At 35.7% G+C, this 72089-nt stretch overlaps 3 protein-coding genes and 1 pseudogene across 3 annotated transcripts; 2 read left to right on the top strand and 2 right to left on the bottom strand.

Annotated features, from left to right (window-relative positions):
• Window positions 1–14685: 14685 nt before the first annotated feature.
• LOC113711307 (uncharacterized) lies at window positions 14686–16868 on the bottom strand. The gene is made up of 2 exons (XM_072067008.1): window positions 16208–16868; window positions 14686–16091 (listed from the first exon to the last, which is right to left on the bottom strand). The coding sequence occupies exons 1-2, from the start codon at window positions 16866–16868 to the stop codon at window positions 14686–14688; spliced, it is 2067 nt and encodes a 688-aa protein (XP_071923109.1).
• A 7230-nt stretch (window positions 16869–24098) lies between these two features.
• On the top strand, window positions 24099–25170 carry LOC113711306 (wall-associated receptor kinase-like 1; annotated as a pseudogene).
• Window positions 25171–47995: 22825 nt separating this feature from the next.
• On the top strand, window positions 47996–50667 carry LOC113712234 (zinc finger BED domain-containing protein RICESLEEPER 2). The gene is made up of 3 exons (XM_027235562.2): window positions 47996–50160; window positions 50279–50337; window positions 50522–50667. The coding sequence occupies exons 1-2, from the start codon at window positions 48439–48441 to the stop codon at window positions 50282–50284; spliced, it is 1728 nt and encodes a 575-aa protein (XP_027091363.2). The 5' UTR covers window positions 47996–48438; the 3' UTR covers window positions 50285–50337; window positions 50522–50667.
• A 9665-nt stretch (window positions 50668–60332) lies between these two features.
• On the bottom strand, window positions 60333–64104 carry LOC140015119 (uncharacterized). The gene is made up of 10 exons (XM_072067007.1): window positions 64038–64104; window positions 63629–63771; window positions 62845–62937; window positions 62519–62728; window positions 62246–62395; window positions 61991–62158; window positions 61626–61784; window positions 61067–61533; window positions 60888–60984; window positions 60333–60536 (listed from the first exon to the last, which is right to left on the bottom strand). Exons 1-10 carry the CDS (start codon window positions 64102–64104, stop codon window positions 60333–60335), a joined length of 1758 nt encoding a protein of 585 aa, XP_071923108.1.
• Window positions 64105–72089: the final 7985 nt, after the last annotated feature.

Raw genomic sequence — 72089 nt, 5'->3', positions numbered from 1 at the left:
TATTGTCATCAAATAAAAGAAAAATACGACTAACTCCACTTTGCATCTTTAAACTTGTATCACCTTTCACTCTATTTTCTAAACTTCATTTTTGAACATTCGGTATTCTAAGCTCTCAATTTTAGATACTTTACACTTAAACTCTCAAATTTGTCCCATTTAAGTCCAATAAATGACAATGTTAGCAAAATCAACCAAATAAATGATGGTGAAAATTAATGATAATGCATATTTTTGTTCCAATTGCAATCCCAGGTTTCTTTTTTACGGCTTTCAATGCATTATCATTAATTTGTATAATTCCAATCACTAATATTGTTAGCAAAATTAACAAGTTACAGGATGGTGCTAATTAATGACCTATATATGTACATATAGGCTCCTTTTGTCCACTTTTAACATATTTTCATTGATTTGCTAGGTTTTTTTACCACTTTTAACAATTACTCGTCCACTTTTAGCATTAAAAATTTGAGGACAAGCAATTGTTAGAACTTAGAATTGTCCTCATTGTATTGCTAATATTGTATTAGTAATATATATATATATTATTAGTAATATAATATATATATAATTAGAATTTAAAAATTATTGCAAATTTTGTTGTATTATATCAATTTAACAATTCAGATATATATTAGTAATATATAAATTGTCCTCATTGTATTGCTAATATTGTATTAGTAATATATATATATATTATTAGTAATATATAATATATATAATTAGAATTTAAAAATTATTGCAAATTTTGTTGTATTATATCAATTTAACAATTCAGATATATTCGATCTGGATTCGGATCCCGATAGAATAGGATCTAGAACTATATATTGAGAGCAGTTAGGTATCCAGATTCGAATCTAGAATACTCCCTCCGTCCCATTAAAATTGTCATACTTCCTTTTTGGTCTGTCCCAAAATTATGTCATCTTACCAAATTTGGCTAATAATTTTGTAACTTATTCCAATTTTTACCCCTCATGCACTTGCACAAGAAATCTTTAAATAATGTTATAGGTCCCACTTTCTCTTTGCAACATACATTCAGGAAATATGTTCAAATAGCACGTGGATGGTACTAACATTTAGATGAGTCAGAAGCGTACTAGAGCATGCTTACTTGTATGGAGATTTAGGCACAAAAGATAATACATTGGCCCCACATGTAGCTTCAAATATTCAAACGGTTTTAAACTTACACATTTTCCCACTAATTAGTGAAGGTTAGAAATGGAAAGCAAACACAATTTCTTCACTCTTTGACCACTGTTGATAAAAAACACAATTCCCCAAAAGTGACAAACTTATTGGGACGGAGGGAGTAATTATAATCAAATGGATTCACGTTCGGAATCATCAATTCCAACCCAAATCCAACCGGTTGACAACTCTAAGATGGACTAAAGTGGGACACGAACAACAATATGGGCTAAATTGCAAAAGAGAGCAATACAAATATATAAACTCTAACACTACATCATGTAATTCAGGCATAGGCCCATAGAACTTAGTAGATAAGTAGGATTACCAAAACTATTAGGGTGTATTTGATTCACGGACTGGATGAGAGAAGATTGCTTATTCTCGGACTACTCATTCTAAGTCGAGTCATCCTTGAATAAGTAATCTTATTATTTAGTATTTTGTTGGTTTTACATTAGATCGGATGTGTTAGGTGTCGCGCCCCACTTTTTGAATGTGTGTTGTGGTGTGTGAGTAGTGTGGAATATGTGAACGTGTGTAAATGAAAATAAAAGGCCATGGGACTTAAAAATGCGACGATTTGGCCAAACGAAGTTTAAAAAGGGTTTTTTTGAATGAAAAACGGAGTCGCCACTTGGTATAGAGTTAGGGTGTACCAAGTCACCCAAAAAAGTGATTTTTTCTAAAGGAAAGGTAGAGAGAAACCCCTTTTAAACGACTCCTAGTCCACGTAAACCAACGAAAAAAGGTTCGGGAGTCACATTTGACGAAGGGGAAGGCAAGGATAAAATCCAAGGCACCCCTTCGACCTAGCCAAGGCTAGTTGCGTGATTTAGCCCCACCTTTCCTAATTTTTCTACCCAAGATATGTATCGCGTGTTGGATATGACTATATGAATGCAAGAACCTAGACCTAGGGGGACATGGGGGAAATTTCTCTTCAAAGGTTGAGTGGTGCCAATCACATTAATTGTGAAGCCCAATGATAATCCTTTGGAGAGGTCACACATAATCCTAAATGACGTAAAAATGAGTGGAATGCATGCCATGTGAAAATGTGAGTTTGTGTGAAGTGAGAAAAGTGATAAAAATAATAGGATGTAAGTGGAGGTGTGCAAATGTATTTACAGGGTAAGGTGAGTAAAGAATGATAATGTGAAAATAATATAAAGTGCATGTGTGCGAGTGATATGGTATAAAGTGTGAGTGGTTAAGTGAAAAACGTCCAAAAGTAGTGTGAAGTGAGAATGTGGAAAAAGGGATAGAATATAAAGTAAAAGTGTATGTGATAGCGAATGAATAAAATGCATGAACACTAGAGGAATGCATCAGGACGGGAACGGGGAGTCCTAACTTTGTGACTTTAATCTTCCCTTTGATTAGAAGGGGGAACTAGCGTGCTAAGGCTATTTGTGGAGCCACACTCGCTCGTTTCCCTTGTCGAAAGGGGACTCTTCAAGCAAATGTACCCTATAACTAGCATGAAAATGCAAAAGTCTAAAATGAAGGGGAAAGGGTGGAGGAGCATGCCGAATGATAAAAACTAAGAAAAATGCATGAAAATGTAGTGAGCATGCAAGTATGCACTAACAAAAAGGGACGGCCTATTGGGTCTAGCGTTGGACTAGCCCTTTTCTAAGAATTTCCTACTAGCGTTGGACTAGTGGAAAACGGGACAATGAACCACAACTAGCGTTGAACTAGTGTGGTGACGAGAAAGGGGGCCACAACTAGCATTGGACTAGTGTGGTGACGTCCATTCATCCATCACTTTCATTCATGACCATAAAAAGCGAGTAGACATGCGAATCACTTATAAACACGTAGCACATAACACTTAGCATGCTCGACTAGATGCAAGAGCCTAATAAAGCAAATTAACACGTAACACATAGGCATGCAACCAAGCTAATGAATCTATTACATTTGCTAACTAAAACAAAAGGGGAAAGGGAAAATGGACCAACTTGCTCGCCAAGCCCTATCTATTACAAGCCAAGAGGTGTACACATACCCCATAATGAATAACTTAAATAAAAGCAAAAGTAAATGAAATAAATGCAAGGAATTAAGGAAAGGCAAGGAAAGCGAAGTAGACATGCATATTCACATAACACGTAGGAGCACGTAGGGTCAAATGAAGTGCAAATAAGGGATAGAGTGTACCTCCCCTTGAATCGACGCCCTAATGAAGTGAAATTACTAATTTACCCTCCAAAATAATAAAAGGGTCAAGGTACCACTTTAATTATCAAATAATCAGAGAAAATGGAAATAAACGCCAAATTGAATCACTCGAAGCATTCCAAGGAAAGTAAAATACTCGTATTTAACCAATTAAAACAAGCAAAGACCCAATTGAAAAATTAAAGAGGTTTAAAGGGCCAATTTATTATTATTATAAACACTAAGGATCTAAAAAAAAAACATAAAATAAAATTAAGAATCGAAGGTGAAACATACCAAATCAAACGAGAAAATTCACAAAAAGGTAAATGAGGAACAATTTGCTAGTATCTAAGCAACATAATGCCAAAGAATCCAAGAAAAAAACAAATTGACTACAAATCTAGAAAAAAAAATTATTAGACCCTTCAAATTCATTCTACAACTCCTTAAGTATCTACCCAAACAAATCAAGATGTGTTAAAGAGAGAATGGCATGTTAGGAGGACAAAATTAATTAAGTTTTCCAATTAATTGGGCCATGGAAGCATTAGATAGAAGCCAAGGGGTTGGAGTGCAATTTTTGGAAGTTATTTCTTCATGCAAAGCATGCGATCCACGAAGAGAAGAAGAAAATAAGCTTCTGCAATGTTTTCGGCCAAACAAATTTGCTGCAATTTCAAAATCCAAATGCAAGTTTCAATTCGCATGCTCACTTTTGATCTAAACTCTACCCACCAAACATCAAAAACTCTAACTGGACAACCGAGTGTAGAACTTTAACATCTAAACAATCAAACATAGGATGAAATTCATGCAAGAAAAACACCAAGAAACTCATGCATTCTGCAAACTCACGGCTGTGCAGTCTCATTCAATTTCTGACCCATTTGGCCGAATCTATATTCATGCAAATAACCCAAGTATATCTCCACTCAAATCAAAATGTAGAGATTTGAAGCAAAGGTAGGAGTAGGATCAAACATTAGGTATTATGTGTTTGGTTAGAGATAGGATGAGACAGGAATATATAATTATAGACCAAAATACCCTTTTGTCAAACAACAATTAGGGGGTTTGATAAATCCAAACTCGATTTGGTAAAAAGTAGAAATTTTGGATTTTGAGTTTCGAGCTAATACTATGAGTCCACACTCGGGTCATAAATATCTTGGCATTTTGAGCCTAGTTTATATTTGGCCCAAACTCACAAGCCTCAATTGACATATCTAATTTTTTATGAGCTAGAATTGACCAAACAAAATATGGTTTTGCTTTTGGTAGGAACAAATTAGTCTAAAAATTTATAAGTAAGGGCAATCATTCAAAACATTAACTTTATTAATAGTAGGGGCAAATTAGTCACATGGACAAATTAGTCCAAAACATAAAATTTTTATTAGTAGGGACAAATTTGTCCAACATTTTAATTATTTCATTAATATGAGTAAATTAGTCCAAGATTTAATTTTTTATAAGTAGGGGCAAATTTTGTCCAAATTTTGTTATGTCATTGATAGGGGCAAATTAGTCCAAAACTTAGATTCTATTATAACAAGAGAGTAGAGTTATATAAATTTTACAGTAAAGTATTATTTTATGGATTAATCTTTACAGTAAAGTTTTAATTTTGTTCTGTCAGTGTTGGATGAATAATAACTATGCAAAATTTGAATTTGAAATTTAACTTTTGCACACATGTCATGAATCTAATGCTGATAGTGTATATACTATCAGTGTATATAAGATTTACTCTTATTTTATTAGTAAGGATAAATAAGTCCAAATTGGTATTATTCGACCTCTTACTCATCCCAGAATAAGTTATATTACCTCCTCCTATGGGATTATTTTATCCCGCAAATGAGAGATTAATTCAGTTAAGTGGAAAGCATTATCCCATACAAAAAAAAAAGCAACTAAACATGAGATGACACAAGATTAGTAATCTAATCCTATGTCATCTCAAGAAACAAATGGATCCTTAAAGTAGGTTTTAATACACCATCATGTATAATTTTTTAACACTGGTAGATCTAGATCATGCCACATAACATGAATTCAAATTCAAAATTCAAATGATATATATGTGACATACACCCATAATTGTTAGTGTAAAAATGTTACTATACCATTCATGTGTATAAAAAGTTAATCCAAGTTATTTTTATAAAAAGTTAAGGGATACTATCAGAAACCTCCCTACAGTTGCACTGACCTCCCTTGACGTTCCAAAAATTTCAGAGACCTCCACTATCATAAAATTGGGTCCTAATGCTTATGTCAGACTCGGTGAAATGACTGTAATAGCCTTATAGCCTAGAAGGTATTTGACAACTACATGGACTTAATCGATTAAATCAGTAATTGACCAAATAAATAGAAATAATCACAATTAGAACTAAAATAAATTTCTAATTTGCCATGATAAAAGGGTGCCAATTTCTAAATAATCACAATTTAGAAATAAAAAATTTCTAACTTGTGATTACAACTGCAACATCTGTTCGAGCCTTTTCTAAGGCTGGCTTGAAAAGGCCATAATTTGTTATTCCAGTTCGTGGTTGCAACTAGTTTTCTTACTATATTTTCAGTAATTCCACCCAATTCTTGAATCTAAACTCTCTAGAATTTGCTTTCTAATAGTTTGTTGTTGCTATTATATATATATACTCCTTCCATCCCATTAAAAGTTTCATACTTTCCATTTTGGAATGTCCCAAAATCTTTGTGCTGTTGAGAAAATCAAAGCACCTTTTAGTATATGTTTCTAATATAACCACTCCCTTTTATCATATGCATGTTACCATTCAAATTCAAATTTTGAATTTGAGAGGATAAAATTGAAAGGAGAAATACAAATATCACAATCAAACTATTATTTTTAAAAAGTTGAAATTTCGAAACAGGACCAAATAGTTGAGACGGAGGGAGAGAGAGAGAGTGTGTGTGTGTGTAAGTATTCTTGAAAGTAGCCATTACAAAAAATCGTTACAAATGGTTGTAGAAGTTTGAAGTTTGAAGTTGATGCTTTGCATTTGCCAACATTTGCACTTACACCTTCTAACTTTTGAGTTTGTTTAAATAACAATTTATGCTTTTATATTATATTATCTAATTAATGTAACACACGAGCGGCATTGTTGGAATCATATTGTCTTCCCTCTCTTGAATCCATTTTTTTTTTTTGAATCAGGCTTGACTTGTTACAAGCTAACCTATTTAAATGGAGGTTTCTAAAATTTTTAAAACCTTAAGTGAGGCTAGTGCAATTACCAAAAATGTCAGGAGGGGTTTCTGAAATGATCCCAAAAGTTAATCCAAACTAATACTGTCAATAACTGTTAAACTGTGCGCTTATCTTTGATTGATTTTTCCTTTTCTCGTCAAAAACAGCAAGAACATATAAAACAAAGTCAAAGGAAGATAAGGAAGCCAAACAAGTAAATCCAAATTATCAAATTGATGATACAAGAAGGGTCACTATGTTGGATTCCTAAATGCCCAAAAAAGGTAATTAAAACTAGAGTTACATGATGTAATTTTTTCAAAATTTGGTGTGTTTTTCAGTATACTTCCTAATTTGTTATATTTTTGTGCCACCGTAGTCAATCAAATAATGTCGGCTAAGAGAGAGTTACTAGGCAAAGGACATTTACACCCTTGGATTAGTAAAAATACCAAAGAGATTGGGGTCCTAAATTTTTTTTTCCCAAAAATGACCACGACGAGGGTTAAAAACCAAAAATAAAAAACACATGCCGCTCGCATGATAAAAAAGGGGAAAAAGGAGAAGAAAAAAAAAAAAACCACAACCATTGTAGGCATCTATCGAAAAATTAAAAAGACGAATTCCCTCTTGAAAAGAAATTACAAACATTATCTATTTCCAACAAAACACACTCCTTAATTTGAGTATTTCCAAGAGCCCAGATCCGGTCCATATTTCCGAAAATAGACTATAGGCCCATATATCTCGATCTGTTGTATGTATATTCCAAAAGGGATGGACATGGATGTTTTGGACCGAATTTGATTAACATAAGTTTTTCTAAAAATCAATTATATATATTCATCAAAATTTGTTACTAACCCACCTATTTTGTATTAAAAAAAGATTCTAAATAAATCAACTAATTGTTAGATTATCCTCATTATATTGATAATATAATATTAGTAAAGTATATGTAAAAATAGAATTTAAAAATTATTGTAAATTTGTTATACTAAATCAGTTTAACAATTTAGATATATACGATCCAGATTCGGACCTCACTAGAAGAGGATTTGGAATTACATATTGGGAACTGTCCAGCCGACTAAAGTGGGACACATATAACATCATGGGCTATATCGCAAAAGAGATCAAAAGTTACAATTTGTTTTTTCTATAAAGAATACAATTTCATTTATTCATTAAATCCCGCACTAATAGCAATAAAGATAGAACGAGTAGAAGGGATTTCATTCAAATCTTAATAAATAATAAAAGATAACACCGTAACACTAACAGTAAACGGCCAAAATGGTAATTTCAAAATAGCACGTTTGGTGACTTAACTTTTTTGTGATAAAAAAGTCACTCAACTAGAAAAAATGCACCATTCGGGTCACTTTGACAAATTTAACAGGTAAATCAATGGGAAAAATGGACACTTGACCTTATAGTGTAGGTTTTCAGGGGCAAAAATGTCAAAATAATTGTTACTGTAAACTTTTCTAAAAAATATCCCAAACCTCAAGGGCTGATCCGTATTTTACCCAAACCTCAAAGGCGGTAAATATAATTAACCAAAAAACACACACACACCAACTTCACCACTTCTTCTTCCTTCTCCATTATCCTCTTGCCACCCAATACCCTTGTCCACTATCACTCCCCATCCCCACCACCCTACTGCTGTACTCTCCCATAACTATCACCTCGTCCCTCCTCTTCTTCTTCCTTCTTCCTTGTCATACTTTTCTCTCCCTCACCCTTCACCTATTTTGTTGACTGAAGAGGTGAATTTTGTACCGCTGGAGTGAACCTTCTGGGTACTCTGGGTGGTCCACTGGGACGAGATCACCTGCTTAGATCACAGGAGGGGCTGAATGCCCCAGTAGAACTCCGAAGCTTAAGTCAGTTCGGGAGTGAGGGAATAGCTAAATAGAAGAGAGTATTAGTGTGGTTTTACCAGGAGATTGGTCGTCATCCCCTTCCTCAACGGAGTTGTTGGGTATTTATAGGGTACAATTTGGAGAGAGGGACTGTCAACACGGGTCCCCAGAGATCTGACAAGAATGTCATATCATGTTGATCTGACTGGTCAGTGTGAAAGGCTGTGCAAGGGCAGTGGTCAGATACAGACAGCAGGTGTCAGAGCAGCTTTTTATCATTCCAATGACCTATGCCAGACGCCCTTTCCCGCCTTCAGCAGTTATTTATTATACTGGTGTCACCTCGGTGTATGACCCGGAGTTCCTAGCCGAAGTGGTAAAATAGGTTGCATTCGCGTTGGTATTCTCAGTGCCGATGTGGGGCTTCAGGAGACCCCACAGAATAAGGCCTCGGACTGGCCGAGCCGAGATGGCCATCCTCACTAAGCCCCCCAAGCTTCGAGAAGAGCGAGGTCGTGGTTTCCCGAAGTCGTCCCTTCCCGAGGCTAACGAGCGTGTAAAGCACGGAACATAGCAGGGACACGTCACGACCGTACAGATGGGAATAGGAGAGAGGTGAAAACGGTTGTCAGCTTTAACGTCGGATCAGTGAAATCGAGTGTCAGAGGAACAGCACCTCCATTAATGAGGAGAGAGGGAGAAAGCTTTAGGGAATCTCAAAGGCCGCGCCTCTTCGGCTTTCCCCTGTTGCCTATAAATGAAGGCCTTTTTCACCGTTTCATCCTTTACCAAAATTCGAAATCGCTTCAGAGCCCTATTCCTGTGTTTTTTCACTTCGGCACTTTCTTAAAGCAACTTCTTCAAAGTAAGTTCACTTCTTCCTCTTCTGTTATAATGGCTAGAACGGCTCGCACTCATAAAGAAACAGTGAGACCGGATTTTACCGAGGCGGAGAGGCACGACCCTTCCGAGGAGAGAACTTTGTCCGACGTCGGAGAAGGAGGTTCCGAGGCGTCTCACCAAGCAGAGGCGTCTCATCGAGCCAGGACTCCGGAAGAGCAGGCTGTGGAAATTGAAGTCGACCCCGAGGTCCTATACAACGATGACCTCGGGAATGAAGTCCCTAGGGACGAAGGTGTACAAGAACCTTCCACTCCTCCGAATGTGGCAACGCTCAACTACGGCCAGATGCCGAGCTTCAGCAGTAGCATGGAGAAAGCCTCCACAGCCGAGGTGGTCCGTAAATACCCCTGGAGGAAGGACTACAGCATTTATGTACCCCGGCCACAACAGTCAGCCGCTCTGCCACCGAAGGATAGGGTGGCTATATATGTGGAACAACTGGAAGCCGGGCTCAGGATGCCAACAAAGAGATTTCTTCGTGACTGCCTTAGGTATTGGGGGGTGAGAATCACTCAGCTCACCCCTAACGCGATTCGCGTTCTTGTCGGCTTCCAGTTGCTCTGCCGACATCAAAAGATAGAGCCCACGGTCAACCTCTTCCGCCGCTGTTACTCGCTCAAGAACAACGGGAGTGAGAAGGGCTGGTTCTACTTCGGAAATAAGGTTCCGAAGTTGGTGTATGACGCCCCGAGCTCAATAAAGGAGTGGAAATGAAACTTCGTTTTCGTCCCGGCCGAGGACTTTCCTCGGGGGTTCTGGTGGAGGCCTCCCACCTCGGTAAAAGAAACCTCCCCGGGCAAGCTGGAGGAACGTAACCTCAAGAAGCTACTGGGGACAGGTCTCAGGATTAACTGTTGGGACTTCCCCGAGAGGGTGCTCGTGGAAGGCGGACTCATTCGAGTCTTGATCAGCTCGGATCATCCCATCTTATTCTCTTCTAGGCTCAAGATACCTTGTACTTTTCCATTTCCCTCCTTTGTTTATCCTTCTTGAATTCTAACTGACTCTATTTCATTCTTTGCAGTGGTGAAGGTTTCTGACCTGATAACTTCGGGAGGGGCCAAGGTGGCGAAGAGGGCACCTAAGAAGCGCAAGGATACTGCTGAACCCTCCACCAGACAGGCTAAGAAAACCACCACGGCAACGGGCGACCGTGAGCCCGCCGTGGTGATCATAGGCGAGGGCTCGCACACCTCGGGCGCGCGGGGGAAGTCCAAATCTTCTTCCATTCTTGTGGGAGTTCTTTCCCGTGGAGTAACTATAGCCTCTTCACCTCGGGGTCGAGCGGCAGCTATCACTCCGGAGAACCCCGTCACGGGGTCCTCCTTATTCAACCTCCACCATGTGTCTTCCGTAGCGGCGGGGGAGGACAAAAGGCACAACGGCGCACAGTACTGTCCGGAGTGGGATATAAGCGTGAACGACCGATGCAAAGATCCCCGAACCGCACACGAGCTCCTGGTGCATTCGGTCCTACCCCGGGACAATACCTACACCAGGAAACTCACACCCGCCGAGCTGATGCAAAGCGCCTCGGTCTCCTGGGCTTCCACCACGGCTTTCTTGGCTGAGATGTACCAACGCTTCGGGCACTTCGTACAGACGTATGAATCACCTGCCGAGCTCCAGAAGAAGATCGCCGATCTGGCAGGGAAGCTAAGGGCCACCGAGCTGGAGCGAGACAAGGCCGAGGTTGCAAACAACTCCCTCGTAACTGCTCTTGATGAGGAGAGGGGAAGGAGAGCTCAAGAAGAACAGTCATCCAAGGTGGCAATGGACAAAGCCGGGGCCACCGCCGTGGAGGCATTCCGGAAGTCGGAGTCTTTCATCCGTGACCTCGGTGAGCTCACTCGGCCGAGTTTCATGTTCGGCTACACGTCGGCCATTAATGATGCGGCATCCTTTTTTTCCCCTGAGCAGCTGGAGTCCCTTCAGTGTGCTTCACACTATAATGAGGATGCCAAGAAACTATGCGACCGCGTGGGTGAGGGCATCCAGGCTGGAAAAGACCTGGCCGAAATCCGAGATGAATTCAACAAGTGGCTCCAGGAGTTCGAGCTGGATGGCGACAGTGCTGAAGGGGGCCAGGCCGGCGGAGGAGAGGAAGGACAGCAGGACGCCGAGGCAAGCGGAGAGACCCTGGGTGAACAGGACCCCGGGGCAGGGGGTGCTTAGAAGCACTCGTGTTTTGTAATAGAGGGCCGATGTCATTTACGACCTCGGACTTTCACTTTTGTACTCTGGGGGCCGAGGTCATAAATAACCTCGGCCTTTTGCTCTTCGTGCTTAAATAAAATTGGCCTTTTGTTCTTGCATACTTTTGCCTCTTTTTGATTGAGTTCAATTTTGTTCTTTTGACTACTGCTTTGTCCCCTTATTTTTCACTTGTAATAAAAAGAGAGTAAGTGAGAAATAACTCAACTTAAAATTAAAAGCACATACCCTTCAAGGGTAATACAACTTAAGATTTTCAGCATGCCAAGTTCGGGGCACCCGAGATCCATCTCGGTATGCCAATTTACAATATCCATTTTGGCTGGACTCAACAACGCGATAGGGTCCCTCCCACCTGGGATTTAATTTACCCTGAGGCTCAGCTCGGCTGACCGAGTTTTTTCGGAGCACGAGGTCCCCTGGATTGAATCGCAAGTGTTTAACTCGAGCGTTGTAATAGCCAGTTAGGATATTTTTATAGATGGCAGCCTTGGCCGCAGCCATATCACGCTTCTCTTCGGCGAGGTCGAGGTCAACTCGTCGTTCCTCCTCGTTGATTTCGGCGGCGTATGCGGCCATACGTGGATTTGCAGTGATGAATTCGGCTGGGACGACGGCCTCGGACCCATAAGTTAGGGAAAACGGGGTCTCTTGGGTTGCTGACCTCGGCGTAGTTCGGTAGGACCACAGCACGCTGTGGAGCTCTTCCATCCACGACGATCCAGCCCTGTGGAGCCTGGTTTTAAGGCCATGGAGGAGAGTTCGGTTAAAGTTTTCAGCTTGTCCATTTGCCTGAGGGTGTCCAACCGAGGTGAAATGCTGCTTAATCCCCATGTTTTCACACCATGCTTTGAAAGGATTATCCGCGAACTGCCTGCCATTATCCGAGACGACCACCCGGGGCAGGCCGAAGCGACAGACCACATTCTTCCAAAAGAATTTTTGAACAGCAGCCCCGGTGATACTTCTCAGAGGCTCTGCCTCAACCCATTTAGTAAAGTAGTCCACTGTCACCACCACGTAGGCATAATTCCCTGGAGCCCTGGGGAATGGACCGATAATATCAGTTCCCCATTGCTCGAATGGCCATGGCGAGGTGATATGGATCATGAGATTGGTCGGCTGGTGGTGCTTAGGGGCATGGTGCTGACAAGAAGGGCAACTAAGGACCATGACCTGGGCATCTACCCTCATGGTGGGCCAGAAATACCCAAGTAGTAAGGCTTTCTTAACGACCATCCTGTAGCCAACGTGAGCACCACAGAGTCCCTCGTGTATGTCTTGTAGAATCCTTTCGCCTTCTTCCGACGTAATGCACCGCAGCCAAGGGTCGAGATAAGACCTCTTGTACAAGAGGCCTTGTCGGAGGGTGTACCGAGCCGCTTTACGTTGGAGCTTCCTTGACTCTGCTCGGTCGTCGGGCAGTTCACCTCGGCTGAGAAAGCGAATTAGCGGCCCCATCCAGGTGTCCCCAGGGTAAACGGGGTATACTATTTCTCCTTCGTACCCCGGCTCGGTTAAGACCTCTACGAGGACTGCTTTGTTCAGGTCGGAGAATGAGGTAGAGGCGAGCCGGGAAAGAGCGTCCGCTCTCCTGTTCAGTGATCGCGGTATCCTTTGGATTTGAAAGGACTCGAAGTGCGCCACCAGCTGGAGGACCTTGGAGAGGTAGCGATGCATGACCTCTTCTCTGGCCTCGTATTGGCCTAGTATTTAGCACACGACGAGTTGGGAGTCGCTATAGACTAGGATATGCGCGACCCCAAGCTTACGGGCTATTTGCAGGCCGGCAATGACAGCCTCGTATTCAGCTTCATTGTTAGAAGCAGCGAAATCAAACCTTAAGGCATATGAGCATATTTCTCCTAGGGGGTCTTCGAGGAGCAAGCCTGCTCCACTACCCTCACTGTTGGATGAGCCGTCCACATGCAGAATCCACCGTTGTGGCTCGGCTGTGGCTGGTGTAATTGCCTGGGTGGTAGCCGGGGTGGCTTTATTCACCTCATCGAAGGTGAGTTCGGCTAGGAAGTCCGCGAGGGCCTGAGCTTTGATTGCCGTGCGAGGCTCGTAAGATAAGTCGTACTCCCCCAGCTCGATAGCCCACTTGGTAAGGCATCCAAAGGCCTCAGGCCGTGACAAGACTTGCCGGAGTGGTTGGTCAGTCCTTAGGCACACGTGGTGGGCTAAGAAGTAGGGATTAAGCCTACGGGCTGCATGGATTAGGGCCAGCACGAGCTTCTCCGCCTGGGTGTATTTGGTCTCCGGACCTCGGAGGACTCGGCTGACATAATAAACAGGTGTTTGTACACCTTCCTCCCTTATCAGCACGGCACTTACAGTTTCGGCTGCAGCGGATAGGTACAGGAATAACTTGTCTCCCGGGCGAGGTGAGGTAAGAGTTGGGAGGTGGTGAAGGTATTCCTTCAATTGTTCAAAGGCCTGCCGACACTCCTCAGTCCAAGAGAAACTGTCAGCCTTCTTTAAGACCTTGAAAAAGGGTAACGCCTTGGAAGCTGATTGTGATAGGAATCGATTCAGGGCGGCTAATCGCCCTGTCAGCCTCTGTACGTCGCGGACGCATCGAGGTGGAGACATTTCTTGAATTGCTCTCACCTTATCCGGATTCGCTTCGATGCCTCGCCTCGAGACGAGGTATCCCAAGAATTTTCCCGAAATGATCCCGAAGACACATTTCTTGGGGTTCAACATCATCCGTGTCTTCCGGAGGACATCGAAGGCTTCTCTCAGGTCAGAGAGGAAGGAAGAGGTCGTCTGGCACTTGAGTAAAATGTCATCCACGTAGGTTTCGACACTTCGTCCGATCTGGGATTTGAAGGCTTGGTTGACCAAGCGTTGATACGTGGCCCCGGCATTCTTTAGCCCAAAGGGCATGGTGGTGTAACAATATGTTTCTCGGTCAGTGTAGAAGGCCGTCTTTTCTTGGTCTTCCTGACTCATCCCAATTTGGTGGTACCCCTTGAAGGCGTAAAGGAAACAGAGGATCTCGTAACCCATTGCCGAGTCCACGAGGGTGTCGACTTTGGGCAAGGGGTAGCAATCCTTGGGACAAGCCTTGTTGAGGTCGGTGAAGTCGACTCACATTCTCCAAACCCCGGTGTCCTTCTTTACCATGACCGGGTTGGATAACCACGTCGGATATTGAACCTCACGAATGATCTTCGCAGGGAGGAGCTTGTCCACTTCTTCACCAACAGCTCGGCTGCGCTCAAGGCCGAGGTGCCTTCTTTTCTGTTTAACCGGGCGGACTTGGGGATCGACGTTCAACTCATGTATCATGAGGTGCTGCGGGACTCCTTGAACCTCCTCTGCGGCCCAAGCGAAGACGTCCCGGTATTTTCTGAGGAGGTCCACCATATCTCTTTTAGTCGGACCTGGCAATCGGGTGCCCACACGAACCGTCTGATCAGGCTTTGTGGGGTCCAAGGGGAACTCTTCCACCTCATCCCCAGTCTCCAGCCTCGGGATCTTCTCAGCTCGCTGAGGATCGATGCTATCTATTGAGAGGATATTTGACCTCTTCTCGGGCCTCGCTCTAGAGGTTGATGGGGAGGCTGCTTGTAGAGTGGCGAGGTAACACTCTCGGGCAGCGCAGACGTCCCTGCTGACCTCGGCCACCCCCGCAGGAGTAGGAAACTTAAAGATTAAATGATAGGTAGAGTATACTGCCCGCAAGGCATTAAGTGTAGGTCGACCTAGGAGTAGGTTGTATGGCGAGTCAGCTTTAACTACTACGAAGTTGACGGGGATGGTTCGGCAGCGGGGGTGACGTCCCACAGTCACTGTCAAAGCCACCATCCCTTCGGGGTGCACAACGTGTCCCCCGAACCCTACAAGAGGGGTTCTCACCGGGGTCATGCGCTCCCTGGCCAGTTTAAGGCTCTCAAAGGTACGGAGGTACTTGACGTCAACTGAGCTTCCCGGGTCAATGTAGACCTTTTTCACAACGTAGTTGTTGGTGAGGATTTCAATCACCAAAGCTTCATGACTGCTCGAAGCAGCTGGGACGGGGTCACTGGGCCCGTAGGTGATCACCTCGGATAGACGAAAACTCGACTCAGCCTGATCCGGGTTAGCCTGCCTGTAGGTCCTCTTCCGGGAGTTCTGGCTGTCTCCTCCCGTCTGACCTCCGATAATTATATTGATGACCCCGGCTATGTTGGGTCTGTACCCTAATCCATGTCCTGAGGATCCGTCTCGGGGAGGCCTTTTTGTCTCCCTAGGATCCTCTGGAGGCCTGCAACTGCTTCTGGAGGGCCGCCTCTCGTCTCGGCGTTGATCACCCCGGTTATCTCGTCGGGGTTCATTACGTTTCTGACCTCCACCTCGGCGGATGAACTGCTTCAGGTGCCCCTGTCTGATGAGGTTCTCGATCTCTTTTTTGAGATCGTTGCAGTTCTCAGTTTCATGCCCGATGTCCCGGTGATACAGACAGTAGAGGTTTGAGTTCCTCTTGTCTTTGCTGCCGAACATCTTGGGAGGAGCTTTTTCGAGGTTATTTTGTTTATTACGGACAACACCCGAGATCGGGTGGTGTTAAGGGGAGTCAGTTCGGACTCTGGGATGGGTGACTTCCCCTTGGAGATCCTATCGAACACACTGCGCCGATCCCGGCCGGGACTTTGGAAGCCGCTTCCTGTCCCCGTTTCACTTCGGCCGAGCTCCTTCCCTCTTCGGGGGTCAGCCCTCGGGCGAGCAGCTTGGACTTCTTTCTTCATGCGGTTGAGGTCCTCGGCCTGTATGCCCTTCTCGACCTTCAACCATAGTTCGTGGAGTGTGCGGGGATACTTCTTGTGGATCCCCGTGTTGAACACTCCGGACACAAGCCCATGGGTGAATGCAGCAATGGTGACTTGCTCATTGGGGTCAGGTATTTGTACGCTTTCCTCATGGAACCTCTGGACGTACGACCGAAGTGACTCCCCCGGGTTCTGCTGCATGTTCAGCAAGTAAGCCGAGGTCCTGGTCGTAGGTCGGGAGGAGATGAACCGATGGAGGAATCTCTCCACTAATTCCCCCAGAGTCGAGATGCTCCTAGGCTCTAATCCCCAGAACCATTTTCGAGCTGTCCCCCGGAGAAACACTGGAAAAGCTCGGCATATGACAGGGTCAGGGATGCAGTATAAGCGGAAGGCCGAGATGAAGGCATGAATGTGATCCTCGGGATCACCTCGGCCGTCATAAGACGGTATCGCAGGGAGCTTGAAGTTTGGAGGAAGCCTTTCCTCGTTAATGTCGTCAGTAAAAGGCGGGGCTCTCATATAATTCACCCCGGGTATTCCCAGGGGCCGAGGTTCTTCCTCAGGTCGTCGCCCCAGGAGACCTCGGGAAAAGGCCTTATTTAGGGAGGCTACCTTAGAGGTGGCCTTGGAAAACGCTCAGTTCGACGCACTCCGGCTTAGGCGCCTCCCATCAGACTCCTCTTCAGATGAACCTTCAGGAGATCCATCTGACTTTCTTTTAGAGGACTCAGCCTTCTGCTTGCCTTGCCTCTTTAAATATCTCCCCAACTTCTCGAAGATGTTGGGGTTCTCGGTTACAAACTCGGCCATACGAGTGATGGCTTCTTCGTTTGCGGGCTGGGTCCTCGGAGACTCATGCCCTTCGGAAATATCTTCCTGTTGAGCTGCATTGCTTTGCTCAGCACCAATGGTGAGAGCCTTCCTGCTCTTAGAACGCGTAGGCTTCATACTCTGATGTCTTCGCGTTCCCACAGACGGCGCCAATTGAAGAGGTGAATTTTGTACCGCTGGAGTGAACCTTCTGGTTACTCTGGGTGGTCCACTGGGACGAGGTCACCTGCTTAGATCACAGGAGGGGCTGAATGCCCCAGTAGAACTCCGAAGCTTAAGTCAGTTCGGGAGTGAGGGAATAGCTAAATAGAAGAGAGTATTAGTGTGGTTTTACCAGGAGATTGGTCGTCATCCCCTTCCTCAACGGAGTTGTTGGGTATTTATAGGGTACAATTTGGAGAGAGGGACTGTCAACACGGGTCCCCAGAGATCTGACAAGAATGTCATATCATGTTGATCTGACTGGTCAGTGTGAAAGGCTGTGCAAGGGCAGTGGTCAGATACAGACAGCAAGTGTCAGAGCAGCTTTTTATCATTCCAATGACCTGTGCCAGACGCCCTTTCCCGCCTTCAGCAGTTATTTATTATACTGGTGTCACCTCGGTGTATGACCCGGAGTTCCTAGCCGAAGTGGTAAAATAGGTTGCATTCGCGTTGGTATTCTCAGTGCCGATGTGGGGCTTTAGGAGACCCCACAGAATAAGGCCTCGGACTGGCCGAGCCGAGATGGCCATCCTCATTGACCAACTCTGGTTGCAAACCTGATTGCAACTGAATCTAGTCCAGATAGCAAATGACCAAGGTTGGGCTTTGGGGCCTAATCGCAGAGGTGGTGGTTGGAGAAAGAGGAGGAGGGAAAGGAAGAAGAAGAAATGAGGAAAGGGGTACGGGGGCAAATGTAGATAGGTTTTTTTTTTTCATTTTTATTCAATAAACACACTAGCTATCATCTACATTTTGAGCCCACCAATCTATCATCATTGATTCATTCTTTCTGCCAACATATAAATTCACGAAAAAGTGACTTATCCTTCTCTAACTATGCAAAATATTATTTTCGAGTGACTCGTCAATGCACAAGCAATCAAATCAAATGTAGATGATAGCTAGTGTTCACTCTTTTCCATACTTAGACTACATTCATTTATATGCTTAACCTTCTTTGTGTCAAATTTGGTGTTGTACATGGATACATTGTTTTGCACTATGAATAATTATTTGACAATGAGTTTTCCACTTATATTGATAATTGAAAACTTAATTAGAGATCTCTCTAGAATATAATCAATCAATTCTATATGTTTATTGAGTTGATTATCAATTTTTACATAAGTTACAATTAACTTTCAAATGAAGTAGATATTTTTAGAATTTTTTTAGTTGTTTAATAAATATCAATGTACATAGAAAGTAAAAGAAATATTTTAAATATTTTAATTTGAATGTAAAATTTTTAATAGGATGGAGTGACAAGGAAAAACAAAATGAGAATGTTTCAATCGTCTCGAAAAGAACTTCACATTAGCACCTACTTTCAATAGTTATTGCAATCATCATAATCCTAATTACAAATATTTGAAAGCTATGTCTACAAGTCATGCACGAATTTGTGTAACTATAATTGGATTAAAGTTATTCGGACATTTTCTCTTCTTCCACTATTTTTTTTTTTTTTGGATTGCAAATGAATTTATTTATATCAAAAAAGAGTACAGTAAGTTAGAGGGGGCCAAACCTGACCTCTGTTGAAGTAAAAAAAAGACAGCTATGGATCAAACATATGGAAAAATCTATGATTCAAACACATAACAGATCAATCGAACGAAATCATCCACATGAGGGTGCCCCACATTTGTGGGATTGTGAGTGAGCATGGGAATTTGGTTTAACATCTTGACGTGTTTGCATTGTTTTACCTTTTTTTTGAAAGCTGCTTCCTCGCTTTCTTTGAAATCACTTGGGTAAATTGCTCGTGAACTAAGTTCTGGTCTTGGTCTTTATCTTTATCATGTTGTGAATCATCTTTTTCTTCTTCATTTTTGTTATCATTGCATTTTGTACTTAAATGAAGAAAAGGCTTTAGATGAACGAGGGGGATCTTACCATGTAATATGTCCCATTTAAATTCTTCGAACACATCTTTAAACTGTGGCACATCTTTAAACCGTAGCTTTTTCATTTATGTTCTTGTACTTGTACCCACAAGGGGTGTGTCTCCAACTGATATCACATTACGTGGGTCATGAATTTGGTCTACCTTCTCGAGCGTATCGTTTGCCACTTCAGACGTAATTCCATTACGTTGCTATGAGGAGTCGCCAGCCTCCATCGCCTTCTCTTCCGATGCAGCCTCTGTGAATGCGCCATTAGCTGGTTGAATGGAATGGTCATCCTCAGACTCCGGATCAGTGAATTTCCCATCATCAAGTGGGTTCCACTAATTTTTATATTTATTATTTCTTAATTGAAACTGATTCAAACAAGAGGGAAAACTCTTTAAGCAAAAGGAAATTGTCATGCCAATATATGGTGCTTTTAAAGATTTTTTATAGGGATTTTCAAAATATTTTCTTTTTAAGAATTAAAATTACAAAAAGAAATAAAATTCAAAAATATAAATTGCAAAGGATAATTAATTGTATTACTACCACGGATAACTTCTTTAAAGTAAAGAATTACACTTAGAAGCTGTATTATTTTAATCTTTGATGAATAGTCCACTAGAACTTAAATTAGTTGCACGTGTTCATTGTTAGCGACTATAATTTTTTTTTTTGTTTGTATTTGTATTACTGACTTCATTTTAGGCAATTGTAAAAGTTTAAAATACTAGTATTAATTGCAGATAATACAATGTTTCAAAGACTAGTATAAATGCAGTTAAGGTTAAATTTAAAGTTGGAATGAAGAAGTGGGTTCCTAGGTCTAGCTTTCACTAGATGTAGGATTTAAATTTTGATCTGTCCTTTGCTTAAACCTAACCTAAGAAACGAATGAAGGAAAGGGAAAAAAAAAGTATTTGTAAGCATTCAGAAAAGAGCTTGATAGGTTGCATTTTTTACATTAAATTTATAATTATTTTTTCCTTTATTTTAGTCGAATATTGTATTAATTGATAGATTTTACTTATATTTTCGTTAGTGGTACTAATTGTAGGGAAGTGGAGCAAAAAATGGTTAAAAGGATGATTTTTTAGAAAATTACGAACCAGTTTGACATGGATGCGATCAAGACAGGCTGTCAAGTCCAGAGCCATGGCATTCCAAACGACAAACAAAGTTTTCTATTCGAAACCAACTTCTAATTAAGCAATTAGCTGAGATCGGCAGATCCTTATTAGTATCGATATCTAGTTAGGAAAGTATTATGTACCTTTCCTAGAGTGAGTAGGACACAATTTCTTTGGAAGAGATTTATAACTACCAACAAAAAAAGTGAGGAAAGTCGTCTTTGGTCATGAGAGATTAATCTCTCGATTTCGGCCAAGGAACAACGAAAGAGCTTTACTCCTCGCCTTTTCTTCTCTTTTGCTTTTCTTTTGGTTTTTTATCGTTGGATGTGCATGAAACTTTTGTCAATGAAATTGTCTGGATTATTCTCAACGATAAGCGGCTAACTTCTATTTCTAGTCGAAGAGTAATGAAGGATTTAGTTCATCTATATCTGTGAGATATTGTTTTATTAATTTCTTTTATTCATTAGTATTCGTATATTTTCTGATTTAATTTCTCATGGTTGGTTTGTTGTTTGGATATCAGGGCCTGATATTTAATTCAACTTGACAAACTAATGCCAGTTAGGACAGTTAAATCTGTAATTATTTATTTGTCTTAAATTAGTGGCGACTAACGTAATTGGTTCCATGTTAGGAAAACATACGATCAAATTTAAATAGCCCCGGTTGTGTGTTTATTAATTAAAACAGGACTTTTCTAGTTTCTAATGCAATCAGAAAATTAAATTCTACAAGCTTACCTAGAGTTATTTCTTGGTTAGAGAAGTGGTTAGCGGGCGTATCTTAACTATCGAAATAGTAAGGAAAAGCTAGTTGTCATCGCTTGTTTGGCAACTATAACCTCTTTATTAACGAATAGATGAAATAATTATTGCATTGATGAGCACTTGTATGAACCACTTTTGGAGTTATATCCTTGGCTAGAGCTTGTTTATCCTTAAGTTCAATTTAATTTGCTTTAGTTTAATTATTTTCAGTCACGTTGATTATTTACTTTAGTTTTAATTCTCCAAAACCCCCAATTAGCTTTTACTTAGAAAGAAACAGATTTTCCCGCTAATCCCTGTGGAGACGACCCTACTTGTCATTATACTCGTTTATATCTTTTTGTAAGTAGGAATTTATTATTGCATAAGTTCGCCATCTGTCAGCGCTAATTAAATTTAAACACTCCTACCCAGTGGTGTGCTATTTAATTATATGTATGCCAATTTGTTTAGGATGTTTAACTTCATCAATAATTTAACATCCACTTCAAATAATCAAGAAACGAAGCTTGTAGAAATAATAAGAAGTAATTTCAATTAATTGACGTATGCAAGTTAACTGGAATGCTTTTTATTTTGGAGGCTATACTAATTATTTAGGCATTCAATAGATGAAATTTTTGAAATTAAAGTATCAAATTAATTTTGATACTTGAAAAATGTCAAGATAGTTTGGAACAAATTTAAACATGTTTAATGCTTTATGTTAGGAAGAGAGTCAAAAATTGGAATAGATTGTACTATAGATTATTTTGTCTTGGAGTCAGGCTAGGAAGAAATGGAAAAAAAATTACATGAATTTAAGCTATGCATGGTTATTTTTTTAATTGAGCTTTGTGCCCTCATAATTAAATGAGAACATAAAATTTTATAGATGAGAAAAAAGATCGTGCATGGTATGGGGTAAAAGTAGGGATGTAATTGAGCCAAATCAAGCTCAAGTATTGCTATACTTGAGCTCGACTCGACTCATATATACCTAGTCTCGAGCTCGACTCGAGCCCGATCGAGTACAAAAAATCGATATCGAACCTTGACTCGAGAAACTCGCTTTAAGCTCGAAACTCGACTCAATAAGGCTCGACCTTTAGTCAAGCCATATCAAGTCGAGCCTAATCAAGCTTTTTGACTCGACTCAATCAATTATGTTATTACTTTTTTGCCATTATGAAATTTTATTATAAAGAAGAGTTTATTGTAAATTCCGTAAAACTTATACCCATAATGGTCATTTTATAAGTATAATACATATATATTATTTAAATTATAAATATATTATTTAAATACCCCCGACTCGATGAGTAGCTCGACAAGTCTCAAGTCTCAAAATATTGACTCGAAACTCGACTCGAATGACAATCGAGTAGCTCGAGACTCGGCTCGAACTCGGTCAACCCGAGTTCAAGCCAAGCCGTTGACCGAGCTACTCGCGAGTTACTCGATTATGACTCGGCTCGCGTACATCCCTAGGTAAAAGTCAAAACAATCCTACTGAAAAGCGGGACCCATAAATGAAGAAAAATGGTCCGTCAAACTGAAACCAACAGTTATCGAATTGATAATATAAGTGGAGCAGATGACAACCATGGAGGCTCGGCAAGAAAAATGACTTTTTTTTATCGACACAATAATTTCTATTCCATACAAGAAAAGGATGGATCCAAAGGGTCAATAGAGAATCCGAAAGAGATTAAACCGCTATCGAAATTCAAGAAATTCTAATGAAGAATGCAAGTCAAAGAATTTAATTTCTTGACCTACATCTAAGGAGATACATCTAAGGAGGGGTTTTCCTTGACCTACATCCAAGGGGAGGTTTAAACCTTTTTTGGTGCCAACTACTTTAATGGTTGTTGGTAAGAAAATACTTTTTTGACAAATGTGTTTTACTTTTAGAGGAACAGTCTCTCTATTTCACAGCTTGATAGTATTTATCGAGATGGTTCCTGTTTCTCTTCACTTCTCTCCCAACCTATGTTTTAATCTTCTTTTTATTTTTGAGAAAACTATTTTAATCTTCTTTAACTTTAATTTTGAGAAATCTTGTACTTGTATCTTTTAGAAAAGTTCTAATTTATTTCCTGCTCTTATTCTCTTATTTCCAGACCATTCTACCAATTAGCAAATAGAAGTAAATAAGACAGTTTTATTTTCAAATTGTTTTCTCTCAACTTGTTCCAATTGTTATGGTAATTAAAGTTCAGAAACTAAGAAAAATGGGTAATTTGGAAAAAGAGAATAGTAAAGTTCAGAATTTATAAAAATGGCTTCAGCTTTTGAGAAATTCTTGTAAATGAGGAATTGGTTACTCCTCATAAATTGTAAAAGAATCTTGTTACCAGCAAATTCAAGAAATTGCCCTTGTGAGATGCATTCCAGTATGTGTGTGTGTGTGTGTCTTAAATGCACACTTTTAGATGTACACCTATGTCACTAAACCATACTTTTTTTGGTGAAGGTGCATATATAGAGATCACATTTTTATGAGGATGATTTAACCATTTAGTCATAAATTCATTAGTTTTTTTAATTTGTGAATAGTAACGATATACCCTATCCATAAATTTTCCAAAACTAACGCCCTTGTTTGTAAAAATTTATCTGTTCTATCTGTATATGGCCCCGTTTAGCAAATAACTTTTTGAGTGTTTGTCTAAAATTTTACTGTAGAAATTGTAGGAAAAATTTTTGAAATGTGTAAATTTTTGGATATTTTAAAATGTATAGTTTAAAAACTTTGAATAGTTTTTTGAGATTACTATAACTAAAGTTGTTAAAAAACTTGTAGAAGACAAACTTTGTCAAAAACTTGTTTGCCAAACAGGCCATACATTTTCTAAAATAGTGTACATTAGATCTGCTTCTTGATATTAAACAAGTCTTAGCCATTCAATTATATAGTTGAACGTTTTTAATATGGCACCATGCTGGACTTTCGCATGTGTTTTCGCTGGCATAGGCGTCATAATTTTGATAGCTGCTATTGTACCTTGTACGAACTAGTAAAAAGGAGAAAGGACAAAATGATCAAAGAAAAATTTTTCAAAAGAAATGGTGGACTTTTATTACAACAGCAGCTATCTGCTGATGATAGAGAGTTATCAACAAAACAAGGGTTTTCACTGCTAAAGAGTTCGACAAGGTCACTGTTCACTTCAGTGGAAATCGAGTACTCGGACGAGGTGGCCAAGGTACAGTCTACAAAGGGATGCTAGCAGATGGAAATCTTGCAGCAATAAAGTAGTCTAAGAAGGTTGATGAAAGCCAACTGGGGCAATTTATTAACGAGGTTGTCATTCTGTCACAAGTCTACAAAGGGTTGTTGTTTGGAGACAGAGGTTCCTATGCTGGTGTATGAATTTATCCCGAATGAAACCCTCGATAGACTCGTTCACAATGAGACTGATGATGAGTTCCCCTTCACCTGGAGCTTGAGATTGAAAATAGCAGCAGAAGTAGCAGGGGCGCATTGGCATACCTACACTCTGCAATTACAATTCTTATTTATCATAGAGATATCAAGTCGAGCAACATACTCTTGGATGAAATATACATAGCTAAAGTGTCTGATTTTGGGATTTCGAGGTCTATTTCAATCGATAAGACTCACCTTACTACTCAGGTGAGAGTTACTTTTGGCTATTTGGATCCAGAATACTTCCAGTCGAGCCAATTTACAGAGAAAAGTGATGTTTATAGCTATGGGGTTGTTCTGGTTGAACTCTTGATGAGAAAAAAGCCAGTATCATTGTCAGGATCATTTGCAGATAGTCACTTGGGCTTGGCAAAAAGGTTTTTGGTGATGATGGATGAAAATCGTCTCGACAGCATTCTTGATCCACAAGTTCTAGATCAGAGGGTTGAAGAAGAGATCATTGCTGTCGCTGAACCTGCTCAAAGATGCCTAAACTTGAACGGAAAGGAAAGGCCTACCATGAAAGAAGTAGCTATTGTGTTGGAAAACATTAAACTGTCAGCAATCCTTTAAATATTCAAGTAAACTTTGAAACTCAAGGGTTCGAGAAGGGAGAATCTGAATCAGTTATTTATCCTTCGTGGACAACCGGAAGATAACATCACCTTAGGTTCTGCTAGGGGTGGGTATGGGTCGGGTACCCGTCCCCTGCGCTATTTGGTTGATTCGACCCACACTTTGCAGGTCAGCCATTTTCTGACCCTTATCCAGCCAACATATCAGCAGGTACTCGATATAATTGGGTACCCGCTGATATAGGATCGGGTCAACGGATATTCGTCCCACCTCATGCAAAGAGAATACAAGAAATCGGGAAAAATTAAAAGAATTCAAAATCAATAAAAATTTAAAATAAGTAGTACTTTTTTTAAATATATATTCCACATTAATTAAACTCTTTTCTAAAAAAAATATAAAATCATGATCTCTACAAATAACTGCCCATTAATTTTGATTAGGTCTAGATAGATACCCAATTAAATCCGTTTAGTTGGTGGATAGTGGGTTGATTCGGCTTACCCGTTTATATCCATTTTAAAATAATTATATATTTAAACTCAACTTTTAGTGAGTTTTAAATAAATAAATTTGAATTTCTTACTAATCTAATAATAACAAAATACAGTTATTTCTTATCAAACAACATGTGAAAAAATAAAAAAGAAAAATAAGTACAATTTTAAGTGACTCATAAATGGATAATTTGGTATGTCCATACCAGTTTATTAAATGGGTACCCATTTATACTCGAGTATAAATGAGTTGATCCAACTATACCCATTAGCCAATTATGACTAGTCCAAATCTGTCCGAATCACCTATTTTGAGACCTCTATTCACAAATATATGAATTTAGCCGATGCTCCAAGGTACTATTATTTTTGTTTATAGGTTCATAGCTTCCTCTAAGGGCGCTAAACAAAACAAGGCCTTGTTTGACAAGCAAGTTTTTTACCAAATTTGTCTGCTACAAGTTTTTTAACAACTTTAATTACAGTAATATCAAAAAACTTTTCAAAATTTTTAAACTATACACTTCAAAATATTCAAAAATTTACACATTTCAAAAATTTTTTCTACAACTTCTACAATAAGATACAGTAAAATTTTAGACAAACACTCAAAAAACTCACTTGCCAAACGGGGCCGTAGTCATAGACATAATTAGTCATGTGCACACTCTTGTGTGTTCCAAGACTCCCTGACTATTGACCAAACAAAGTCAAAGTTATGGAGTTCATTTGTAGGCCACACGAGATCTTCGGTGTCTCTTTTCAGTGATAATTTAGTACCACTTTTATATAAATGTCAAATATTTTATTTATTTAAATTGTCACATGTTCTTAATTTTTTAATAACTCAAATTAATTTAGTTTAATTCAAGTTTCTTTTACCCTCACGAAATAAATGAAATTGACACTAGATTTGGCATCGAGGATCCCAACTGATTTGTAGGCAATGACTTGCAAAAGTCCTCCGCCGTCCAAGTGGCGAATGAATAGAAAGTAGAGCGCTCTTTTACAAATTGTTATGTGTACATGTCCACCTCTATTTTAGTTTGGAAACTACTAGGATTATAGAAAATCTTATGTGCGCATCAACGAGTGCAACATATTCATCCTCCTCTCCTCTTTTTTTGTTAGCATGGATCTTTTACTGTAGGACTAAATTTCACTTTGTACTCTTAAACTATAAATGCATTTTTACTTTAGAGGGTGTTTGGTAAATGGATTTCAATTCCTATTATGGGTTTCAAATTCAATTATATCCATACAGGATGTTTGCTGGGGGCCAACGGGAATGATAGGTCTTTTCTGTGAGTTTTCTAATTAATCACCTCTCACTTGGGAATCATCTTAATTATTCATCTTATTCTTCTTAAATGTAAACATTAGAAAAACAAAATGTCATCTTAAATACCCATCTTATTCTCCTTAAATGTAAAAATAAGAACCAAAATGCCACAGTTCTGCTGGTTTTAACAAATGGAAAAAAAAAAGAAATAATGAAAAAGAAAAATAATAAATTGTAAAATCATTGCACATTAACAAACACACTATAGGTTTTCATCAATACCCATTATCATTTACCACCTTATGATTTCGATAGTGATAGTGATTGTGAAATTCGAACCAAATGGCTCCTTATTTTTAAATCTTACTTTCGAACATTTTATCTTTCAAAATATGAAATCCATTTCATTTTAATTCTTAAACTTTAGTCTAGGACAGTTTACTCCCTAAAGTATAAAATTGATCCCACTTTAATTTTTAAACTTTGATCTTTAATTGCTTATTATTTCATTAATTTTGACAATCCTATGAAATAAGTTTCACACTTTCGAGGATAAATTGTTCAAAATTTAGGGGCTAAAGCCTAAAAAGCTAGCAAATGTCCAATAACAAACAAATCCTTAATTTCCTTATACTATTTATGATAATTAAGTTAGCAACTAATGAAGCACTATACAAACACAGAAACTAAAAGAAAAAGGAAATTCAACTTACGGCACAATTCTATCTATATTAGCATGATTGAATTAAAACAAACAGACTATTACTCAATATTCAACACCATTACCATCCATTTTTGTCAATTTTTAGTTGATAAGCATCGATTTCCCGAACTCCACTTGAACCTACCTCACGTTGATACTAACGAGAATCATAAAAGAGTCTAAATTTCTGTATTTATATTATACCCCATCTCTACTATTAAAACATCTTATTGCTACTTATTGTAGATTGAATTTTCATTTTAAATTTAGTATGCTTTATCTGCTATAATTTTTTTTTCGTTACTACACATTTGATTAGAATTTGGTCCGCCATTGGGCGTATTACCAACTTAAATTTGTGTAATAGGTGCCCAGTGCTCAAGCATCAATACACCTAATTTGCATCAAATTTATCATATGAATATACCCACTTACATCCACTTACATTTATTATACTCCCTACACACTCTTCCAAACCAATGTCACTTTTTGCCAAAAAGTTAAAGCCAGAATCCCCTCTTAACCCACTCTTTCTAAATCAACATCACCTAATTATGCTCAATTGTGCACCTGTAAGTCAAACCCACTAAAAAAATGTAAAATAATTACTGCTATAACCAAATCAAAGTATTAACAGTATTTAAAAATAATTACTACCTAATTTTGACTAGTTCAATGACATCAACGTGTACATTATATATAGGATCATAACATTATCTAATTTTATTGTTTTCAATATGACACTTTGGGTCGTCGGAGATACTAGGCTGGCGGAACTCAATCAGAATGCCTTGTTTAATATTTTATTCATACTGATGAGATGGACCCTTTTTGCTAAGACTTTTTCTTGAAGTTATGAGGTCCTGATCCAATTTACATACGCTTGTGGTTGCAAATAGAAATCTTTTCAGTTGATCAGAAATGGATTAGCTCCTCGTGCTTTCCTGTCCGCATTGTAAGCACAAATTTCGTTGCCTAAAATAAAAGACAAAAAAATTTGCACAAATATCAAATTTATTAAATCAAATAATAAGTGGGTTACAACATCTGAAAATTCTTGGATCAAAGAAATTAATCCCCTAATTCTTCTCATCGAATGACTTTAATCAAAAGGTCGAAAAGGCTTGTTCTCCGATCTCATGTATCTCATGATTTGGCACAACGAGAGAAGTGACAAGTGTAACTAATGCATCAACTTGTTTATTTTCTCCTCTAGAGACATGCTCGATACTTGCACCTCCAAGCCACCTTATAAGCCGCATTATGTACTTGTGATATGGAATCAATTCAGAATTTTTAACATCATAACTTTTCAAGAGTTGGTTAACAACTGATTGTGAGTCGCCATAGCTTTAAAGTTCTAATTGTCTCATATCAACAACTATTTCAAATCCGAGTATAAGGGCTTGATACTCAGCAACATTATTTGAACAGCGTTGGTTTACAGTAAATGAGTATAGAAAAACTTCTCCGTCAAGTGTTATAAACACAATCCCGGCCCCAACTCATGATGATGAGCAGCACCATCAAAATACATATTTCATGGTAAACAAATTTCAGCAAGAAATACATCCTTATATGGTAGATCATCATTCAACTCTCATTCAGCAGGTATTGGGTGATTAGCAAGAAAATCTGCCAGTATTTGACCCTGTCATGCCCTATTTTCTGAAAAATAAAATTACGAGTTATAAAAATAAATCTTTGATTAATTTCGAGTAAAAATGAGTTTTTGATTTTTAGAGAATAAATAAAGAAAAATGGCCTAAAATGGGACTTAAAAAGTGCGATGGTTTTGCCCCAAAATAATAGTCTAAAAAGGGTTTTTAAGAAAAATAGGAGTCGCCACTTGGTATTGAGTTAAGGTGTACCAAATCACATAAAAATGAATTTTTAAATAAAAATAGAGAAAACCCTTTTAGATGACTCCAAATCTTCGAAAAACAAGAGAAAAGGACTAGGAAGTCACGATTGAAGAAAGGAAAGGCAAGGATAAAATCTAAATCATCCTTTCAACCTATCCAAGCCTAGTTGTTTGATTTAGTCGAAAATTTGCTTAATTTAACCTATAAAACTTATCACATTTGAATGTTATTATATGGATGCAAACCTAGATCTAATGGTTATCGGGAGGGTCGAAATATCTCTTCAAAGTTTAATCGGTACGAATCACATTAATTATGATACCCAAAATGATTCTTAGAAAATGTCACAAATATGCAAAGAGTGAAACTCGAAGAAAAGAAAAAATTATAATATATAAATATACATGACCTAAAAAGAGGAATGCAACATAACGGGTACAGAAAACTAAGATTTGTGACTCAATTTTCCTTTTTATAGAGGAGATACGAGCGTGCTAACGCTAAGAAACCATACTCGTCCATTTCCCATATTTGAAGGGTGCTTTTTAACCTAATCAAGCAAATGCACTAACCTATTTCTAATTTTTCTTAAATGGAATGCAAGTCTAAATGTCATGTTTCGCACATAGGAGTAAGGAATATACATATAGAGGAAATTAATATCATGCAAAATGGTAAAGATCCTAAAAAGTAGAAAATATGCATGAAATGTAGTGATTGTCACACAAGCATGTGATTCTAGCGCGTGGACGACCTAAAGGGTCTAGCATTGGACTAGCTCATTTCTACAAATTTTCACTAGCATTGGACTAGTCAAAAATCGGGGAGAATGACCACGACTAGCGTTGAACTAGTGTGGTGATGTCATGCATTTATTATAACGTAAGAAATCATATAAACATAATTAAAACAAGTAAACACGTAAGCACATAGAGCACATAGCACGTAAGCATAATATCTAGATGCAAATCTCTTAAGAAAGCGAGTAAATACATAAGCACATAATCATGCAAGCACACAAGCAAATAAACACACATAAGGACCTAACTATTACATTTGGGAACCTAACTACAATCTAAAGGGGAAAATTTTAAAAATAATAACCTAACTATTACATTTATCTAACTAAATACATTTTAAAAAAAAATTAAGACCTATCTATTACATAGGCTAGCTAAATACATGTCTTGAGCAACTATCTATTACAATTTGGCATTTTAATGCCTCTCAAATAATTATCAAAAAAATTAAATAAAATAAATGAAACTTAAAATGAATAATAATGAAAAATAAAAAAAAAAACACTCAAAACATGCAATTGCACATAAAACACATTGGAGCACATTAAAGAATTTAAAATAATAAAAGAGGTTACCTCCCTTGAAGTGGTGATTAAAATCAACAAAATAATCAAGGCACCAATTTAATTATAAAGAAATGAAAATAATCATGAAATCTACCAATTAAAGTACTTAAAAGAGGTATAATTAACAATTAAAGAAGAAGAACAACTTGTATTTAAGAAATCAAAACTATTAGAGACCTAATTGCAAAAATTAAGAAAGATTTTGGGTCAAATTATAATTATTACAAAAACTAGGGGTCAAAGTTAAATAAAAATAAGTTTAGGGACCAAAATGAAATTAAATTAGGGACCTAATTGAAATAAGGCTAAAGTTGTAGAGCCATAATAAAATTACCAAAAATATAGGGACTGATTTGCAATTTCGGTCACCAAATTGTCTGATAAAAAGGCCATTGGGCCATTTCTTTTAATCTCTTTGGGCCAAAACTTCCTAAGCCCAATTGAAAACCTTAACAAAATATGCAGGCCAACACATTGCTTTTGACAAACAAAGCCAATCAGATACAGTGGACTTTTAACTCTACCAAGCCCATACTAAAACTCATAAAATCAACCAAAATCCATTACCAAAACCCAAACCAACTAAACCTAATAAAAAACATAAACTATATTACTCCCTCCGTCCCATTGATAATGTCACATTTCCACTTTTTGCTTGTTCCAAAATTTGAGTCACTTTGAAAAAGTCAAACCACTTTTAAAATTATTTTTCAGTTATACCCTTCTATTAACAAGTCAAGATTGCACTAACCAATTCTGATGGATCCAGCCATAACACATCATCGGAAGTTATACCCTTCTGATTGTCTTTGCCTTTTAGTCAAAGTGACTTAATGGCAAGTGGTCCCCAACAGTTTGTTGTTTCACTCCACAAACAACAAAGGGTACGCTTGGAAGAGTCAGATAAGCGTGTCCCCATAATGCTACTGTACATAAAAAGTGCGTTTCCCAAAAAGCGTCCCAAATTTTGGGACGGAGGGAGTACTAAAACCCAACATGATAAAAAATCAACTTAAAATTATTAAAGACTAATTATACTCTAATCAGAGAAATGATTTGCTCAAAAATGCATTTAAAATATGAAAAAAGGGGTTAGAACTCAATAGGGGCAGAAATGGTTTGATAGCAGACGTTTGTGGGCCATAATGAAATTCTTCCGAAATTGGGGTGTTACACTGCAAATTTCAGAAATTTTCATGCATCATGCTCGGTGGCTTCTGCGGCTTCCTGGGTTAATTTCCAACAAGAACATGTCTATTGTTTGTCAAACTCCAGGCGCAAATACACAAAATCTATGCATCCAAGCACATAAACTCAACACCAAATCATGTAAAAAGGGCATCCAAACTGATATCTTGCATAGCAAGGGAAGGAAACATCAGAAAAAAAAAAAACAAAAAAAAACAGGTACATCAGATTTTTGACAACTTTGGGGCAAATCTAAGTGTACCCAACAAGAAAGGGATGAACTAGGCTACCTGAGTATGCTGGTGAACACAAATCAACGCGAGAAACTTCGAGGGAAATGCCCCAAAATGCTGGAACCGAGTGAACAAACTTCCATTGCAGAGAATTAAAGTGTTGGCTAGCAGGCGACTTGGAGCTGCGATTTGGGGGTACTGAAGATGTTTTTTTGAGAAATTTTCTTAACAAAAGTGACGTTACTACAAACGTAGATCGTGCAGATGGCAAAAGAATGCCCATTAAACCTAAATTCGAGATCAAATTTTGATCACAAAATAGCCTTCTCCCCAACCCTGGCTCAATTTTTTCCAGATTTTTCTGCCCTTTCTTTTTCTTTTCTCCCTCCATTTTCTCTCTCTTTTTCTTTCTTCAGCTTCCGCCCCCTTGTTTCTCCCTCATTGTCCTTCTTTTGGTTACCTTTTGGGCCTTTTTATATGGGCAAAACACCTATCAAACCCCTGACCCTTCAAAATCTCCAAACAGAAATTGATCTTCTTAAAGAAGAAATTAGGGCAGTCAAAGCTAAACAAGAACTTGACAGCGTTGTTCTTCAAAACCTAGTACCAATCAGAGAACCCATCGATTCAAGTATCCAGGATGATACTGAATTCTCAAACCAATTATCCAAAAAATCCAAGGAAACCAAAGATCAGTTGGTTCAAGTCCGATTACTGATTAGTAATAATTATGTAATCGAAACTGGAGCCTTATTTGATACTGGGGCAGGCCAAAGCTGTATTCTTGAAAATCTTGTTCCATCCCAATTCTTTGAAAAAATCAAAGAAGTACTCAGGGGAGCTAATAGAGTTAAACTTGAAGGCAGTTTCAAACTAACAGATATTCAAATCCAATTCTTCTCCGTATCTATCCCAAATACCCTTTTTCTAGCCAAAAAACTAACCAACAATGTTATATTAGGAATATCCTTTATTTTCAACTAATTCCTTGCCTAACCACAGAAGAGGGTATAATACCTCAACTCCTTGATCCTAATGCCCTCCTACCCTTCTCTAAACCATTTAAACTAACAAATTTTGTTTTGCAGGAAAATGATGAGCTCAACATCCAGAAAATCAGCAACTGAATTCCAACCAAACTTCCTGATAGTACAATACTGTATATTTCAAAAGATTATTATTCCTACAAACAGGAGTGTAGGGAAGACAAGATTAGATACTTTGATGTTGTATTCTACAACACAGAAACTGGTCAACGAATCCCTCCACACCTTAGGCATAAACATGAAAACATTGCTGCAAAACCAACAAACTATACATTCCGAAACTTTAAGGATCAGAGCTTTATGAAACGAAGGAAAACTCAGAGACTAATCCTCAACAGACATTGGCTTAAAGAATGGGGAATACAAACACCTAAATATGACAAGATGATTTAGGAGACAAAACAAGAATTATTAGCAACAATTTGCTAAAAACAAATAGATGCTTCTAAAGACATTCAAGGTGGTTCAATCAAAACAAGAAATTCAAAAAAAATCATTCTCACTGTGGCACCAGAGTTCACTATAGCAGTCCGGCAAGTTACTATGTAAACACGGCAACAAAAGGACAAACTGTGAACTGTAGCACGCACTGGTGGTACTGTACACTGTAACAAACAGTAAAAATCACTGTAGTGGGTACCGTAGTAATACAAAAATTTGCTATAAATACCCCTCAAACCCAACACCATTGACACACCATTTCTTCAAGACAATTCTCTTTCTAGCTTGAAGAAACCTCTCCTCCTTCTCTCTACAAACTAATTTTAGTTTTTAGTTTTTAAATCAAACAAGGAAGCAAGGCTTGTGCAAGCTTCAAACCTTGTAAGTCTTCTTACAAAATTTTATATCCTGTTATTCAATCTCATTCTATTGAATGGTTGGCTGAGCCGCCTTATATCCCTTCATTCATTCTTGTTTTATTTATTCTGTTTATACTAACTATCTATGGTTGGTTCTACCACCTAAACTGACAAACTAACTAGTGGCAGCCTGACAACGACTCACTTTCTAACTCTTATGCTTTCATTTTAATTTATTTTCTTTACTTTCTTGGTTTAAGGGGCTAACCCCTCGTCCCGTCTGGTATCAGAGCTAGAGGAAGAAGTGGGGTAATGGTTATCTTTCTTTACTTATTATAATGTTGCTAGTGTAGATCTACAAATTTAGATCTATCTGATGAGATTGCTTAATTTCGTGATTACCATCTTTCTCTACTTATGATGTTGCTAGTATAGATCTACAAGTTTAGATTTGTCTGATGAGACTGGTTAATTTCGTGATTACTATCTAATGTATTCAAACCTATTATAGTATTGTTAGTATCTATTTATGAACTAAGATCTGTTTTATGGACATGGAGCCTGTAATTGCCAACCTCCAGTCCAAGCGGTAAGGCCATGGGATTTGGTAGTAAGTCCTGTTGGGATGTTGAGGTTCCTATGGTCCGAGATCCAGGACGGTGAAGTGTTCAGAGATCAGATCTGATTTCATAGGTTCATACTATTGATATTATGATTTCATTTGGAAATATAGTCGCCATGCATAGTTAATCTTTTTCAAAGGATTTAGATATATTCTTGTAACATCTTTACTATCTTTATTATGATGGAAATATGGTCATCATATATAGTTAATCTTTCTAAAAAGGTTAGATCTTTTCTTGTAGTGTCCTCACTATCTTTGTTATAATCGGTTTAGAAAAATGGTTATCCTCCATGGATCCCGAAGGATTCTATGCCAAAGGTAAGAGGAATATAAAGTTCATTTATTTATTTAAACTTATTTAATTGCCTTTCTTAACTCATGGCCTCCTTTTTTAGAACTAATTCTACCTCTTCTAGTTCTTCTTCAAACACCAAACTAAAAGAAGAAATCAATATAACAGACATTAATCAAGATATAGACAATTGGAAAATTCCTAAATATACTCAAACTGATATGTATGAAAGAGAAAGAAAGTGGATGTTTTCCACTTTAGACTATGCAATTAAAATAGTAGAACAAACTATAGCCTTAGATGCTGATCATGAAGAAATCAAACTACTATCCAAAAGAACAATAGAAAAACATAAAGAAAAAAATACAATTATATTCATTTTGGATTAGTACAAATCGCAGTCAAATGTTTGACTTGAGAAGGATTAGACACATCCCTACTCTTTTGTCTTAGAGATAGTAGATTCTTAGAATTCAATAATTCCCTCCTAGGAATAGCAGAAACTAGCCTCTGTGGAGGACCAGTATATTTTAATTGTTTTCCAAACTTTACAGTCTTTTTAAAAGACAAAAATATTTTAGACACTCTAACATTAAACATAAAAACTGCTAACTATAGAGTCAAAATAGGGACTCTTCCCGTAGCTATTATTTATAGAATTTAATACAAAGTTATGAATTCAGCATTCAGGACAGGAGCCCTAAAAACATTATAAAAGGGAGAAACGGTCCTATTTCAAACAAATCTGGCTAGATCTCGAATTACAGTTCCAAGATCTATCACCTGGAACAAGAGGGGAAAGTAAAGAAATATCCGATTTCAAATTCAAATTGGGTATGAATTTGGTTCTTACCAAATTTGCTCACCCCTAACCTCAATTACAGTCCACGTTGTCTCGTGTCATTGAATGTTGAGACTCAGAATTTGTTTTCGCGGAGAATATTTTTTGTCTCGAATATTTAGCTCATGGGCAAAAATAGTTCTTAATGATTCAACCAAGAAAAATTTTAATTGCTAAAGTTTTTTATGCAAATTTAGGACAACATCTAACAAAAAAATCACAATATCTATGATCAAAATCAAATTAATGGTAGACAACAATTTTAAATTTGTATTTTACGTCCTCATATTTAGAATTTCAATCAATATGGTCCCTTAGATTTCAAATAAGCCTACTTATGGTTTTAAAATGAAATATAATGTGAATTAAATTAAATATATAACATATGTGTTCCTAAATGCTTATAAAAATAAAGTCCTAAACATTTTGAATCGGTACAACACTGTTCTTGAACCTAAAGAGCTAATCGTTCTTAAAATAATTACAATTGAATAAGTATACACAGATAATGAAAGGAGAATTATAATTGCAATACATGAATTTATTCTAATTATTATTGCACAAATTCTATGTAATACTATTGGATGAAGGCTTCAAATGGTGCTAGTTAGAAATTTTGATTAAATTAACTACTGAGGTTAAGTATCATTAAGAATTGCTTTTAGGGTTTTTTGAAAAAATTTCCTCTTGTTTGTTCTCGATTTTCCTTTCTATTATAATATAATGTTCCAATGATAAAGTTTTATAGTAATCATTTTAATGTTCGTGTGTATTGATAAATTTGTTGAGTAATTAAAATAATTTCAAAAAATATCTATTTGATTTGAAACTTTATTGATAACCTAGCGAAATGTAAAAAGAAAAGAAATTTATTAGATTATCAACTAAATTTTTGTACAGTATATATTGCTCATATATTTAAGTAGCGAAAAGATGGTACAACTCATGTTAATTATGCATGGTGTGCCCATTTTGAGACCAACTACAATGAGAAAAAGAAAAAGATATAAGAAACTAGTGGGATGAATAAATGAAATACAGAACAAAAAAAAAGAAGAAAAAAGTTTAATTAGAATTCCTAATACACATCTAAAGCAATTTCAATCTTATTTCTATCACACTTCATCTTAGACTTTCAACATCATTTTTTGAAACCTAAGAATTAATAATATTTCAAACTCCAAACAATGGAAAATAGAAGTGCAAAATCAAAATTGTTAACCAACGGTAAATTGTTTTTGACCAATAGAATTGTTAGGTTTCCATCAATTTCTTAAATATGTTTAAAATTAGAAATTTTGAGGACCAAATTTGTTATAATCAAAATATTAAGGACCAGTTTGCCACATGAATCAACATTAAAGACCAAAACAGCATTACTCCTTTATTTTAATCTACTTATCTACATTATCGATCCTATAATACATCCCATATATCCATTAGGGTCCAACATAAATCCCACCTTATCAGCTACATGTTCCACGGATCAAAGGCCCTACTCTTGCTAACAGTACAACATAGACACTGGCAGAATAAATGTAAATACTAAAATAGCAAATTTAGGCACTAACACAATATTTGAGTACAATTTTCAATAATTTAGAAAATTTGTTATGCTTTTGTTGTGCAAATTCTGTTTTTCCTCCAATGGATATCAATGAATTCAATTCAATACCCTTCTCCAATTGCTCCTTTAGAATTGATATTTGTAATCCCTTGTCGCTTTAATACAGGTGTCGTTTTAGTGTATTAATTTCGATGAAAAGAGGACATCAACACTGTTAGCTAAATTAATTCTAAATTTCTATAAAAAAAAAAGAGAAGAAAAAAATTATGTCTATATTTCTTTTTTGTTTAGTGGTCGATATTTAATGCAGAGTTGTTATTTTGGGTTCTAATCCTCTGTACATACCTCTGTTTCTTGATGGTTAATGGTTACTTTATTCTTATTATTATTTCATACATGAGCCCTACTTATTATCTTAGTTAGGTTGCATAGGGAAATAGTTTTCAGTAATATGATTAAATTTGTTTTTCAGTAAGCACTGAAGTTAGTTCATTAGCTCATGGAAGCTAGTCATAACACCAGTAGCATACAGTTTTTTTATGCCTAAGGGCATCAATTTGCAATCTGGCTATAAATGTAATAATAAAATGCACAAGGAAACAGTTCAAGACGGTCTTTCCTACCTTCAACCAAGATAAAGGACTGTGCTACAACCAATTAAGGAATAGCTTTAGAAGTAAGACAAGCTGTTAAGGTCAAGGGGCTTTTGGCTTATCACTGGATTTGATTCAAGGTCTTTGATTGTCACAATTTTGTACTTATGCCCTATTTGGAGGCAAATCATGTTTCTGCTAAAATGCATTGCATTTTTAACATTCTATTTTATGTTAATATTTATGTCTAAACTGCACTTTTTGGATATTTTAGTCTAATTCACGAACTTTATCTTATTGTATCATCAAGAAAAATAGTTTTTGAATATCTCATAATAGTGTGATGGAATTTCCCAATTTATTCATTTGGTGTCAACAAGCTGATTTACTAGTGTTGCCTTTGCGCCTAGAAAAGAGATTTATAAAAATTAAGAAATATGTCAGGTGTAGTCATGAAGAAATTCATAAAACATGGAATAGTAAGTTGCTAAAACTATAAAATCAAATTCAATAGGACCATGTTGCTTTATTCTTAGAAGTCTTCTCATCTTTTTGTATGCGTTCTCCACACTCCATAACTTATCTGGGTTTCAATATGCTGATGGAAAGAATTTTAATGCTTTTGTACCACCTAGAAAAGATTAATCGAAAACATTAAACACACATGTCAAGTATTAGATGAGCACTATGGAGTATAAACATTTCAACTACTAATAAATTTAGCTTCTTTTTTTTTTTTGGGTTATGTAAGCCACTGCTGGTAAAGTAAGCGCTGAAAACAACAAAATCAATTCCCAAAGGGCTATTTGATTTCCTATAACTTCTCTTAAGCTTATTATTCTCCTATTTCGAACAGATCATAATGATCAGAAAGCATGAATTTGACAACAAAAGCTTGAGCGTAGAAATAATTAACTTCATTAATCTTTAAAAGATTTAGGTATGCTACATCCAATGTTCAAGAGTGAAACCATGAAAAGAACAAAGTGGTTACAAGACATCAACTTTGCCTCTTGGAGCTCGTCATCTCAGCATTAATCAAATACATGGGACGGCCACTTGCAATCATTCATCTTGAGGTAATGGCAATCTTCCAATTATTTCTTCGCTCCCTCCTTCAATGGATCGCAAAATATCCTCCCAACTAACTAAATCTGACAAGTTGGTCTCCATTGCTTGACCTTCTTGACATGTTGTCATCATCTGGCCACCCCAATCAACTGAAATATAAGATGATGGTTGTTCACAGACTTGCACTTCAAAGGGCTGTTCCCATTTTTCAAGATTTTTGCATATATGTTCTGAATTCTCCATCCCATCAATGATTGGATCAAACCAATGATTTTCAGTGTAGGATAAAGAAGCTTCTTCTTGGATGACTACACCGTCTTGCACTACATTTTTGACATTGGAGAGCCACCAACCGATTCAAGAAATGAATTTTCTCATTCTTTATTCAAGATAAGAATTGAATTTATCTCATTTGTCACTTTAAGAAAACAAGAAAACAGGAATTATATTTATCTTAAATTTCCTATCCTGTATTTCTACCCTGCAGTTCCCCTTCGTAGTCTCTGTTACTTTACTCTCATTCTGCAATCCCATCTTTCCCACTCCTACAATCATTATTTCCTACACTTCACAAGCCATTATCCCTTTCCCCAACCCTATACCCCTCCCAGCAACTTTATTTAGACCCTATTTTATTTCCCTTACTTCTCATCTTGTAACCTTATTTCTCCCACAACCACAATTTTTGCTCCTTTAACTTCACAATCCCCTTTTCACCCTTTTTCTGTATTCACGATTAGTTTCATCAATATTTTTGGAAAAATCAAAACATAGAAGTGCAATCTTAAAGAAAAAACTTAGGTCGAGAGGCAAATTTTGCGTATCTTTAATGTTTCTCTACAAATAGAAATATTTGCAATAAATTATTTTTTTAAAGCTGCTCCTAAAAACAACAACCATCTAAATGTACATTTATTCATTTAAACTCATGCGTACATTTACTTATATTATACTTTCTAGAATACTTGTGCTATATCAAAAATCATCTAGATACTTTCACAATATGTGTAATGACTTTATCCTAAGTGCAAATAAAAAGCTAAAACTATTATTTATAAATCCAAATTTGATGTCATTATAAAGTCCAAATTTAAAATATGGGATAATTTCAGAAACCTCCCCTGAGGTTTCTGACATTTACACTCACCTTCCCTGTGGTTTGAACAATTACACTGACCTCCCCTGAGGTTACTAATCCTTTACAAATTCAGTCCAAATGATTAAAATATTGTTTTAGAGAGTGAAATTAGAATTTTGTACCTGATTTGCCATTTGTGCTACATGTCCAATGAATGACAAAGTATTACAAATTAATGAATAATTAATAAACTTTAAGGAGCGTAGTTTATAGGCAAATACGTATTACTTAATTAAAGTACCAGCTCTTTACGAATATTTTACTTTCAAACATTTACTTTATTACAAATATTTATTCTCAAATACAGATTTGTATTTACTCTCAAATATTTAATTTTCGTTAAATAAAAAACCTACCAGTTTTTCTTCCGTAGAAATATTAATATTACACTTTTTCAATTTTAGTTATAAATATTTATGTATTTAGCATAAATTAAATGATTCAGGATAAAATACTCATAAAGAGCTAATACTTTACTCATGTAATGGGTAAAAATCATAAAAAATTAATACTTTATGGGCCATTTCTTTTTTTAAAAAATATTTAATTTATATCAAATAGATAACCTACTGATTTTCTTTTTGCGAGAATATTACTGTAACACTTTTTAATTTTTAATTACAAACGTTAATATATTTATCATAAATTAAATATTTAAAAATAAAATATCTGTAAAGAGCGGGTACTTTAAATAGGTTATGTGTATTTGCCTATAAACTATACTCTTTAAAGTAAGGAGTATAGTTTATTGATTTAAGTTAAGGAGTGTAGTTTATTGATTTAAGTAAGGAGTGTAGTTTATAGGCAAATACACATAACCTATTTAAAGTACCGACTCTTTACAGATATTTTATTTTCAAATATTTAATTTATGATAAATATATTAACGTTTGTAATTAAAAATTAAAAAGTGTTACAGTAATATTCTCGCAAAAAGAAAATCAGTAGGTTATCTATTTGATATAAATTAAATATTTTTTAAAAAAAGAAATGGCCCATAAAGTATTATTTTTTTATGATTTTCATCCATTACATGAGTAAAGTATTAGCTCTTTATAAGTATTTTATCCTGAATCATTTAATTTATGTTAAATACATAAATATTTATAACTAAAATTGAAAAAGTGTTATATTAATATTTCTATGGAAGAAAAACTGGTAGGTTTTGTATTTAACAAAAATTAAATATTTGAGAGTAAATACAAATCTGTATTTGAGAATAAATATTTGTAATAAAGTAAATGTTTGAAAGTAAAATACTCGTAAAGAGTTGGTACTTTAAATAAGTAATGCGTATTTGCCTATAAACTACGCTCCTTAAAATTTATTAATTATTAATTAATTTATAATACTTTGTCATTCATTGGACATGTAGCACAAAGGACAAATCAGGTACAAAATTCTAATTTTACTCTCTAAAATAATATTTTAATCATTTGGACTAAATTTGTAAAGGATTAGTAACCTCAGGGGAGGTCAGTGTAATTATTCAAAGTACAGGGGAGGTTAGTGTAAATGTCAGAAACCTCAGGGGAGGTTTTTGAAATTATCCCTTAAAATATAAAACTTACGAAATATTTGGTGGTAGAATGTTTGCTATTGAGTCAACGAAGAATCTGATTTTTAGGGGCTCAACAAACATCTCATTTCATTCGTGAATTGGTTCAAAATCAAAAGTTTGTTATTGATTATAAGAGTGAAGATAAGTTAGCTAACATTTTGACAAAGTCGCTCACAAGTTCAAAATCAAGAGTTTGCTATCGATTATAGGAGCAAAGATAAGGTAGCAGACATTTTGACAAAGTCGCTAAAATTGAAGATATTTGTGAAGTTGAAAAAAATATTGGGCATGTTGGAATTTGAAAATCTTAACTTAATGAAGACAATGTAGGAGCTAAATCAAGTATCTTATTTTCGGTCTACTTGGGCACCGGCCTGTTAAGATGTATTTCAAGTGTCAGAATTTTAGAAATATAAAACTAATTAGGGAAAATATGTAAATGTAAGGGGATTAATTAATGAAACTGTATAAATGTAAGAGAAAGTAGTAATTGTTAGTGTGTGTATATATACATGATAGATTAAGTAGAATATATATTTGTTAAGAGTGCTCACGTGGCACCCATTAGAAAAGCCTTTTTATTTTTTTAAGTGAGTAGTTTATTATTTGTTAGTTGCTAAATTAATTGTTTCTAAATGTTTGGGCGGTTAATAGTTGTGTCGGAGTCCGTATCGAGTTGATTGTCCGTGACCAACTCTATTTTGTTTGTGAGGACTCGCAAAATTTTCTTATTTAAATTCTTATTTCGAGCTCATTTAATTATTTATTTGGCCAATTGCCTCGAATATTATTTTCTAACCTTATTAGACTTAAATACATGGAATTATGCCTTCATTATGTTTTTAAAGTGACTCGTTTCAAAAATTAATTTTTGGAATCTCGATAAATGAAAATAGTGAAAACGTGTTTGAGAAATTTTAGCCAATTAAGAGTACATTAAACTCGGAAAATTGGAGACATGTACAATGTTCTTAAAATAGGTAAATTTAGGTTTAAGTACTCAAGTGATAATTGGTGGTACGATCGTTATAAGAATTTCTCGAAGGTTTCACTTTATCGCGCCTAAATTGGAAATACGCATTTTCACGCGCGACTTTATTTGAGGGACGTTAGACCCTTATTTCGGGACAATTAAGAGTGAATAATATTTATATGAACATAAGTGTATTAGAGGTTTAGTGCACTAGTGAACCAAACGCGAGAGAAAATCGAGCCCTAAACGCACCAAACGAGCCCTAATGAGAGTTGACCTTGGAGTGAATGTACACCACTCATTTTAATCTTCTCTTGGAAGCTAACCTTGATCAAATCTCACTCTCTTTTCTCTCTCCTATTGCCGGCCAGCCCCTCTCCCTCTCTAACTCCATTGTTTCAAAAATTTCTTCACCAAATCAACAACAAAACTCCAACCAATCTTCACCAAACTTGTAGATCAACTAGCAAACTACTTGGAAGTTGGATCTAGCTAACCAAAGGGCTGCATTTCACGGTTTCTTGGAGCCTCTTGAGGACTGAAATTTTCTGATCTAAAGCACTAAGGAGGTATAACATAATCCAACACCTTAAACTTGGTTTATGGTAGTAGAAATGCATCTCTAAACACTTGCATGCAAGTGGATGGCTTGATATTGTTGAAAAATTTGAAAAGTGGGCTCTATGAACTCCCACTCTTGGGTTGTTGTTGATAAGAGGTTTAATGTTGGATTTAATGGTGGTTTAGCGGTTAAAATGATAGATCTATGGAATATTATTGTTGGAAACTCAAAGTTGAGGCCATGACAAAAATTTCTGAAACTGCCCCTGCTTTGTTCGGCCATGATAAGGCCAATTTTTTATGATAAAATGTGTTGAATCTGATGTTTATATGTTGTATTAGATGTGTAAAAATTTTCATTGGAAAACATTAACGTTTGGTTGGGCAAATGAATTTATTTGTGAACTAGTCAAGCTGGAAAACTGTTTTCGGATAACCCTGTCCAGCGGTAGCATTTCGACCATAACTTTGTCCTCCAATGTCGAAATCGAGTGCCGTCAGTGGCATTTGAAACTAGACATCCATACCTTTCCAACGGTATAAAATGTACGTTGTGGTTCCATGTGTGGGAGCCGAACCATTCGTTTTAAGATAGCTGTCCTGTTTCTCTGTTCTGCTGGAATGATTTGTAGAGGCAGCAACTTGAGGCTCAATTTCGAGCTTTGGCAAATTTCAAAACGTTTTCTTCTGTGAATTTTTAGCCCTGTGAATGTATTTTCCAACGCCATAAACCATGCTCAATTCCGAGTTAAGTCGACTGAGTTGTGATCAAAACAAGAACACTGCTCTGTTTTGGAAAAACCTAGTTTTGGACAGATTTGAGATGAGACTTGTTGTGGTCTTACTAAATGAAATTCTTGGTGTTAAACACCTACCAAATGTACCATGAATGTTTCTTAGACTTTCCTTTCACATATGAACCATGATTGGAGGATTTTCTTAGCCAAACGATTGGATTTGGAAAGAAAAGGATTAAAGGCAGATTGCCTTAAGAATTTTTCCAAATTTTAGTTGGTTCGTTGACTACCTTCCCAAAGGTATTTTTCTGTGAAATTTGATAGAGAGATACCCTTCATATAATAGAGAGATACCAGTCTTGAATTTTCCCCAACTTTGAGCTACCATATCTTGGTGCTCGAAACTCCGATTCTCGATCCGCTTGTTCTGTCCTAAACCTTACTTGCACCTCTAATTGAGTTATAAATTTCAATTTCAAGGGCTGGTTTGCAACGAGTGAATTCTGCCGAATTTCCAAAGTTAGCGAAAAACCAACCCCAGCTCAATCCTGAACATTCTGAAACAGTGATTTCAAGCTCATTTTTGAATACCTTCCACTTAGATTCATGCAAAAGTGTCTTCTAAGAACTTTTAGTACTTTCCAAGAGGTTTCCAACGGTAGAAAGTTTTCTAATTTTAGACTTGTATCGAGTGAGATACGATTTTTCAAAGATCCATATCAAAACTGAAATTTTCCAACTTTTAAGGAAATAGAGTTTTCCAAGAACTCTTTATTCTTTCGACATTATGCAAACGTTTTAACCTCGATTTCCAAGATAAAAACCCAAATGCTCCTGTACTTTATGAAACGTCACTCGAATCTCGATTTACAAGTAATTAAGGTTTCTCTTCACAAAAATTCCCTAGATTACAATAGTGCACGAATTATTTCTCGATAATTGGGTTGGGTGAACAATAATTCACTATTATTTGCTCAGGCGCACACGAGCACCTTCAAGAGGATCCCACGGTGGACGCTTGAACTTTCCTTGACCCTACTTGCACTTAATACTTGGTGAGTGTCAAGTGCATGACTTGTCGTGTTTACTTGATTTTCCTGCTTATATACGTGAATATCACTTGATGAGACGAGTGTGTACTTTATCGCACTCGCTCTCCTTTACTCGAACTTTACTTGCATTAACTTGGTTTTCAAAGTCGATTTGAGTGAATCTCGTCGACTAAAATATACCCGTTTTCGTGTGCATGTCGTGTTGCCCTGCATGTCGTGTATGCCGTGCGTGTCGTGTTGTCGGGTGGAGTGAATCTCCTCGACTTATGGGGACGCCCAATTCTCTTAGCCAATCTTGCAACTCGAGTCAGCATGGGCTTGGTCGAGAAGCTTGATAAACCAAGAGAATAACAAAACACAACTTGATCTTTTGAGATCTTGTTCGGCATACTCGTGGAGTATCGCCCTTTTCGTGCGTGTTCAAAAATCAAAACTTGATCTCTTGAGATCTCATGAGGCATACTCGACGAGTATTGCCTTTTTCGTGCGTGTTTGGTTACGGATCCGAGAGGGTGGAATGTTGGTCGGAGGAAGTAATAAGTGAAATTTCTACGGATATAATACCCACCCGGATGACGGAGTGTCATCACGAGGGGGTATCGGATCGAGCCATGACGAAGCAAGTGGAAAATAGCTCCTGAGAGCTCCTATATCCTTGAATTGTTTCTATTTAATTTTCTCGCTCGAATTGTTATATATTGAAATTGCATTGCTCTACTTATTATATTGGGATTGTTACTTGGACAACGTGCTTGCATGTGTGTTTTCTTGGCCTCACGAGCTATTGGCTCATCCCGTAGATTTGTTTTCCTTAACAGGAATGGATGTAGTGAAACTCGATGGAACCCTTTGGATGTACTTTTGTATTAGAGTTTCAATTGTAATTGACTAGACATTTTGGCTATTGTATATATTTGGGAATTGATGTATCTTTTGGATCCTGATGTAAGAATTGGATAACGGATGTATTTTGAACTCGTGGTGCAAGACTTGGATATTCGATTATGGAAGCGATTTTTCCTTATTAGACTGGTATAAATTGTTATATATTGTTAAATTTGAATTGATTTGTCTCGAGTCCTGGCGAGAGCTAGGCAGGCGTTTCGCGGATACCCTTGGGTTCGCCCTTGGGAAAAGTAGGGGCGTCACATTGTTTCCTTTGGCAAATCAAATTTGACTTAGTTATTAGGAAAGCCTTGGTCTATAAATAAAAGTGGTGTGGCAATCTGGCATTAATGTTTGTGCGTGCCATAAACTAAGAACAGTAATTTATCAATGTACTTGAACTGTTTAGCTGTTGAGCTGATAACTACTTGAAAATCTATATGCTGAGTTGGAAATTAACTCTTTGTATCTTAGATCACACAAATACTTTTTTTTGTGTGTGTAATCTATTCACACAAATTCATTCATTTCTTGGATAATCATTTATTTTGTGTTCTTATTTGTTTTTGCATTTAAGTTATAAATTTTATTATAAAAAAGAAAGTTAAAATTCAGAATCTACCACATTATGCCGTTCAATGAGATTGTTGTAATGAAGCAGTATGCATACGGCACATTATCTAAGAAGCAGAATTAAAAGATGGATTTTGGCTTCACATATGGCATGTTGTAATTTAACCAAAATGAACTCAAGAAAAATACACAGTAAGGGCAAGTTTGAGTCAAGCCAAGTTCAACTACTAATATATCAGTGCACACAAATTCATTCATTTATCAGTGCACTTAACTAAGAATAACAAATTCCCTCGTCTTATAAAGATGCACTCTGTAACTTAGATAAATTAATTGCAAGTGGATCATTGGATGCGAGATTAGTGCATATATATATATATATATATATATATATATATATATATATGTATTTATGTATATACACACACATAAACTCATATGGTGTTCAAATGTCCATTCTGGTTATGTGATTCTTAAATCCTATCTTTATCTTGTTGAAATAAATTAAAGCAAAAGAAGTTACATGGTACTCTTTTCTGAATATATATATATATGCATATAATATCAATAATTTGATAAAATTATAACTAGATTTATTTTTCACCCACAAAATTATAAGTAAATAGCATAACATCTAAAATGCATTACAAATCAACCAATATTTTTAAACATATCCATATTAATCATGCATAATTATTGTTTTCAAACTTGTATTTGTTTAACAAATTTTTAACTATAAAAAATTCATTTAATAATCATACTTTTGAGAAAAAAAAATTCATATAATGTGAGTACATAAACTATACTAGTGTTCAAGGCACATACTGATGTGTGTGCAAGTAATAGGAAAAATATTTGTAAAATTTTTTTGTGTATATTTATTGAAATTATTTCTTAAAAATTAGTTTTATATTTTGATAATACATATGTAGAGAATTTATCAAGTGTATAAAAAATAGTTATATACAAGTAATCGTAATTCGTAACCATAATTGGTAGTTGCTAATAAAAATTAAGATTTACCTAATAAGTTGAAAAATGAAATTAGAAAAAAAATTACTTAATAGAAAGCTATATTTGTAATAGATTGTTATCAAAGATAATTTAAAAATATATAACGTTACAAATTTTTATGTATACCAAAAGCCACCGCCCTTTATGCGTACATGTAGTGTAGATTTCATGGTGAGAGCGGGAAGATAGGAAACGCGGGAAATTTGAAAAAAAAAAAAAAACTCAAATCTCCAATTTCCTCTCCTCTTCTCTGTTTCACAGACTAAAGAATCGGGGCTAAAGCGAAAGAGGTAGAACCTATCCTTTGGTCTTCAGCTCTTTATGTTCCACTAAGGTTCTTCAATCAAGAATGACTATCACATTTTACCTCACAACCAAATAACCATCTCCTCCTCATCTCGGGGAAAAGCCAAAGTTCCATGATCATGATGCAGCCTCTTGCTCTCAACTGTAAGCCCTTTTATCCCCTTCAAGAATTTTTTTCCCCTTCTTTCAATTGAACTGAATTGTGGGTTGAGCTTGCCTTTTTTTTTTTTTTTGCCCCGTTTGCATTTTGTCCCAATTATATACTACCATTATTATCATTCTTCTTGTTTTCTTTTCTTGTGTTTCATTTCTTAGCCACTTTTACTCTATACCCTCTAGTTCCCTTGCATTTGCTGGAAAATGTTCATTAAGAAAAGTTCTGTTTTTGGTTAATAATTATTTCCCCATTTTTACCTTTACCGAATATTGGGCGAGCTCTTAGTGAGGAGTTGTTAATTCAAGTTTTGAAGATTATATTTATTCCATTCCTAACATCATGAAGGACCACTTGATAAGAACTTTTGTGTGGACTGCTCGGGATAATCAAGATCCTGATAAGTTTGTATTTAGTCGGAAAGATAGTAGGAAAGCTCTTGCTCGTAGCTTAATTTGTGATGAACAGACTCCAAGCGATGTTCAGAGGGAAAAGTTTAGGATTTTCATGTCCCTGGCATGTCCTTCTTTTCGGATACCATCGTGTTCGACGGTTAATCGGGACTGCTATGAACTTTTTGAGGAGGAGAAGACAAAGTTAAAGAGCATCTTGTGTAATAAAAGGGTTAGTCTTTCTGTGGATGCATGGACATCTGAGCAGGAAACTACTTATTTATGTGTCAAAGCCCATTTTCTAGATTCCAAATGGAAACTGCAAAAAAATGTGTTAGAGTTTTGTCCGATATCTGATCATAGTGCAGGGGCCATAGGAAAGGCAGTTGAGAAGTGCTTACTTGATTGGGGAATAGATAAGATATTTGCTATAACTGTGGAGGACTCGCAGTCAAATGATGTTGCCATTCATAACTTGAAAACAAGATTCTCTAATTCAGAGAACAGTTTGCTTGGTGGCAAGTATCTTCATCTAAGATACATTGATAATGTGATCAAAATTATGGCTTCTGACAGCTTGCAAGAAATAGGTGAATCAGTTGCTCGCATTCGGGAAATGGTCCACTCTATTGTGCTTTCTCCTGCTAGGTTGATAAAGTTTAAAGAATGTGTGGAATTAGAGAAAATAGGCAACAAGAGAATGCTATGCATGGATGTCCCCACCAACTGGATCTCCACCTTTTTTATGTTGGATACAGCCCAAAAGCTCCAAAAAGCCTTTGAGAAGTTTCAGGAATCAGATCCTCATTGTAAAAGTGAAACTAGGGGTGCTGGTATGCCTAACAGAGATGATTGGCAAAAGGTCGAGTGGTTTATCCAGATATTGAGGCACCTGTATGGGCTAACATTGCATCTTTCATGCTCTAGACATGTCACAACAAACACAATCTTTGCTCGGTTGTTTGAGGTTCATCATCTCTTGAGTGAATGGCAAGACAGTACTGAAATGGGCATCAGTTCGATGGCTAGGAGATTGAGGGAAAAATATACAAACTATTGGGGAAAATATAAAGAGATGAATTTGGTAATCTACCTTGCCCTTATCCTTGATCCTCGATACAAGTTGGAAATTCTTGAATCTTTACCTTCAGAATTACATTTGACTCCAGAAATGGGAGAAATTGCGAGAGAGGCTGCTTTTACCTTGTTTGATGAATATAAAAGATTATATGTACCTGAAAAGTCATCTTCTAGCGAGAAAGAACCTGAATCAGGTGTAAGATCTTTTCGCAGTGACTTTGAGAAGTATATGATTCAAAAGAAAAGGGAGGAAGCTCTTGCTGCTTTTGCTGATGGAAAATCAGATTTGGAGACGTATCTGGATGAACCTACTGAACAAGATTGGGATTATTTTGATGTTTTGGGTTGGTGGAAGGGCAATAATCATAGATTCCCCATTCTCTCAAATATGGCTCGTGATCTGTTAGTTGTTCCCGTCTCCAGAGCTGCTCTGGAATCTAAATTTAGCAGAGCAGGTTATATTCGTGATTCATTTAGTGGAAAGGGTTCTAAGATGTTGCAGGTGCTTTTATCCACTAAAAGTTGGCTTCTCCCCCCACATTCTTCCAGCTGTGTTGAAGATGATGTTCAAAACCTTGAAGAAGCAGAAAGGGTAATATTCTATAATTGCATTCTAATTATTGTAATTCTTTGGAAGAAATTAAAAAAAAAAGGAAAAATGACAGAAATAAATAGCATCAAATTCACTTGTTTCATTGGCTTCATTACAGATTTGACAGATTTTGCTGTGAAACCAACTATTTTGGACAATTGACTTTTAGAGTTAGAGGTGAGTACCAGATAACTTGCAACATTTACTTTGCATGATGGATTGCTAGTTCCTTTCAAGCTGAAAAGATTATGTACTTTCTACAGTTGAAAATCATTACTTTTTGCATTTTCTAAGCATCACAATCACATAAACTCCACTTCAGCTTTTTCGATATAACTGCTCACCCTTTTATGGAATCCAGATACTTCGAAGTCTTGAAGACTGGCTGTTAATGTCAAGGGGCTTATGGCTTATTACTGGATTTGATTCAAGGCAAATCATGTTTCTGCTACAATGCATTGCAGTTTTAACATTCTATTTTACGTCAATATTTATGCCTATACTGTTTTTTGGGGATATTTTAGTCTAAATTTTTGTTTTACAAACTTTTTCTTATTGTATCATCAAGAGAATTAGTTTTTAAATACCTCACAATAGTAGTATGATGGATTTTCCCAATTTATTCATTTGGTGTCAATGAGCTGATTTAGTAGTGTTGCCTTTAGAACTAGAAAATAGATTTATGGAAAATAACAAATATGCCAAGTGTAAGCATGATAAAATTCGTAAAAGCTGGTATAGTAAGTTGCTAAAACGATAAACTCAAATTCTACAATCCACCCATCTTGTTTTATGTGATCATCACACACACGCAGCCCACTACTAATAAATTTAGTATCCAAAACTACAAAATCAAATATTTAACTACCGTTTTTTTCTTTTTTAATGTAAACCACTACAAAGTCAATTTCTAAGGGCTAAGTGCACCATATCAGGAACTGATCCCAAATAAGGGTCGCCATTCCAACAGGTGATTGGCTGCACAACATCATCCAATAAACCTGTATATGTTTGTAGGCTTCTTGTGTATCCATCATAGTCACAATTAGAGGTGTCAAAATGGGTCCATCATAGTCACAATTAGAGGTGTCACAATGGGTGACTTGGGCGGGTTTGGGTTGGGTAAAATGGGTAATGGGTATAAGTGAGTCAACTCATTTATACCTATTTAATTAGATGGGTATAAATGGGTAAGTCAAAAAATGAATTGGGTAATCCAATTACCCATTTATAACCCATTTATTTTAACTTTTTGTAAACTCATTTAAATTCATTTTTGCAAACTAAGTTATCAATTTATACCACTCTTTGTACCCATCATTAGTTTTAAATATTTATTTATAATGTTCAATAAACTTAATTACCAATTTTTTTTCATTTATACTCTGTCACAAAATTACCTATTATTTAATAATTGAATAATAAGAATATAAAAATTTGAATTAAGTACTATAAAAATTAATATAAAAACTTAATCCAAAAATTTTGAACCCCTAACATTTTTTTCATATATAAATTTAAAATTTCATTTTAGAAAGATAAGAAAATAGGCTAAAATTTATCATAAATGAGTAATGCTGAAAAATAAGCAAGTTAACAAACTAAGAGAAAATAAAATAATAAGATAAAACCAACAAATAATAATAATAATAATAATAATGAAAAAAAAGTAGTTAACATCATGACAAAATGAAAAATTTGAAAAAAAAATGGGTGGGGGACAAGAAGAGACTTGGGGGGAAGAGAATTCTAAATGGATTAATTGGGTTTGATGGGTTACCCAATAATACCCATTTAATAAATGGGTATTATTGGGTAACCCATTTATACCCATATACAAAAATTTAAGATACCCATACCCATCTATTCATGAACGGGTATGGGTAAATTTAATTAAGTGGGTTGATTTGCCACCTCTAGTCACAATTAACCAAATTAGGCAACTCATCCATTGGATTGCTACATGACTTCTTACTCGCTTGTGAACTTTCTTGTTCAAGATTCATCTTTCTCTTGCCCAGGACAACTTCACGGCATCCACGATTTCCAACCTCCTTTTCTTTGGCAACCTTTCCTTTCTTTGCAGATTCTTTGACTTTGGTATACTTAGAATCATCCTTTATTATCCTACAAAGAACATAATCAGTATTATGACTGCTGTTTAACCCATTCAATAATGCACCATCCAGCCAATACTCATGTATTATCCAGCCACCTTTCACCCGTATTGAACCAGAATTCAGAACATAACTTAGCATCCTCCTTGACCCAATTTTCTCACCAGTAATCATACCCTCAACTGGGTACGACTTCGTTTCTCCGTCCCACGTCCCCAAACCAGCCGTTCTCGCAGTTTTCTTGGCGCTCAATTTCCTCAACTTGGTAAAGACATAGACCATTCTTTTCGTGCTAGCCCCTTTTCCGCTATCATCACAGAATTGCCAACGAACATCATCATCCCCCAAAACATCCCACGGTTCAGCACCTTCGCCGTAAAGTATCTTCTCCTTCACATGGTCCGTTTCATCAAGCTGGTTTGTAACCTTCAGCCAAAGTAGGGAGATCAGTTCTTCCTCACTGGGTCTAAAACGAAACCCTATAGGAATGTTGTCAGCCATTTATCTATCGCTCTGTATATTTTCTTGTCTTCTGTTATAAGAGGCGAATGGGCTACGTAAGTTAAATTCTTGAATCGAGACTGAGGTAATAGGGACAGATTTTCCTAAGAGCAAATCCACAAAAGAAACGGATTAGGAAAGAAAGACACGATTACGCAAGTTTCCAAAACAGGGTTGCTGCACTTGAGGCTAAGGAAAGGTTAATCCTATTTGCCAGAGGAATGTATACTTGACGTTGGTTCATTGACGTTAGTCAATGAAGTTGACTGTCAAGTCTTAAAATAATATTCCTAAATTGTCCATTGAACTTGTGAACCTTCTAATTCCGGTGTTTGATATAATGAATAGGTTTTGGTTACGATATCCAAAATGGTAGGAAGATTTTTTTTTTATAATTTCAATGTCTAGTATACAAATAAAGTAGATTGTTCTTTCATCTTTCCGTGTTTGATACAATCAAGATTTAGATGCCAGAATAGAATACAATTAATACAAACTTGAGTTAATTATTCTGGATTTATTTATAGAACATACCATTTTTATTACTTTTGCTTTATTTGTTCTACTACGTTATTGGTTTATTTACGTGAAATTTAGTCATTTTTTGCTTTCAGAATAATTGGGGATTGGTACTCAAATTTTTCAATTGTAATATTTGATTCATTGTAGCCTATAGATTTTTATGTTATAGTTTTGCATCCGCAAGATATATAATTAGCAACGTAAATTACATGAATCAAAACAAATATGATAAAATTTTAAATTTTTATAATGCTCTTATTTTTTATATGAAATTCAAAAAATTTTCCACACAATTAGTCAAAGTCAAAGAATAAAAAATATTTTAAAGCATATGTTTGCTAGTAAGAAAGAAAATTTTATTTTAACACAAGAAAAATTATTTGTTATGAAAAATGTATTCAATTACTAATTAAGTTCACAAATATCCTAAGATAGGTAGTAAACAAAGATTTATAAGGATAAATTTGACATCCTACTGTTTTGGATATTTTGTAATAAAGTTGGAAAGAGTTTTTCCTAGATATTTTTTTGAATTTTGGGGATTCTACTTAAAAAATATATAGTAGTTCAGAGGAAAAGAACAAGAACTTTTTCACTTAAATAATCTATATCAAACTTGGAATAGAATGGACAAATTAGAAACCCTTTCCTTTCTAGGCCACTACTATTACCAAATGTGGGGATAGTGTAATATTTATATTTTAATATAAAGTCTATACGGCCCTAATATAAGAGCACCGATGTTGGCTCCCTTTCCCAAATAAATATTCATCAATTTCAAGTTTGAGGTAGGGTAAATATCTTCAAGTTCAAGCTCAAATATATTACTATTTGAATTTGACTGGACTTGTTGGTACCCTTATTGTGTATTTTCTTGGGTTCATTTTGGTTAAATTACTACGTGCTATATGTGAGAGGAACATACTACACGACTGAAGATGGAACTTGTATCCGGGATTATATTGATGTCACTGATCTTGTTGATGCTCAAGTCAAAGCCCTTGAGAAGGCAGAGCCTGGGAAAGTTGGAATTTACAATGTTGGAACAGCGAGAGGTAAGACATTTCTTGTTATAACCTGTAACTTAATTGACCATATTAGCCGTTTCTTATGCGGATCATATTTTTCTATTTCAGGTTGATCCGTAAAGGAGTTTGTGGAGGCCTGCAAGAAGGCCACAGGAGTACCTCTCAAGGTCGACTACCTTCCCCGTTGGTCTGGTGATTATGCTGAAGTTTACAGTGATCCAACCAAAATTAGGACAGAACTAAACTGGACAACAAAATAGACCGATCTTCAGGAGAGTTTGCGGGTAGCATGGAGATGGCAGAAGGCACATATTAATGGATATGGTACACCTCAGTCAATGTAGAGATAGTATACATCCACTCTCTAGCAGTGGAGCACTAACAGAAGCAGACAGTCAGCCAGCCAGCCCTAACCTACAGCCTGATTTTACTCCATTCTAGTAGTCACTTAGAAGAGGGTGTTATGGCCTGGGATTTGGACGTTTATTCTTTCTAATTTGATGAACCCATTAGAGGCTTAGGGAAGCAGCTCTATTTATTACTCATATTAACCACACAAACTCTTGAGTCAACACTCAAGAAACAAGTAAATGAACATGGTGCCCAAGAACCAGGGGAGTGGAAATTAATCAAAATTGGGGACAAGGCCGAATAGCAAAATTTAGTATTATTTTTCCCAAACATATCCACCATATTCCGTCCAGTGAACATAATCAGCCAAATTTAAAGATCTTTCAGTCTGAAAAAAAAAAGGTTAGAGGTAACTCTCTATATATCGAACTTATATAAAGTAATTCTCAAAATCTTTTTGGCCCCATATTAGGCCAACATCCACCCGTGTCTCATTTTGAGAAGAATGAAAGGCAATAAAGTTTCAATCTTCAAATCAAAGTCATTTGTAATCTAAGGGTTTTTTCTTTTTGTAAATTCCTAATCTTTTATTGATCCAGAGAAAAATGTACACTATAGAAGGAATTGTCCCTTAGTCAAATACATCAAATCAAGAAAAGAAATTTGTAATGTACACTACAAGTCTATACAGTGTCATCAATAAAGTAAAGGAATATCAAGTTCAGCACATAGTTGTAAATTTTCTTGATTTCTATCCACTTTTTTCCATCCTATCACTGGACTTCGAACATCCTTAAGAATCATATGAACAATATATTCAGGAGAATGCAATATTTTCTTAAACACTTATTGATTCCTGCTCCACCACAAGTGATACACAATGGCTAGAAATGTGATCCTTCTTACTTGAGATACAAAGTTCTATTGAGTGCAATGTGTTAGATTCATGAGTAAAGGATTATATCCCACATTAATTCGAGACAATGTTTTAAAACCCGGACCGTCAATTGAACCGGTGAAGTGAAAGGGTCGAGGTTCAACCGGTCGGACCGGTTCAACCTCGGTTCAATGAATTTTTTAAAAAATAATTTATATAAATATATATATGCACAAAATAAGACATGCAATAGACTAATTTAAAACTTTATATGATGAAAAGTTTACTATTTTTGAATAACTTGGATTTTCAAAAATAAAATTTTTAAATTATAAGTTAAAACAAATAAATTTCATTTCAATTTCAATTATATCTACCAAAATAATCTTAAATCTATCCCAAAAATATCACAATATTTTGAAATTATACAAAATTCACGTCTATGAGGATTTGACATTGTAAACTTAAATTTTAATTTATGCCTTTGGGATTTAGAGATTGCAATTTAAAAAAGAAAGTTTGGAGTTCGAAGGAAGTCAAGAGAATCGAAAATAGAAATGCAAACTTGATAAGAAACAAAAAATGAGATAAAAGTGAGTGGTTGTAGCATTAAATAATTTGGGTTAAAAAAATAATTCTTTTTTAACTTTTTTCAAATTTGTGTTTTCAATTCGGCCATTTGACTTTCTCACTCAGTCCATATTCATTGGAAAGAAAAAAATTCTCCATATTCACATTTTTTGTCCACTAGAAAATTGTTATTAGCGCCCAATTATTTATCAATGTTCCCTTATTTAATATTTATTTACCAGTCAGTTAGGTAACAATATCCTTATTCAATGTTACTACCTACGATATTGTTTTGAGATTGTAATTGAAATTAAAATTTTTAAGTATTTTGTTTATTCACACAAATTTAAAAAAAAATCAAGGAGTCATGATGTAAAGTACGAATGTGTACAATGTAATTATAAATATTTTTTAAAATAATAATTACTTATCAATTTTTTTCCTAAATACTTGTCTACAATGTCAATTGAGCAAGAATATCCCTACTCAATCTTTCTATCTATTATTGCATTTCAACCATTATTTTATTGTGAGATTGTAACTGAAATTAAAAGTCTAAGTATTTTTATTTATTTTCACAAATTAAAAAATCAAGGGGATTACATTAATAATCAAGGGGAGTACATTAACAAACATAGATATACCAACAATATATTTATGATGTAAAACACAAGTGTTTCTGATGTAATTAAAATTTTTGAAAACAATAACTTATCTAAACAATTCAATTTAGTTACCAAATTAGATCTTGTTTGGATTGTCATTTTTTTAAAAGTTTTTATTTTTTCACAAATTTATTTCTTGATTATTTTTATTCTACACATATTAAATCGTTGTCGTACATTTTTCTACACAAATTTTAAAAATAATTTGAAAAAGCTATTTTATTAAAGGATTTTTTTAACGGTTGTCCTAACACATTTAATACACTTAATTTATTATATATATACATATACTAACAATTATTACTATCTTTGCATTTATATATGTTTTATATACAAAGAAATAAGTTTGATGTATCTTAGGTTTAGGGTGTTTTTAGTTTTTCATTTAATAAGTTAAGTAGATATCTGCACAAAATAATCATGTCCGCTGCCTATGGTTTAGTGGTAAGGGCTTCTTATGACAAACACAAGGTATGGTGTTCGACTCTTGGCGGCTACAATTTGGAAATTCATTTTGAAAAGTTTCAAAAACCGCCGGTTCACGGTCTAAGCGGGTTTTTCCGGTTCGTCCGAGTCATCCGGTTTCCAGCGGTTCTTGACTACTCTCCGGGTTTAGCTCTAGACCGGACCGTTGGCCTGTCCGGTTCGCAGTCCAACCGGTTGAACCGGCCGGTCCGGTCCGGTTCTGAAAACATTGATTCGAGAGATGAAGAAAGAGCACTTAATATGTAAGTAAGGACTCGAAACCTAATAGTTTCAACTTTTACGTCAGAGTTAGGTTCTTGACTTACATATTGGACTCTTTGGTGGGCTCTCTCGAGATGCTTCTCCCCTAACAAGTGGTATCAAAACTTGGTTGCGAAACAGAATGGCTCACAAGCACTTGAATCCCAACAAACTGATATCAGAGCAGGGTTCATAGTTGGATCTTGGTTAACTACTGAGATCAAGTAGGTTGGTGGCTATTACCAATTGAACAATTTAATGAGCGGTATATTTGTTTTAAGAGCTTGGTAAGAAGCATTGAATGTGAAGGATGGAAAGCCGAAATGTATGGAGATACTTGACGGTGAATTTAGGCAAGTGATTCAAGGGTCAAGGAAAAGGTGGAACCCAACGTTGATTTTGGACATGAATCGATGAAAACTTTCTCATAACTCCAACGATTCATATTTCATCCCAGATAGTTATTAGATTCAGATTGTGTTCTTTAGGTGGTGCGACATATGTTCTAAAGAAACAAAGAAATCGAACTTCCAAATGCCAGAAGACTCTGATAGTTATGAGTTTTACATTGCCGATGGAGTCTTAGAAACCACCTATAGCGAGACAATTTTGAGGATAGAAAGATGTATGGTGATTTTACCACTTAGTTGCCTCAATGGTTAGAAATAAAATTCATAGAAGGGGATCCCGAATTACAAGTGGTGGTGAGAAGAAATCCTGCAAAGGGAGATGGTAAATTGAGACATTGTCTCGTGAGTCAATTGGAGATTGGACTCGAGATAACTACACATGTTTATTTGCCGATTGAATCAATTTGGTGTCAGAACTATATTGATTCAAATGTGTAGTTCGGTACCATATTATTTGTTAGTTGAAAGCAAATTATTGCTAAAAAAAATATTCACCAAAGTGGAGATTTGTTAGAAAATTGTCTTAATTTCTTTTAGGCAGATTTCTTATAATGTGTGAAAGTAACTAGTATTCTAATTGATTTTAGTTACTTGGAGTAGTTGTCAAGAAATTTCCTATTTTGTTTAAGATTTAGAAATTATTTCCTATTTTGTACAAGTATAAGAATTAGTATTAGTTTCCTGTTGTTATTTGATTTTGATCAAATAATGTTCTCTATAAATAGGTAGGTTAGTATACTATAAAAGGGATATACAAGAGGCATACATAAGGGCATCATGTAGCCTTATACATGGGATGAGAGAGGGTTCTTAGGAGATAAGAAATGGCATACAAGGGTTGGATTTGGTTTCAAATTGTATTCTTGTATAAGATTTTTCTTTCATAATAAAGAATGGATTTCTCTCCGTGGACGTATGTTCAATGGTGAAGTTGAACCACGTTAAATATTGTGTGTCGTTTATCTTTCATGTTTGTAACTTGTTTATCATTAAATTGTTGTATATTTGATATCTCAATAGTTGTTTGTTCCGTACTTGGAGATCTGTTAGGAAATTGGTTTAATTTCTTTTAAGTAGGTTTCTCAATTTGTGTGGAAGTAATTAGGTTCTTAATTGGTTTTAGTTACTTGAAATAGTAGTTAAGAAATTTTCTATTTCGTTTAAGATTCAAAAGTTATTTCCTATTCTATACAAGTTTAAGAATTAGCACCGATTTCCTATTGTTATTTGGGTTTTGAGCAAATAATATTCTCTATAAATGGATGAGTTGGCATACTATACAAAGGGCATACAAGAGACGATATGTAGCATTATACATGGGAATGAGAGAGGATTCTTGGAAGATTAGTTATGGTATACAAGGGTTGGATTTGGATTCAAATTGTATTCTTCTATAAGATTTTCCTCTCATAATAAAGAACAAGTTTCTCTCCATGAACATAGATTCAATGATGGAATTGAACCACGTTAAATATTGTATGTCATTTATTTTTCATGCTTGTGACTTGTTTGTCATTAAATTGTTGTGTTCGTGATATCTCAAAAGTTGTTTGTTCCGCACTTGGATCCTAACAAATGGTATCGGAGTTTTAGGTTGCAAAATTTGACTACTCATGGGCAAGTGGATTCTTTTGAGAGTTGGACCAGTGAAAAATTCTTTTATTGATGATGGACTAGGTGCGCCATGGGTTTGGCAGGGGTTCCAATTTTTGTTAAACCAATGAACCAAGAGTTGACAGGGTTCTAGAATCCAATTTGAATATTGAAGAAGAGTGGTTCCATGATTGAAAGAAAAATGTGACCTTAGGTATTAAGTTGGGTTTGCGTTGAGTATTAAAATGAATTCGGAGAAGAGTTTGTAAACTTGGATTTAATGTGAAGGGTTACTCATGAAGAGAGAAATTTGTTAGATTCATGAATAAAGAATTATATCCCGCATTAGTTCGAGAGATGGAAAAAGAGCATTTAATATGTAAGTAAGGGCTCGAAACCTAATAGTTTAAAATTTTGGATAAGAATTGAGTTTTTGACTTATATATTGGATTTTTTGGTGAATTCTTGGATTCTCTCGAGGTGTTTCTCCCCTAACACAATGCATGATCATCCATTGCAATTCTCTATCCCACTCAAGAGCCTGCCTGTAAACAAAACACTTTCGTTGCACATGTTTCCACACATAGCTAGGATATGGACATAAGAAAAACAGGTGGCCCAGAGTTTCAGATCACATGTTGAGTACAACTCACGTATAGTATTAACATTCAATCCCCAAGAATATAGTCTCTCTTTCATGTTTAATCTCTGCCTACAAGCAAGCCATAGTATAAAAGAATGCCTGAGATAATGTCTCTTACCCCATACTAGTGAGTGCGAAGGCACTTTTATTCCAGGAGATGAAAGTAGTTTTAAAGCAGATTTTGCTGAATAGACACCATGAACATCACATGTCCAAATAGCATAATCATTGTATCTGGAAGAGAAAGAAAATAAGAGGAGGTGGCATCTATCAACTGTGTCAATTCACCTCTCTGACATCTACCCATTGGCCAATTCCAATTCCTTTCTTTGATTATAGCAGAGACCTTAGCATTTTCTGAAACTCCAAGCAGCTTCAATAATTGAGGTGAATAAAAATATTTAAGAATTCTTACAGGATGCCAACTATCATGCCAGATAAATGTTCGTTTGTCATTACCAATGACCATCTTGATGCAGCCTCTCACTAATGGCCTCAAATTCAACAACTTCTTCCACCACTAAAAATAGTCAGTTTTTGGTTGGATTGCCCAAAAATTGTCATTTTTTAGCAAGAGAAAATGGATCAATTGAATCCACAAAGTGTCCTTCTTATGGTGTATATCCCATATATGTCTAATAGATAGAGCCTTATTCCATAATTTCAAGTTTTATAACCCCAAACCATCTTCTTTCATTGGTTTACACATTTCGCACCAACTGACCTTGGTGTTTGTTGACTTCATCTCAACACCTGACCACAAAAAAGCATTCAAAGCACTTTCCACTTTCTTAATAAGCATCTTAGGAATAATGAATATGCTATCCCAATATGCAACAAAACTATTTAGAACAGATTTAATCAGAATCAAGCGCCCCCCCATATGATAGTTTCCTAGCTGACCAGCTTTTAATCCTTCTCAAAATTTTGTCTAGAATAGGCTGGCAGTCTACAGACGTCAGCTTTGTAGACACCAAAGGAATACCAAGGTATTTTACAAGCAAGCGTCCAAGTGGCATGCCAATAAGTGAACTAAATGCCATACCAAGTTGATCATTACCACTAGACATGTAAAGTTCAAACTTTGCCAAATTTGGGTTAAGGCCTGACATTGCAGAGAATTCTTCCAATGTAGCTTTGATAGTTAACATAGATTGTTGAGTTGCAGCTACCAAGATGAATAGGTCATCAGCAAAAGAGATATGAGAGATTTGAAATTTAGCACACCTGGGATGAAAATTGTATCCAAAACTTGCAGTGTTAGCATCAAATAGCTGAGTGAAAGCTTCCATAATGAGTAAGAAAAGGAAGGGAGAGATAGGATCTCCCTGCCTCAATCCACGTGCATAGAAAAGTACCCCACAAGAGCTCTATTAAGATTCAAAGAAAATTTAACTGTAGTCACTCAATTCATCACCCAAGTAATAAATAAGGGTGGGAAATTAAGCACCGATAAAATTACAGCCAAGAATTCCCATCTTACAATATCATACGCCTCCATAATGTCCACTTTCAACACACATCTTGCTTTTCCTCCTTTGTGATGATAATTTTTGACCAATTCATGCATTAACAATATGTTGTCAAAGATTTTCCTGCCTTTAAGAAAAGCATTTTGTCTCTGAGAAAAAGACTATCAAAGACTATCTTCAACCTTTCTGTGAGAACTTTTGAGTAACATTTGTAAACTACATTTCAACAAGCAATTGGCATGTATTCCTTCATCCCAACAAGATTGGCAACCTTAGGAATTGAGGTCCAAAATTGTACTATTTAATCCAACTGCAGAACTTGATGAATAAAGCAAAATTTTATAGCAGCAATAACCTCATCTCCTACGAATCTCCAATTCTTCTTGAAAAAATCCATAGTAAAGCCATTTGGACCCGGAGCAGCCCCCTCTTTCATATCAAATAAGACATCTTTTATCTTCTTATCACTTATGTCAACAATTAGAGACTCAGCTTGAGCAGAAGATAAGGCAACCTTAAAAACCTGTCACAATTTGAATTTCATTTGATCACTAACAACTCCTATTTTAGCAAAACGATTTTGATAAAATGAGGCAGCTTCCTCTTTAACCTCCTCATAATTTGTAAGTTTAACTCCATCAAAATTTGTTAAAGTAAGAATACGATTGTGAGTATGGTGAACCTTGAGCTTCCTATGAAAAATTGCAGTGTTAGCATCTCCTACTTGAAGCCATTTGATCCTGGATTTGTCTTTGATAAACTGCTCCTCAACCAGAACTAAATCAGTATAAGAACAAAGTGTCTCTTTTTCTTGAGCTTATAAGTCTGAATCAAAAGAAGAATCTATAAGCATCCTTTGTAAATCACACGGTTGCTCTCTTACCTGCACAACTCTATAAGATATTTGACTATAATTCTTTTTGTTTAACTTCCTCATCTCCTGCTTAACTATCTTCAGCTTAGCAGTGAAGACCTTCACTGGATTTCCACTAACATGTTGAGTCCAAGCACTCTTCAAAATATCTTGAAATTGTCCATGAGCCATCCAAAAGGAATGAAATTTGAATGGCTTAGGGCCAACATTAAAATCATCCTTAACATGAATAAACAGAGGAGTATGGTCTAAAATAGTTGGATCCAAACCTTCAACTTCACAAGTAGGAAAAATAGAAAACCATGCATCATTGCTCATTATTCTATCTAACTTACAAAAGATTCTCTCATCACCATCTCATTTATTGCACCAGGTAACTTGATATCCTTTGGATGGACAGTCACTAATATCAAGGTTCTCAATACATTCTTGAAATTCAGAGATAGCACCATAATCAAATCTATCTCCACCAACTTTCTCAGTGCAATATCGGATCACATTGAAATCGGATCACATTGAAATCACCTAACAATAACCAAGGCTCATTCCCAATTATAGATCGAACCACATGCAAGTGGTGCCATAGTAATCTTCTACTTTCTAAAATCATTAGTACCATAGACCATAGTTAGAGCAAAACTCTTATTCCAATCCAAATGCTTCACAAAACAGCTAATAGCTTGGCCAAAAATTTTTAGACTAGTAATCTCGACAGTAACAGGATTCCAACAAAACCAAATTCTTCTAGTTCTATTAAGCGATGTATTATGTATACAACTCCAATTGGGAAAAGTGGCTTGAAACACATGATCAAAATTGCATCTCCTGACTTTAGTTTCAACAACACCAAATACATGTATAATATGACTAGCTATTAATTTCCTAATTTCAGATTGTTTAACAGGGTCATTAAGACCCCTAATATTCCAATTCCAACAAGCTATATTCATGAAGAAACAGGAAAAGAGTCACCACCCCTACTTTTCTTCTTAAGGTCTTTGTTCCCTGTTAAGATTCTAATAGATCTTTTAACCCCCATGTTAGTTTCTTTTGCAACATTATGAAGTTCAACTGGACTCACCTTTTCCAATGCTTGAAAATAATTGGCTTGATTAATACTTGACATTGCAATGGTGATAATGGTGGGAACTCAACAATACTATCAATAATAGCAGCCTCCGAAATATTGGAAGTTTTTGTGTGCTGTTGTAGAGGAACAGAAGGCAACACTATCTGCAGTGAATCCCATTTCTGATGCACAGCTGTATTTGTAATCTAAGGTTAATACTTAACAAATATTGTAACCCGTAGCACAGATTTACGTTTAATATAACAATAATAATAAATCAATTATTTCTATTAGTTACATAAAAAAGGTTAAAAAAATTAAAGAGTGCTATTTTAGTACCAAATTTATATTGTATTTATGTATCTTATCTAACACCTTAAAGTATATTAAAAAATATGAGTAAAGATCATAAAAATACCTAAAGAAATACTAAAAGCACACCAAGTACAACATTGTTACCTCTTCTTTTCATGTTCTCTCTTTTTACACTACTTTCCCACAACATTCCCATACTCCTCATTACCATCTTCCTCACCTTCTTAACCCAACTTCCCACATCGTTCAAACTCCTCTCTCTCACAAAATCTACCTTCCCTTTACCCTACCTTGATTCTATCAAATTGCGCAATCTCTTACCCAATTTAGCAACCTATTTACCTCTTATTTTACTATTCTTTCCACCCATTTATAGTTATAAATAGTGACCAATTTTTAACTCGATCTCCAACAAATGAGTATGGATATACAATTTATTAGTTTCAAATGGGTAATCCAATTGAACCCATTAATTATTGGCTTTTAAATGGATAGATTGGGACTACCTATTTAGTGTTAATTAAATTAGACGTAGAGTCAAATTCATTAGTAAGTAAATTTAAATCGCTATCAATACAATAATTATATTCTACTTTTTGCAAAGGCATATTTAATGTTCTTTTCCTATTCTATAATTTTCATTTTTTTATTTTTGTAAGGTTTCATCCTACTCCCTCCCTCCCTTCCATCAAAGTTTTAATTAACTCATTGAGTGTTAATTTATTTCTTGCATTCATACCTAATTTATTTTGAGATTCTTGTAGAGTGTGAAATTTGAAACTCACCCTATTGGTTCTTTTGTGTACATTTTTTAGGCAAAAATTTATATATTATTATAATGTGCTTTAATTTTTGTTGATAACAATGATATTTTATTTTGTTGGAATGGTTAAAAAATGGTTATAATTGGATATGTCATCTGAATGTTTGACAAATCTATGTACATACCTGGAAGGAAAGTGCTAAAAATATTACTATGTAAATGGTTAAAAAATGGGACTAATCACATTATTGTTCAGATTTGACAAATCAATCTTTATTGATCAAGGACTAAAATGAGCTAAAGTGATAAAGTTGTACTGGGGTGAATGATTTTACTATGGGACTAATCAAATTATTCAAATTTATTTTCTTTAATTATAGAAGGAAAAAGGGATTAAAGTCTAAAAACAAACTATAAATGATTTATTAAGGCCTCATTTGAAGTGGAAAAGTTTTACATTTTAAATTTGAATTGTCATAGAATTAGTTGTAAATCACTATTTCAAACTTTTTAATTGAATTTATGTATTAAAATAAATGAAAATTTCAGGAAAAAAAGTATGGGAGATTTGGAAACCATCCAGGAGGCCTCCACTAAAACTTCACATGCAATACATGGTACTTACATTATTGAAAGAAATTAAAAGAGGGTAAATTTTAAAAAAGTTAAAAAAATTGTACCAACATAATTAAAATATAAATTTTGTCTAATAATAGTTCAAATATGACAAAATGTATAGATCACTCAAGAATTATTTTTTTGCAGAAGATGGATCTTGAAATAATAATAGAAATTTATATTAGAAAATGAATGATATATGGATAGAAATAAATGTAATTATATATTTTATTTGATTTCAAAATGAAATGCTTGCAAACATTATGCATTCGATTTGATAATCTTGTACAAAGATGTGAACATTTTTTACACCAATCAACTTTTAGTATGAAAATCAATATTGGTGGTTTAATTATTTCTATTAAATTTGATGGAGTTCGTACTATAAAAAAATGTTCAACGAGACTTGTATTTCTTGGAAGTTAGATTGCTGAACCTTTTAAAATATTTCAGTGGGATCACTATGGTGTAGGATTCATTTTGTGATTAGTTATTTTTTCCTTTGTAATTTTGCAAGTTTGAAATTGAGATGCCATTGAAATCAATGATGGAACTAAGGGAGGCCAATAGGGGCCATAGCCCCCCCTAAGTTTTAAAAATTTTAATTCATATTATGTAAATATTTGGGTAAAATAAAGTTGGTCCTCTTAATTTTTTACAATTTTAGTTTATTTTATGAGAGTTTATATGTGTGTGTGTATTTGTGTGTGAATTAACTACATTTGAATTAATTTTTTCTTAAAAAAGTTATTTATTTTTACATCCCTTTATAATTAAAGTTAATATTTGATATTTTAAATATCATATATTTAAATAGATGAAAATTATTTCAAAATGAAATACTTACAAATATCATGCATTCAATTTGATAATTTTGTACAATGGTACAAACATTTTTTACATCAATCAACTTTTAGTATAAAAATCAACATTGGTGATTTAATTAATTCTGTTGAATTTTGAGAAGTTTGTACTACAAAAAAAATGTTCAGTGAGACTTGTATTTCTTAAAAGTGAACTTACTTAAGCTTTTAAAATATTTTAGTAGGTTCACTATGGTGTAAGATTTGTTTTGTGATCAGTTTTTTTCCTTTGTAGTCTTGCAGGTTTGGAATTGATGCGCCAATGAAACCAATGATGGAACCAATGAGAGTTAATGGGGGCCATAGCGCCCCCTAAGTTTTAAAAATTTTAATTCATATTGTGTAAATATTTGTTTAAAATAAAGTTGGTCCTCTTAATTTTTTAAAATTTTGGTTGATATTATGACAGTTTATATATGTGTGTGTGTGTGTGTGTTTGTGTGAATTAACTACCTTTGAATTTTTTTTCTTTAAAAAGTTATTTATTTTTTATAGCCCTTTATAATTAAAATTAATATTTGATGCTTTTAGATGTCATATATTTAAATAGATGAAAATTATTTTCAACATAATGCATAAAAATAATTATGTTAGGAAAAATTTTAGCCCCTCAAAAAAAATCTTGACTTCATCACTGATTGAAATGCTTATAAGTGGACTTTATCTATGGTGAGAGCATGATACATAGTCTTTTTTTCACTTTATTTAATTTGTATGATAACAAATGAAAATGGGTTAGTGATTATCAATTTTGTGAATGATTATGAGAGTAAAATACATTATGACAATAAGATATGTTGAATTGTAAAAATTGTAATTCAAACAGGCTCCTAAATTTTGGATATGTGATTTTCGTCATTGCGAGTTTCTTAAATTAACAGTTAGTTATTACTATTAGTGATCTGATAAGTGCAAGTATTGCTATTAGTGATGTGGTAAGTGTCACTAGTAAATGTGAGACGTGAATTGAAATTTGCAGATATCATTTTGTAGGGGTAGTTATTATCTATTAGTTAAAAGTAAGGAGTTTTGATTTTGTGGGTTTGTGGGTCACCTAAATTAAAGAGTGGGAAGGGATAAGGAGAAGATAAGGGTTATTGAATTAAAATAAATATAAAATTATAATAAAAAGGCATTCAGATTGCTGACGCTTGTGAAAGCTTCTCATAAAAACCTGCCCTCTAATACATATAGATATAGATATAGATAATTACTTTATAAAATATGAAAAGCCCAAAAAAATATTTGTTTGAGTAACTAAAAAGATGGGCCTGTTTGGAAGCCAAGTTTTTGGACAAGTTTTTTACCTACTAGTTTTTTAACAATTTTTACTACAGGAACTGCAAAAAACTTCTCAAAGTTTTTTACCTACACACTTAAAATATCCAAAACACAAAAAAAAAAAAAAAATTCCCTTCCCCTTCTCTTCTTCTTCTTCCTCCCCCACCCCAACCCACCATCACCTTCGTCGCCGGCCACCACCTCCGCCGCCGGTTCCAGCTCCGATCACCTCTTCCGGTGCCAGTCTTCTTTTTTTTTTTGCCCTTTTTCCCTCTCCTCCTCTTCCTTCCATGCCATCCTCCCCTCTGTCTTTTTTTTTCTCTCTGCGTCTCCCCCACTCCTCCCCTACCACCCTTCCCCTTCCTCTCTGGCCGATCTGGTCGCTAGACCAGATCGCACGGGGGAGGGTGAGGGTGGCGGGGGAAGGGGAACAGGGGAGGGGGAAGGGGCAGAGAGGGAAGGGGCAGAGGGGGTGGCGGGGAAGAGGGGAGGAAAGGGATGGTGGGCATAGGAGGGTGGCGGGGGAGGGAGTGGGAGGGGTGGTGGCCCAAGGAGGGTGGCGGGCAGAGGAGGGAGGAACGGGGAAGGGAGTGGGAGGCGGTGGCGGGGGAGAGGAGAGGAAAAGGGTGGCGGGGGAGGGAAAGAGAGGGGGGAGAGGAGAAAAGAAAAAAAAAGAGAGGTGGTGCTGGCGGAGATGCTGGAGGTGGGAGGCAGAGGTAACGGGGAAGGGGGAGGGGGAAGGAAGAAGAAGAAGAAGAAGAGAGGAAAGAAAAGAAAAAGGAAAGAAAGAAAAAGAAAAAGTAAGAGAAAGAGAAAAAGAAAGAAAAAAAAGAAAAGGAAAAAAAATTTTCACCTTACAAAAACTTCTACAAAATTTTTTACATTACAAAAACTTCTATAAAAAAAATTTTTTCACCTTACAAAAACTTCTACAGTACACTACAGTAAAGTTTTAGACAAACTCCCAAAAAATTCAGGTTCCAAACAGGCTCGTCATTTAGGAGAGAAGGAGTATGGGAGTTGATTTGTGTTGTTAAAGCCGTTATTCAGTTAGCAGCACCGACCTATTTTTGGACAGTTCAGACTGAAGCGGGAAATAAGTATATAAGATGGATTGTCACTCTTATGGGGTTGCAAGCAACCAAAGCAAATCTTTTGTCTCATCTGTTGATTTCTTTATCTGATTTTCACACACTCTCTCAATTCTTACCAACGCAGGAAACTTGAAGAAATTCTGGTAGTCCTCTGGGCTAAGCTTCAAGAAAGTACAGCATACTGCTTAGTACTTGTTGAATTAACATCTAAAAAGAAAGAAGAAATACTAATTTTTTATCATCAGTATAGGAAAAAGAAGAATAGATATTAAGAAAATTGAGGACAAGGCCAAGCGATGAGTTACGTTTTGCAAGAGAAGAAAAGGGTTGTTCAAGATGGCAATGGGACTAGGCCAGAAATATGATGCTGAGGTAGCAGTGATCACCAGGAATGAAGCTGGTAATATCTTTGCGTTTGGTCATCCTTCTATCGATTCCATTGTCCAGCGCTACAAAGAAACCAAGAAAGCTGAATCAACAACTATAAAAAGAGACAATGATGTTCAGCAAGAAATGCAGAATCTGCCTGAAGATGATCTTGATGAAACAAAGGAAAGCCCTGATAATGATGACAATGATGATCAGAAATGTTTGATCATGTGATAGAAGTTAACAAAGCCAAATTGTCATCCGAAGCAAGTAATGGAGATCAAGAAGAAGTACATGATCTGGCTGAAAATGATGATATAAGTGACATAAAAGAAAGCTTTGATGATGCTGATGTTGATTAGGAAATGTCTGATCATGAGATGGAAGTCAAGAAAGCCAAATCATCATCTGAAAAAAAAAATTAAGGATCGACAAGCACTACATGATATGCCTGAAGATGACAACGAAATTGAATTAGAAGATAGTCTTGATGATGAGGACAATGAAGATGATTATCAGAAGAACGCAATGTCTAATCAATTGGATTTATCATTGACATTGTTGCTATTGCCACTGAAGATTAGTGCAGAAAAAGAAGATAAGAGCCCTGGCATGATGATCAAGCAGAAGTTTAAATCTGGAAAGGGCTTGGCTATTAGCCTGTAGGGAGAAGCCAAAAGAATGCTACTAATCAAGAAGTACAAAACTATGGGAATGTGGTGAAAAAGCAGGGGAATTCAATTGCAAACTCAATTATGATGCCCATCTTGTTTAGGGATGTGCCCTCAGTTGATGATTTGGAGTTGCATGAACTTCAAGAAATTATGGCTCGGATGGAAGAGATGAAAAAGAAAGTAATAGATCAAGTTAATCAGATCAGGCAGAGCAGCACTGATTCTTCTGGTGACTACAATAAAGATGCAAGGACCTGAATTGGAGAGCTCACTAGGAGTCTTAAGTCTCAACCTTTCTGTTGATATGGTAGTTGGAAAACACGTTGATAGAAGATTTTTTTTTCTTTTCTGAACATTGAAAGAGCCATTTTGGCAATGAACTGAGTCAGAGATGCAGCAAAGATATTAGTTAGTCATCTATGGAACAATTCGAAAGTGTAAAGTTCGTAACATTCTTTCATGGATCATATATGCTTTGACCAATAGGCAATAGTTCATTGTAGATCATGTCTAATCAATAGGCAAAGTTGAAATAATTGGGTTGTATTGCACTTTCTGAATTTGGTCAAGTTGGGTTTCATATTTCTAGTTCTTGGGATAGTCTAGAAACAATATTGCTGGAAATTCTGTTTTCTCCTAATTGGAAGGTACATTTGGTCCACCCTTCTTGACTTGCTTCTTTGAATCTGATGTTGGAAAGTTCTTTGTTTCTATAATATCAACATTGTCTGATTGAATTTGGTTGAAGTTTTTTTTCATTTTTCTTGTGCAGTTTACGTTTGTAAGGCAGAGTTATTAGTTTGGGTTGTAATCTTTTGTATCTACCCCTGACTCTTGATCTTTACTGTTCTTCTTCAATTGACTCGTATACAACACTAATGTATTCAATTTCTTATATATGTACTGACATGGAAATTATCTTCAATAACATGATTTTAACAACAATTCATTAATGACTTAAAATTAGCTCAGTTTCTTCTGAATCATAACAAATTCACGAGTATAAGTGTGTCATGATCTGATCATCAGGATGTTTGATTCAGTAGTAGTTTAATTTGCAGTAGGTAGTGTTGCAGCAACAGACTTAGTTTTATGCGTTTGATGTAATTATTTGCTTTGATTAGCTAGTAATTAAGATTCACTGCAGATTAAAAACCAATTTTAATGAATTGTAATGACTAATGAGTTGGTTAGTCAATTTAGAAGCAAGAAAAGAAGTGTTGGGTTCCGAAGCAATTAGCTTATCCGATTTAGTTCATGGTCTTCATTATCACAATTCTGTACATCTAGCAGATTCATGTTTCTACGACAATGCATTGCAATTGTCACATTCTAATTACCATCAAAGAATGTCGAATGTTACTGTCTTAACCTTGTTTTGTGATTGCTAATCTGTAACATTTTAGGAACCATTTGAGCAATTTTACCTACACAAAAGGATCAATAAAAAAAAAAGAATTGATGGTTAGCTAAATTGAATGATTGCTAGTTCAATTGTCAAGGAATTAGAGTGATAGCAGAGCTGTAATATCAACTTAGGATCACATTTAAGCATTGCTAGTTCAATTGTCAAAGGCAAAAGAGCTGCTCCCCTTTTTGTTCTTTTTTTCTTGGGGCAAAAAAGGGGGTACTTCAATAAGGCCAATGAACTTGGCAAGAAATATGATAATAAGCATGTATGAGGAAGTCAGAAACCTCTTTGGCTTTAGTCAACAGTTAATGACTAAAATAATGTGCGACATGTTAATTCATTACGGATATCTATTATGAAAAAAGAATCCAACATCTCGTGTACTAATATCATGCTGTATAGCAAACAACTGCAAGTACTACTTCAATTCTTTTAAACTTAGGGTGCGTTTGATAAAACTTAAGTATGAAATCTGAAATTTGAACTATAAATCTATTAAATTATTGAATTATTATCAAATGCATTGGATAATACTATGGGATGGGAATGAAATTACGTTCACACAGGAGTGGATAATATCAAATGCTCAGATAATGGTAAAGATGGCAAATCTAATGGTGTTAAAGGATTAAAACCGTAGACCACTTCAAAAGGCGAAAATCGAGTAGAACTATGCACAATTCAGTTGTATGCAAACTCAATGTGTGGCAAACACTCTTCCTAACTTTTAATGTTCTTTCTAATCATTGCATGTAAGAGAGTAGACAATGGCCTATTGACAACTTCAGTTTGACCATCAGTTTGTGGGTGACTAGTGGTAGAAAAGAGTAATTTAGTTACTAACTTTCCCCACAAAGTTTTCCAAAAGTAACTAAGGAATTTGGCATCCCTATCAGAGATATTGTCCTAAGCATGCCATGCAATCTAATGGCCTCTTTGAAAAACAAATCAACAACATGAGATGCGTCATCTGTTTTGTGACAAGGAATAAAATGTGTCATTTTCAAAAACCTAGCAACAACAACATACATGCTATCATTACCCCTTTTTGACTTAGGTGACCCCAAAACAAAGTTCATAGACATATCAGTCCAAGATTCCTTAGGTATAGGTAAAGGACTAT

This window comes from Coffea arabica, chromosome 10e (genome assembly GCF_036785885.1).
Source record: "Coffea arabica cultivar ET-39 chromosome 10e, Coffea Arabica ET-39 HiFi, whole genome shotgun sequence".
NCBI lineage: Eukaryota > Viridiplantae > Streptophyta > Magnoliopsida > Gentianales > Rubiaceae > Coffea > Coffea arabica.
This window is presented reverse-complemented; position numbering and strand designations above follow the sequence as displayed.

Excerpts from the sequence above, each read along its gene's own strand:
- LOC113711307 (XM_072067008.1), bottom strand. The coding sequence starts at position 16,868 with ATGAGAGCCCCGCCTTTTACTGACGACATTAACGAGGAAAGGCTTCCT. Across the intron at positions 16,092-16,207 it reads TCCCGGCCGGGATCGGCGCA|CTCCTCCCAAGATGTTCGGC; the intron begins GTGTGTTCGATA and ends ACCTCGAAAAAG.
- LOC113712234 (XM_027235562.2), top strand. The coding sequence starts at position 48,439 with ATGAAGGACCACTTGATAAGAACTTTTGTGTGGACTGCTCGGGATAAT.
- LOC140015119 (XM_072067007.1), bottom strand. The coding sequence starts at position 64,104 with ATGGTAATGAGGAGTATGGGAATGTTGTGGGAAAGTAGTGTAAAAAGA. Across the intron at positions 63,772-64,037 it reads AGAGAACATGAAAAGAAGAG|CTGTGCATCAGAAATGGGAT; the intron begins GTAACAATGTTG and ends TTACAAATACAG. Across the intron at positions 60,537-60,887 it reads TGAAGTCAACAAACACCAAG|CTGCTTGGAGTTTCAGAAAA; the intron begins GTCAGTTGGTGC and ends CAATTATTGAAG.